Here is a 60,948-nt window from a genome sequence, read left to right as displayed (position 1 = left end):
AATCTCCTCTTACTAATTTTTACAGACAAAATCCCACTTACCTCAGATACTCCCATGCCATGCCTACAACTACATACACACATGCCAACATACAAACAAAATGCTAACATGCTATCCACAAGCTTACAATAAATTGCCTAAAAGGACAGGCTCTCAAAAAAATACCACATATACAGTTGTTTCATGAACCACCCAAAAATAGTCCCAATCTCACACCTCTAAAATGCACATACTCTACAATTTCTGAAAACATACACAACCTACACAGACTGTTTCCAAATACACACACCGAACATCCGCATTTTGTAAAATACACACCCCATAAGCCACCAATGAACCCAAATACACACACAGCCACAATCAACCTAACTTACCAAATCCATAAAAGAATACCTCCACAAACACTGAAAGCATGCATATAAGCAACCCCACCAAGTTCTTCAACCATTACATTCCAGAAGTAACAGAAGTGGATCCCGAAACCCACAAACACACATACTCACAAACTAGCCATGAATATACACACACCCTTCACACATAGATGTACTCAAAACACCAACAACCCTTGTACCTACACTTATGACCCTTACACACCCGTGAACACAAACACACATACACTCTCCCAATCTCTAAACAGACATTACCCAAAACACTATACACCATCCTCACATTTCTAGAATACAATATTACCACCACAATCCCCAGACATTCCAAAAAATGTACAAAACCCTAGCATACTCCAAAGAGTATTTGGAGTACTTGACAAAGTACTTTGACAAAGTACTTTAGTACTTTGACTATTCCTGACAATCCCAAATCCTATGAATAACCTTACAAAATTCACCCATGTGCTGATAAATGTAAATACAAACCAGTAAACACTCCTACAACACAAGGAAACATCTCTAGCACATCATATATAAACACATGTAAAACACTTTCAAGTCCCAATTTAAAAAGGATTTCAAACTTCCACATTCCTTAAAACTCACAAAACCATATTACATACCCCCAATACATGCAAATGCAATTGTCCAACTCCCCTGTATAAATGTATTATCTCATTACTGTATCAGTACAGAAGTACTCCCAGATATGTACTAATAATCTCCTAATGAAAAATGCAAATACATGCCATAAAAATATTTACCCAATCTGCCATGCTCCATGAACACAAACACACGTTTCTCATACCCCCAATAGGCCCCAAATTACCCAGAATGCTTCAAATATGAAAACATACCACCTTATATCCCCAAATACACATGAAGCTTCACATTACTCCCATACACATAACCACTCTCAAATACTCAATAATTCCACCATCTTCCAGAATACAGACTAAGCCTACACCTTACCCATTCATCATTCATACACCAACCCATTCATCTGCACGTTTGGGACATACCACTAATTCTCTAAGTCACACACTTGCCCTTACACCCCGAGATATGTGCTCACGGCTCCTGAAAAGCACCAAAAGAAATGCATGTAACCAGACAGTGTGTCCTGAATGCACAGAGGATCCATCTGTAACGGATGATGACATCAAAATGTCAACCTTAAAAATAAAATAGCCTGTCATTTTACCAGCAGAATGACTTTATTCAGGAACAGCAGAGGAAGTACAATTTGGAACATGGTAACTATGATAAATTGTAGGCATGTGCAGAGAACAAAAGAGAGGAGCTTGTTTTTAGAGAGGAAAGGGGAAAGCTGGGAGGAGGGGGTTTGAATCAAAGTTCACTGGAGAAGATCAAGAGTTCAGGGGGGTGGCAGCTTTTCATTCGCTGCTGCTGGGCAAGGAGAAAAGTCTTCCACTGCTGGAGTAGTCAAGAATGCTTTTTCCTACTGGGTCTACAAATGGGAGTGAGTGGTAGTGCCTGAGAGCTTCCAAGTCCCTATTTAAATAGGGTTTCCTTTATTCATTTCCACAGAAAATATTTAAACAGACGCTATGCCAAAAGTAATAACACTTCCAAACCTGACATTACACACAAATTGCCAATATTCACAGGGCTAACATCCATACACAGACATTCCCAAAGTCCTAAATCACAAACACGTTACTCAAACACCTTGAGTATGCCTGAATTACAACTCAAACCCTCTAAATAAACTTAACTCCCCCTACCCTCAGAAAAACACACTCAGGACTTCCTGTTAGCCCCAAATATCCACATAGACCTCACCAACCCACACATGAGGATATCCCAGTCGGATTCCTACTGTATAAAAACACAAATAAACCTCAAACTAGGAATTCATTAAACATATTCCCAGGAGACTCGAATATGACATGCACAAAACCACCCACTGCCACGAAGTTCTACAATCCACCGGAGACCACAAAGACACATAAACCACATTTCCTGATACACACCACAAACTCCCCAAAATAAGTGCAAAATCTCAACAACACATGAACACACAGACATACATCTTGCACTAGAAACACACCCACACAGTCCCTTCACTCCCACAGAATACAAGCATCACCACCTTAAGTCCCAAATGAACACACAGTAGCGGGCTGGCCAAGGCTTCACAATCAGAACTAGCTCTCCCCAAAAATGTTTAACAGATTCAAACACACACACACACACACTTAATTTGAACCACATGACGGATGTGCAGCACGTATTTACCAGTAATTAACAGCTACAACACTCTTCTTTGTAAATTCCACACACCTAATGGGCACCTACTGCCATCCTTTGTTTTGGCTTCGCTCCTCCAGCAGCCCCACCTGCGCTCCGCGCGCCTCGCCACAGCGCCTATACTCACACCGGGAACCACCACCCCTAATTGCCGCCGACCCGCTCCACACCAGGCCCCGGGACACGGAGGTGACCAGTGCGAAGCCTGGACCCCAGACCCCCAAACGAGACCCCGGACCCATGGGGCCCCAGTACCGCAGACCCGCAAGCACAGACCCCAGACCCCGTGGGCCCCTAAAATCCCTAGACACCCGAACTCAGACCCCAATATCCCCGAGCACGGAAACCAGACCCTCGTGTCCCCAGTACCCCAGATGCCTGAATGCAGACCCAAAATCCCCGAGCACAGACCCCAGGCCTTCGCCCCCCACGTACCCCAGACCGAGTGCGGGCCCCAGACCCGCGGGCCCCTGGTTCCCCAAACACCAGAGCACAGACCCCAAATCCCCGAGCACGGAAGCCAGACCCTCGTGTCCCCGGAAACCCAAACCCCCAAGCACAGACCCCAGGTCCCCAAGTGTGGATGCCAGGCCCGCGGACCGTCCGCACCCCAAACCCGCCGCCTCACGAAGACCCCGCAGGAAACTCACAGGAACCGTACTCACCACAGCAGGATCAGGCTCGAACACCGAACCGCCCGAAGGTCTGTGCAATGCACCTCCCCATACAGCGAAGCCTCAGATATTGACCGGTCATACCTCCAGTCCCTGCGGGCGAAACCTCCAGGGCCCACACAAAGCAAAGCGAGAACACCGCGGACCACCACCCGGGCACGCCAGGGAGCGCGCGCCTTTATCCTCAAGCCTACCTCACGCAAGCACGAGGCCGACACGCACGGCCCCGCCCCCAGCCAGAGGACCGTTAGGGACAGCGCCCACGCGCCTGCGCAGGCGCGCCTTCTCCCGTGGGCAGCCTCAACGGACGCTGGGGGCCGTTGAGGGAGAGGGTCGGGAGACTTTCAGCCCCGCCCCCGGGGAGGTGTACGCGTGCGCGGGCGTGGGCCTGGGCCTGCGCAAGCCTGGGCGCGCGCCTGGCAAGCCCAAACGGGCCCCGAGAACCCTGCAGGAGAGGCGTGAAGCAATGGGTCCAGGAGCCAGGGTGCTGCACGGAGACGACTACCCTCCCGCACTCTTTGTGGCCCTCCTGCCTTCAAGCCAGCGCCTGGGAAGTGAGCGCTCACGGCCCTAACATCGCCGACGTGCACTCCCTGGCCTCAGACGCGGCCTTGCGAAAGATCTGGGACAGGAGCCTCCGAAGCCCGAGGGCCCCGCCGGCGGCCACCTCCGTCCGGAATGCGCGTCTGCTGCTCTTTCCCGCCTTTCTGCGCCCGCCTGAGCCCCCCCAAGGTTCCATGGAAGCACAGTTCTGGCGGAGAATTCAGACCCGGGGAACACTCGACGCGATCCTCCCTGACTCCGTTCCCAGACTTTCCCCGGGGCACAGCCTATACACAACAGGCTGCTCGGCGGAGCTGCTCAGTGACTGCGCCCACACAGCTCTCCTCGCAGGGCTCGTCTTCCGCCTTGGGTCCGCACGCGCCAGCTTCAGGGGACCTAGCAGGCGGCATGGCCGCAGTTTTGCTCCGCCCTCCCTCCTCTTCTGGAATATCGCAGAGCTTCAGTGCGCGTGAAAAAAGGATGCAACGGATTGCCCCGACTTTGTGACATTTTTGGAAGAAGCTTCAACCATCCCATCTCTTTCCAGTCCGTTGCCAGAGGAGGGCTGTTTGCGGGCACCGCGGACCTCGGGAGCCTCACACGGTCCACCTCCAAGTGCAGGGGAAGAAGACTCCACAGCACACAAGCCTGCTGTCTCCCCTTCTGCCAGTGTCCTCTGACTGGGTGACGGTCCTGGCTCTTCTCAGACCTGTGAGCCCGGTCCAGAGATGGCTCTCTCTCCGCAGTCACTACAGGCATGCTCAGAGACCAGCAGGCGAAGGATTCCTGGTACTGCCCTCCATGACCGGTCTTCCCAAATTGCATTTGGGCTACTTGGATTCCATCTGCTTCTGGGCTGTAGGATTTTGAAGCAGTACAGAAATGGTTGCAGAATTGAGACGAGATCCTTTTTCTGCAGTGCCACTTTTGAATCAGTGCCCAGAGAAGGCTCCTTCAGACTACATCTGAGCCATGAGTGAGAATCTTGTGACTTTGGAGTCAACTTTCCTTTGCGGGGGTGGGGGCAGGCAAGGAACTGTTTCAGCGCCTTAACCAAAAAGAGTTCTTGTTCAGTGCATGTTCAGAGTGGAGCCGCGGTTCTAAACCTAGGAACTCTGCCGTCATGGCTGTGGGAATGAGGCTTGTCTCCCGAGACATCTGGCTTCAGCCTCTGAAGTTCTCAGCCCTCGTCACCCTTGGCCCATTTCCTAACAGCCCTCTCTTCTCACAGAAAACACCAATGCTCCTTCGCATCATTGTGTTCCCAATAAACTGACATTGACATGAAACATGAAGATAAGAGTCAATGAGATTTTTAAAGGGGTGCTACCATGATTCCCACGTACATGGGACCCCATTCAGTGTGAGCCTGGATTCCAAGGAACGAGGGTCTACCATTTGCAAGCCCAAGAGCAGGGCTTCCAGGCTCAGAGTGGCCGGCCAGCCCTTAGAGGAAGCTGGTTGTTGGAGTGGGAAATGGATAGGAGTGGATACCCCAGGGGGCTTTGTCTCAAGGGGCACATCCATTTCATGAGCAGTGCTTGTAACAGCTCAAAAAACCAGGGCTATCGGGTCTTTCTATGCCCCTTTGAAGTAAGAAAGGGGAAGATCTCCTATGCCTTCTTTCTGTCCTCACCCCCCCTGAGCCTAGACACTCAGTGATACATGATGGCTCTCCGAAATTCCAAATCATTCGAAGCTCCTGCAGACACTCTGTGTGTGTGTGTGTGTGTGTGTGTACACAAATGAGCTTTGCAGTGAAGCCAAGATAGCACTCTGGCGTGTCCATATCCAAGTTCTTTTTCTCACAGGTAAGTGACTAATAATAACTGGATATGTTACATGTTTTTGGTAGAGATGCCAGATAAAATACAGAATCCCACCCAAATGCAAAATTAGATAAAGGGGGGAAAGATCTGCATGAAAAGTGTATCTCAAATATTGCAAGGGACACAATTCTTGTAAACGCTGATTCTATGTTTACCTGCAATTCTAATGTAATTGAGTGTCCATTATTGTTAATTGCTAAAATTGGCCACCCTCTTCGACGGGGCCCCTCGAATTTTAGAGGACTGTAGCACTTCTTGTGGGAATCTAGCCTCCAGAAAGGAGGAGAGGAGCCTCATTACCAGGACAAGAACAATCACGGTGCATATCCACAGACCTTTTGAGAACTCTCTATCAACCTTCAACCAGAGAGAAATATGCTTTCTTTCTTCAAGAACCGAAGAGCATACATTTACTTTTTGAGGCACAATGCATCTTTCTAAAGATCTAAATCAGACGGGTAACCCTGGGTCCCTGTGAGAAAGGGGCTGGGTTGCCAGGAGTAGGAGGTGGGAGGAAGAAGCGTCACTGTGCAGTCCACTATGCACAGTGTGACTTTGAACCAAAGGTATTGCTTGTTAGAAAGTTTCCACTAAGGTAATGAAAGAGGTTAGAAATCCATATCAAACAGCAGCACAACACGCCAGGGAACAAAACGTCGTGATTTCTGGTCGCGCATGGTAGGCCGCACGAACTCTCTCTCCGAGACACCGGGGCTTTCCAGAAAAAGGGACCCCAGTAAGGCTGGTGCTGCTGCATCTGCTCGGCTCCGAGCTCCGCAGGGCGCTGGGCACGGGAGCACCCGTGGCTGGAGAACGAGGTGCGAGCAAACCCAGGGGATCTGCTGACACGGAGCTAGTTTGAAACCCTCAGTTCCACGTGGCCTTAAGGACGCGTGTGCTCATCAGCATATCTGTTCTGAGTTTTGTTCAGGAAGTCCAGCCCCTGTCGAATAAGTCAAGAGCCAGGTAGGAAGCAGAGCGGGTGGAGGGACACACACCGAGGTTGCTGGACACAAAATCGAACCAAAGGAGCACCGGGTCACACCTCGGTGCGGTGAATCAGGAAAACAGTGTCTGAACTGCCTGGAAAGGTGCGCCCCAATTGTGCTGCCCCTGTATCGTTCGAAAGGAACTTGGGGTTCTGGCCCACCTGCAGAGCCTGACTGATGGAATGTCTCCCCACCCCCAGCCAGGGCAGGGGCCCTCCGCCCCTCCCCCGCCACAGAATGTCCTGAGCCCTGCATTCTCACCCTGTTTAGATTCAAACTTTTCCGTCCTTGGCTTGGATCCTGAGTGACTCTTGGAGCAGCTCAGCGTGTGGTGCCCGGACCTGACTTTGCTCACTGTGGAGGCTGCTAGGCAGCGGCGTCCTCTGCCTGTGGGGATGGCTTTACAAGGAGGTAAGCCTTTGGCTTGGGTTGGACGTGTCAGGGCCCAGGTCACCCCTGAAGTCCTTGGGATTCAAATGTGACGCCGGCCAGGGGCACCTCGGTGGGGTTAGGTAGAGGAAGGGCGCGCACTGGACGCCCAGGGACGGCTGGCCTGGGGGGCTGAGAGCTGGGAGTCTGCAGAAACTGGCAAGGACCTTGGGGAGGGGCTCCTCGGAGGTGGGTCAGGCCCTGGCGGGGGAAACGCCCCGTGTGTGGAGAAAGGATGGCGGCAGGCTCGCCGATTCTCCCCGGGGGCACACGCCTCCTTGGGCAGTTTGCAGGGAGAGGTGGGAGCGTGTCAAGCCGGTGGCCCAGACCGGGGCAGGGGAGAGGCGGTCTTAGCCAGAATGTCATTCCATGGGGCTGTCTGCGGCCAAGTGTAAATGACGTGTCCTCCCCGAGACCTGGGCCGGTGGTCACTCTGAGCCCATGTGCCCCCAGGCCACGTAGGCCTTGTTTTGGATTCAGCAGGGATGGGGCACCAGGTGGCCTCAAGGTAGGGCTTGGGTGCCTCAGCTGCTCGGGGTCGTTCTCCCTCTTGAGGAAAGGCAGTTCCCACCTGCTTCCTCTTGTCCTGTTTTCTGGGCTGCTGACCCTGGCCCTGTGTCCGGGGTGTGTGGATGGTTCTGAGACAGGCTTACAGCAGGGTTTGGGGGGAGCTTTCCTGGCAGAGATCCAGGTCAACCGTTCCTGTTGGGTTGTGCTGGGCCTGGGAGGAGAGGGTGGGATTCCCAGCGAGCGTCGGGAACGCGGAGGCTGGCGGGAGAGGGGCCCGAATGGTTCAGACGCTGTCTGTTCACAGAGGCCCTACTTGTGCCTAGGATGGGCCTTGCAGGAGGTCCCCAGTTGCCAGGGAGCCTGCTGAGGCCATTTCCCACAGGGCAGGGGTCCAGCCAGGCCCCCGTCTTGGGAGGCAGCCCGTGAGGCTGGAGGGTCGTGTCTGGGGGTCCGTGGGTGGTTCTCAGAGGCAGTGCTGGCCCACCCGCCTCTGCTGGGCAGACAGGATGTCATGGTGGGACGGGCAGGGACGGCAGTTCCCTGCGGGAGGCCAGAGCATGGAAATCACTCGCGGACCCTGGCAAACTGCACCTTTGCCCGTGATGTTCCTCACGTGATGCGACGGGATTCACTGCTCTGCTCCCAGGGACGAAGGGGGCCCCGGGTCCTCCCTCCTGGCTGCGGATTCTCTGACCCCATCCGCCCTTTCCTTCTGTCCACAGCGTCTCCAGTGCTGGGACCCCATGTGGCCACGGACCCAGGAGCCTCCTTGTCTGCTTTCATGGCACGGCCCTTCCCCCCACCCACTGCCGGCATCCCCCACCAGCCACTCTGGGGGCAGCAGCCGCCGCCCCTCATGACCCCGCCATTCCCTCCTGGTGGCCCCCTGGTGCTGCCAGCTTTCCCCAGGACTCCGCTAGTCGCAGGAGAGACTGGCCTTGGCCCCAGTGGGACTGGAACCTGCAATGTCTTTGTGCAGGTCAGGGCAGAGCGGGGGTGCTCAGAGACCCCCCAGACTCAGACCATCGTCCTCACTCAGGCTCCCCTCAGCTGGAGCGCTCCAGGGGCCCTCTGTGGGGGTGCTGCGTGTCCCGCACCCCTCTTCGTGACAGCCTCTGCAGTGGAGACCAGCATGCCTGTCTCGGCCCCTGGGGGCTCCCAGGCTGGCCGGGGAGGCTTGGCCCCGAGCCTTCCACCTCCGGCTCAGCCCCTGGTCGCGCAGCTGACCACCGTCGTGCCCCCAGTCAACGCCGGGCCACAGCCTCACGGAGCTTCCAGGAGCCGGACCACGGCCTTGCCCGAGGACTCCTGTAACCCCAAGAGCGTTTACGAGAACTTCCGGCGCTGGCAGCGCTTCAAGTCGCTGGCCCGGAGGCACCTCCCGCAGAGCCCCGACGCAGAAGCTCTCTCCTGCTTTCTCATGTGAGTGGCCTCTGCTCTCCTGCAGCCCTCACACGGGACCACCTTGGGGCGCGCACACAGGGCGGCGATCTAGGGCCACTGGGAGGAAGGGGTGAGGCCGGGTCCCTGCTCTGGGAAGGCACGGTCTGCTCCAGGACACCTGTCAGTCACGCATCTCAACTGACATTGGGGCGGGGGGGTGGGGTTGCTGTCCAGCCAACCCGTACCTTCCAGAGATATCACGGTGACATTCGCTGGGGACTCGCAGGCAGAGAGGGTCCGGGTGTCAGAGGAGGGGCTGTGGTTTGGGTGCCGCACTCTCTGTCCCCCTGTCTCCTGGGAACACGGGCCTGGGGCATCTCACAGCCAGGGGACCAGCCCAGCAGAGGAGGCTCGGGACTTGCCGGGCCAGCAGAGGTCCTGTGCGGGCCCCACCCTCGCTGTCCCAGAGGATCCCTCAGAACGGCAGGGGAGGGAGCAGAGGTGGTGTAGGGGTGAGGTGTGGGATCCTTCCTGCGGAGCTCTGACCCGGCAGGCCCGGTCATCACGGCATCTGGGGTCCCTCCTGAACACGGGGTGATGGCTGGCACTTCCTGCAGAGGCCTAGACTCATTATCAGGCACCCTAATGTCCGCGAGTATTATTACGAGAGGCAGAGTCCAGAAGGACTGACTTCCCAGGCCACCGCGTCCCTGCTCCTGTCAGTGGACAGTCAGCCTGGAGCCCGGGGCCCAGGGCTGGTGCGGTGGGAGGCGGTGACCGTGGTGGCTGAGAAGGTTGATTTGCACACCCCGACCCTCTCTGTCACCTGCCAGCGCTCGGTCATGCTGGGTGGGGGACGTGGGCTCCAGAGGCTCCGGGGGAAGGCTGGGGGTGACCGGACTGCAGCCGACCCCTGACCCCGACGGCTTACAGCCCGGTGCTGCGGTCCTTGGCGCGCCTGAAGCCCACGATGACGCTGGAAGAGGGAGTGTGGCGGGCCGTGCAGGAGTGGCAGAGCAGAAGCAACTTTGACCGCTTGATCTACTACGAGATGGCGGGAAAGTGAGTCAGGGTCTCTGGCCCGGGGCTGCGGGCGTGTGGGCTGGGAGCAGGGTCTGGCTGTGCTGACGCTCGCTTGTCCCCGAGGGCCGCCCTCCCCACCTCCCTGGCGGTTCGTCCCTCCCTTGCTCTGGACCCACCCCTGCCTCCACCAGAAGGTCTTAGGACCGGGTAGGGGATCCTGAGGCCACCTGGCCTGGGGTCAGACTCCCTCCGAGGGGGTTGTGTAGGCAATGCCCTGGACAGCCTGCCTGCTGTGTCCTTGGTGGCCGGGGCCACGGCCGTCCCTCCAAGGCCCCGCTTGTCCGGGTCCCTCAACCTGCTGCTGGCTTTGCCGGCTCCAGGGCCGGGCCCCTTCCTCAGTGCGGCCTGGGCCTCCTCACCCCCAGGTTCATGGAGTTCGAGATGGAGGAGGAGATGCAGAAACTACAGTGGATGAAGGTGGCCCAGGGCCTGCCTCCCCCAGTCCCCCCGAAGCCTGTACGGCGGGGGCCCCCAGCCGCGGAAGCGGGCCCGCAGCCAGGTATGGCCCCCACATTCCCATGACAGCTGCTGGACCACGGCAGTGGGGGCCGAGGGAAGGCCACTGTTCTGCGTTGTGTCTGCTCCCTCAAGGGGACATTGGTCTTTTGACCCGAGTGGCCGGGGGTCTTAGCCGCCCTTTGTCAGGACGGGTATTGACCTGGCGAATTTCTTGACTCCTCTCCCCACGCCTGTCAGAGGACGCGGCACAAAGTCTGCCTGGGAAGTGGGCTGTGGGGAGACCCTTGGAGGGTCGGTGGGTCCGCCCTTGCTCACGGGGCTGGCTGTGAGATGCTCCTCCTCCCCGCTCTGCCAGTCCCACGGTGCCCATAGCTTCCGGTGCCCTGACCCAGCCCCCAGGGACATCAGTGTCCCCCACACACTGCCGTCCCGATGCTCCGCCGGAGCCCCTCACACCTCCTCCCTCCTTCCCGCTCTGCCTCAGCGTGCGTCCCCAGGAAGGCGGGCTCCAGGGCCCAGCCCTCCCGCCTGCAGCCACGCAGACCCCCGCGGCCCCCGGAGACCAAGGCGCCCAAGGAGATCCCTCCAGAGGCTGTGAGAGAGTACATGGACATCATGGAGGGGCTGCTGGGGCCCGGCCACTCGGCCCCGGGGGGCCCGGCAGGCGAATGGGGAGAGGATGGAAAGGAGCCACAGCAGGATGAGGCCGCGACGTACCCGGACCCGGGTCTCCTGAGCTACATTGACGAGCTGTGTTCCCAGGAAGACTTCATCACCAAGGTGCGCTGGCCTGCAGCCTGGTGTCTGGAAGATTCCAGGGACTGGCACGCCAACGCCCAGATCGGGGCTGAGCCCAGGCCTTTGGCATTAAGCTCTGTTCCTTGTTCCTGGGCTGTGTGCGCACGTGTGTGCATACTTGTGTGTTTGCTGTGTGCATGCAGGCATGTGTGTGACTTCCGTGCGTGAAGGCATGCGTCCGCACACGGACGTGTGTGTGCACACATGCCCCAGCATCGTGTTTGTGTGCACGTGTGTGTTTGTGCATGTGCATACCCCCGTGTGTGCATACAGGCGTGCGTGTGTGCATTTTTGCCTTGTGTGGATGTCTTTGTGTGTGTCTGCATGTGGTCCTGTGTGTCTGCTCACGTGTGTGTCTGCCTAGGGGTATGTGCCTTTGTGTCTGAGAGTGCACATATGTTTTGGGGTGTTTGTGTGTGTGTGTGTGCGTGTGTGTGCATGTCCAGGTTTTGTCTCTCTGTGCACACATATGTGTGAACGTCTGTGAGTCTGCACACGTGCATGCGTGTGTGTGTGTGAGTGTGCATGAGAGAGAGTGGGGCCAGTGAGTGTAACGTTAAAACTTCTCCCACGGTCTGGAGAAGGATGGGTGGGGCTTCACTTTTCCACACTTCCTGCAGGTCCTCCTGGCTCCCAGGGGGCTCCCTGCCAAGTCTGCCCACAGCCTCTTTCTTCCGTCCCAGGTGGAGGCAGTCATCCACCCCTGCTTCCTGGAGGAATTGCTTTCCTCGGAACCGCAGCTGGACCTCCCGGCCCTGGCTGAGAAACTGGAGCAGGAGGAAGGACTCAGCCTTGCAGAGGTGAGCCAGGGGAAGGTCGGGTTCCAGGCAAGCCTGGGGATGGAGGGGACCCAGGCGATCCAGGGGAGGGAGTGGGTCCCAGGTGAGACAGAGGAGGGGCCTCCAAAACAAAGACCCACATGACTGTGTCCCCCTTTGCTTCTTGCGAATCACAGCACTGGGGAGGCCAGCGTCGGGTGGGCACAGGGCGGAGAATGGGAAGTGGAAGATGGGGAGCCTGGGAAGGGAGGGAGGGAGGGAGGGACTCGGGGATGTCAGCAGAGCCACAGCCTCGTGGGTCACCCTCCCTTCCTCTCCCAGTGCCACCGTCCCGTCCCCCCGTCTCACTGGCCTAAGCTGACCAGTCACTGTCACCTCCTTCCTCAGCTGGTGGAGAAAAGACTGGCGGCCTTGAACACGCAGGAGGGTGTGCAGGCACCCCCACGCCTCTGCGCAGCCCGGTCGGGCGCCAGTCCTGAGCACGAGACCGGTCCCGGGAAGGGGCTGGGGGTCAGCGACAAAGCCCGCCCAGCAGGCACTGACGGCCAGGACCCTCAGAGGCACGGCCGAGCACAGACACACCTGTCGGGGCCCAGAGCCTTTGCTCTCTCTCCCGGACGACAGGAGTCCCCTGCACCCAGGGCCGGACGGGTCCCCTCCCCTCCCCAGGGTCAAAGGTGCGCCTCCCCTCGACCGGGCCCCAGGGATGCCCCGGTTCTCAGAGAGGCCCCTCCTGCTAGGCACAGTCGAGGGCTGGTGGATGGGTCCAGTGAGGACGAGGAGGACCTCCCCAGCCTGGCCTTCCTCCTGGCCTCTCAGCACAGCCTGCTGCCCTGGGGGCTCTCCCAGAGTCCCGCTCCTGCCTCGGTCATCCCCAACCCTGGCGGTCGGGGGCCGCGGGGGGCTCCACGGGCCCCCTCTCCTCAGAGAATAGTCCTCGGCCCGGCCACCTCCCCAGCCACAAAGTCCAGGAAGCGGGCTCTGTGTGAGGGTCCTCCCTCTGTGGCGAAGATGCCTCTGCCTGGGGCCAACCTCGGGGTGTCTGGGAGGCCGGCCTTGGCTGTGGGGCTGGTTCACCCCTCACAGCCTGCAAAGAGAAGGTGTGACTCCTTGGTCACAGGGAGGAGAAGGAAGCGTCACTGCAGCCAGTAGGGAGAAGTGGGCCTGCCCACCTGGGCCGGCACACCCCGGGCCCCCCCAAGGAGCCTAGGGGGTCCTTCTCATCCTGATGCTGATCCTGGCTGTGGGAGGGAGGGAGGGAGGGAGGGAGGCCATGACCATGGGGGTGGGGTGGCACAGCCCACTGGGGCACCATGTGTAAATGGGGAATAAAGTTAGTTTTGTGTTTAACGCTCTGGACCACTGTCTTCCTACTGGCGTGTTGGCTGCCGCCGGGAGACGGTTTCCCACGGGATGGAAGGGCCTGAGAGGGGCTTCCTGCGGTTCCCGTCACCATCTGGACCCCTGACCATCCAGGGATGGGGAGGCCTCTGCACCACGACTGTTTTTGAGAATGGAGTCTGCGGACAGCCCCATCTTCGGGAGCTCCCCCTGCCTCCCGAAGCTTCCGCCACGGGGCCGCCCGGGCACAGGCCTCCCTGTGCAGGGGCCTGAGGAGACGGGCTCTGGGGGTAGCAGGAGTGTCCTCTGGTCCCAGCGGGATCACCGAAATAGGAGGGCCTGCGGGGTGGGGGGATCCTCCCAATCCCAGTGAGGACAGACACGGGGCATGGATGAGGGCAGATGTGGGCACTGGCCACGGTGTGCACACAGGAACCACAGGTGTGGCGCAGGCAGCAAGTCCCGTGGCGGGATTTCTGGACAGGGCCGTCTTCTCCAGCCATACGAGGGCCCTCCTTGCTGTGGTCCCAGAGCGAGGAGGACTGGCCAGGGTCCCTGGGTCTCAAGGACACCCCACACTTACGGCCCTCCCTTCTCGCCCTTGAGGGACCCCTGTGGGAACAGATGTGGACATAGACTCTCATTCTCACATGAAACGGTCCTACAAACAGACCCCAACAACGATGCACGAGGGCAGCCCCGCACACGGGCCATGGGCCCAGGCGTCTGCAGCCCCAGTGCTGGGTCGAGCTGCAATCCAGGCTGGGGGGGCCCTCCTGGGGCGTTGGCACAGACCCCACGTCAGACGAGGCATCTGCCTGGCTCGTGACACTGAGATGAGCGGACACTGAGGGACAGGAGCTCCACAGGGAGGTGACCCTGCTGCCCCCCACAACTGCCCTGCACCTCCCAGTCCGCTCACCTCCCCTCACTGGGAGTGCTGTCCCCTCCAGCCCCTACCCCTGTCCCACCCAGATGCTCTGATCCCAGGAGGGAGCACTCGGGCCCTCACCCGCCTCCCTCCCAGCCAAGGCCTCCTCTCCAGGTTCTAGATTCTGGTGTCTCTTCCGGGTTGGTGAGGCCCCTATAGCACTCGGCACTCCCAGATGTGCTGTCCCTGCAGCAGGATGGAGCAAGGCCATCCAGGTCCAAGGGACACCTGGCCCTCTGCTTCCCTCCCCCCGACCCCAGCAAAGAGTTTGGTGAAGAAAGGAGCTCATGCCGGCGTCCTCGTCGCGATGCACAGAATCCACAGGCCACGCCGCAGGTGCTCCTCCCTCTCCAGGCAGGCGGTCTGGAGTGCTCCCCACCCTCCTGCCCCTTCCTGAAGCAGAGGTTTCCTCTCGGTCGCACTCCCCAGCGGCTGCCCCTCCCTGTCCAGCTGGGCCTCACAGATAGGAAGGGGCCCAGGGGCCCAACCAGACGCAAACAGAGGCCGCCCCCGGTGCCTGTCACCCCGCCGTGTCCCTGTCCATGGTGTGCGCCTCGCGGGCGCTGGATGCTAACTGCGTCCGTGAAGATTTGCCTCTTTTCCTTGGAAAGTACAAGGTCTGTCAGCGGGAAGGAAACTAAGTGGAGAAACATTTCAGATTTTTATGGTAGCCACCCTTCCTCGCCCCAGAAACACTTAGGAGAGGTGACAGCTTGCGGGGACGGTGTGGCGGGGCCAAATCAGGAGGGAGCTCCCAGGAAGTGAGGAGGAATCTGCGGTGAGGACCCTGTCATCCGGGCCCCTGGGGAAGTCCCGGTGCTCACCCAGAGCAGGCCCAGCTGTGCTCTGCACCGTCCAGCGGGGTAGGTCCCAGTCACCTCGCTGGGTCTCCAGAGAGCCTGCAGGAAGCCCGGCTCACGCTTTCCCGGGAGCACCGCGGGCTCTGGGCGGCCTGGGGACCGGGGTGGCCCTGTCAGTCGGCCTCACGGGTTTGGCTGCAGAGCCTCCCCCTGCTCCCCTAGGATGAGATCCAGGAATGGGTCCTGGAGTTCTGGGGAATCCCTTGGATAGAGGAGCATTCCTGTCACCACTGATGACAATGCCTTCTGAGGGCACCTGGGAAGCTCGGGCTCCCATGGCCACCCTTCCGTGGCTGCTTGTTTGTTCCTCATTCAGAGATGCGTGTGTCCCACAGGCCACGGTGCGCTGGGCGGGAAGAGGAGAGCAGCCAGCTTGTGGGATCCTGGCCAGGGCGCCCCAGTGCCCCCACACATGGCGCTCGCCCAGCGGCTGATAATGGGCAGGCTCTGTCTGTGTCCACGCCTCCATTCATCATCCACTGTCCCTGGACCCAGGTGTCATGGGAGGCTCTGGCCAAGAACGATGGTGTGGGGGCTGCGTGTTCAGACAGACAGTGGGGCGAGCTGGAGCCATTCCTGCTCAAGTGTTTACTCTGGAGAGTCTGGGCTTGGATAGTCCCCACTTGTCGGCCCCCTGGCGTATTTGCTGGTGGGACCCTCCCCCAGACAAGCTGGCAGGAGCCCCCACCACCCGGCACATCCGCTGGGAGGGCCCCAGACATGACTCCCTGAGTTCTGAGGGCCTGTTTCCTCTGGTATGCCTGTGCACACCCGGGTCCTTGGTGCTCATTTTCATAAACTATCTTGGGGTTATGCTGTGCTGTCTGAGGGTTCCTTTTGCCATCCTCCCCGGGTCTCTGAAAGTCAGATCGCACTCTCATTCTATCGTCCGTGTTTGGAATGTACTTTGTGTTGGTTCATTCTGAGGATCCTTCAGGGATGCGTTTTGTGTGAAAGTGTACAACGTGTCTGGACATTGTACGTAGAGATGTTTTCCACCCACCAACACAAATTGCAGAAGGATCCCGACTTGGTAGGGCTCTTATTTTATTTACATTAGTCCATCCCCGTGTGCAGTCTGTTAGCAGGAAACTGACCAGATTCTGGTTCTCTCATATTCCTTCCTAACACAGGGAAGGAATGCCTCTGAGTCACTAGTCACAAAAATTCTGCCTCTACTGCCCCATGGGGTCTCTGGATCCAGCTTCTGGACACTGGACACTGCCCCCATGATGCTTTTATATCTCCTCCCCGTAAGTCAAAGTGATCTAACTGGTATTCATAGATCACAGTTGGCCAGCATTCATTCACACTGCTTTTCTCCTTTTCAGTGAAAGTGGGTAAAGTCATTAGGAACATTTCAACCACATTATTAAAAAATGGGAAAATGCAATAGAAAGCAGTGTAGAGGATATGTAGCCACAGTGTTAGCATTGTGACATGTTTGCTCCAGCTCGATTATAAAATAAAACTCTATCAAGACATCACATAGAATACAATTCACTCATTTTAAATGTATGGTTTTGATGGCTGAGTGATATTCCATTGTATATACGGACCACAGTTTCTTTGTCCATTCGTCTGTTGAAGGACATCTCAGCTCCTTCTGCAGTTTGGCTATTGTGGACACTGCTTCTATGAACATTGGGTTGCATATGGCCCTGCTTATCACTACATCTGTATCTTTGGGGTAAATACTCAGTAGTGCAATTGCTGCATCATAGGGTAGCAATAGTTTTCGTTTTTTGAGCAATCTCCATACTGTTTTCCAAAGTGGCTGCACCAACTTGCATTCCCACCAACAGTGTAAGAGAGTTTCCCTTTCTCTACATCCTCTCCAACATTTGTTGTTTCCTGCCTTGTTAATTTTTGCCATTCTAAGTGCTGTAAGGTGGTATCTCAATGTGTTTTTTTTTTAAGATTTTATTTGTTTATTTGACAGAAATCACATGTAGGCAGAGAGGCAGGCAGAGAGAGAGAGAGAAAGGGGAAATCAGGCTCCCCGGTAAGCAGAGAGCCTGATGTGGGGCTCAATTCCAGGAACCCAGGATCTTGACCTCAGCTGAAAGCAGAGATTTTAACCCACTGAGCCTCCCTGGTGCCCCTCAATGGAGTTTTGATTTTAATTTCCCTGATGAATAACAATGATGAACATTCTTTCATGTGTCTGTTAGCCATTTGTATGTTCATGTCTTCTATCCATTTTTTGACTTGATTATTTGTTTTTTGGGTCTTGACTTTGAGAAGTTCTTTATAGATCTTGGCTGTCAGCCCTTTGTCTGTAGTGTCATTTGCAAATATCTTCTCCCATTCCATGGGTTGCCTCTTTGTTTAGTTGACTATTTCCTTTGCTGTGCAGAAGCTTTTTATCTTGACGAAGTCCCAACAGTTCATTTTTGCTTTTGTTTCCCTTGCCTTTGGAGACGTGTTTTGAAAGAAGTTGCATGGCCCATGTCAAAGAGGTTACTGCCTATGTTCTTTTGTAGGATTTTGATGGATTCCTGTCTCACATTGAGGTCTTTCATCCATTTTGAGTTTCTTTGACAATACATTATGATTAAATTGAGTTTATTCTAAAAGTGTAAGACTTGTTTAATATTCAAAAATCATAAGTGTAAAAAAAAATCATAAGTGTAAACCACCATATTGATAGTCCAAAGAAAAAGATCCACATGGCCATAGCAGTTAATGCAGAAAAAGCATTTGACAAAACTCAACACACATTCATGTTAGACACTCATAAAACTGGGAATAGAAGGGCACTACCTCAACCTAGCAAGGGATATCTACAAAAAAACCTACTGATGACATCATACATAATGGTGAAAGAATGGATATTTTTCTCTCAGATTCAAAAACAAGGTCAGGATGTTCTTTCATCTCTCATTTTCAACTTAGTACTATAGATGCTGGCCCATACAGTATGGCAAGAAAAAGAAATAAAAACAAACAGATTAGAAGGAAGGAAGTATTACTGTCCATATTCATGGATGACATGACTGATCACATAGAAAATCCAAAGGAATCTACAAGAAAATGCTTAACAAATGATGATTACTCTATCTTGTGTCTCAGGATACAAAATGAACACAGAAACATGAATTGTATTTCCTAATACCAACAATGAACAATTGGAAACCCAAAATTAAAAACACAATGCATGTACAACAATTCCAAAAAGTTAAATATTTGGTTATAACATTTTTTAAAAAGATTTTATTTATTTATTTGTCAGAGAGAGGGAGAGAGAGAGCATGAGCACAGGCAGGCAGAGTGGTAGGCAGAGGCAGAGAGAGAAGCAGGCTCCCCGCCGAGCAAGGAGCCTGATGTGGGACTCGATCCCAGGACGCTGGGACCATGACCCGAGCCGAAGGCAGCCACCCAACCAACGGAGCCACCCAGGCATCCCTGGTTATAATATTTTTTTAAAGAGAGGATCGGTATGATAAAATCAGTAAAACCCTCATGAAAGGAACCAAACAAGACCTAAATAAATGAAGAGATATATCACATTCATGAATTGGAGATAGTAGATAGTGAAACGTCAACTACCCACAGACTGCCTTTGTCAACCTAGACAAGCTTATCCCAGAAGGTATAGAGGAAGGTAAGGGTAAAGGCACCAGAATATCTAGCTCTGTTTTCGGGGAAGCAGAGTACAGCTGGAGGACGATACAACTTGACATAAAGCTAGAGTAGAAGGCAGTGTGGTGTTGGTGAGGGATAGCTGTGTGGTTCCACGGACAGGACAGAGAATTCGGAAATAGTCACACAGAGATACAGCAACTTGTGTTTTGGGGTAGCAGAAAAGCAGTATGATGGAAAGAGGACAGCGTTTCTAGTAAATCTTAAAAATAACTCAAAATGATTAATAGATTGAAATGTAAGATAAAACATTGAGCCTTGTATAAGCGAAACTAGGAGAACACCTTTGGGTGGTGGGGCTTGTCGAGGAGCTCTTGGACCTGACAGCGAAAGCAACAGCCATAAAAGAAAAAAGAAAAAATTGGATTTCATCAAAATTAAAACTTTCCCTGGATGAAAGGCCCAGTCAGGGAAGAAAAGAAGTTACAGGTTTGGAGAAACTATCTGCCCTACCAGAAGTGGGAAGGAGTTTTCTCTGACCTACGCTTGAGAAATTAACAAGGCCACTGGAAGAAACACTTGTGCAAGCGTGCCCCCCACCACGCCGGGGGCTGGACTGCAGAGCCGTGGACTCTCAGCTGGTCCACAGAGGTCTTTAGCCACCAGCTACCAGCGACCAGCTACCACGTGAACCCTCCCACAGCAGGGCTGGCTCCGGCAGCTGGCCACACTTGGGCAAGCTGGGATTCCCAGTCCTCTGGTCTCTCTGATTTTCTGGGCTATAGTTTGCTCTATGATCTCAGTTTTCTGCTGGGTCTAGGAAGAGCTGTTGATTTTTAGTTTTTTCAATGTTTATCTTGTTTTGAGGATGGGAGTAATGACTTCCAAGCTCCTTATCCTCCAGACTGGAAACAGGAAGCCTGTAATTAATTCTTTTTTTATTTTATTTTATTTTATTTTATTTTTATTTGTTTATTTACAGCGTAACAGTGTTTATTGTTTTGGCATCACACCCAGTGCTCCATGTAGTACGTACCCTCCCTATTACCCACCACCTGGTTCCTCAACCTCCCACCCCCCGCCCCTTCAAAACCCTCTGGTTGTTTTTCAGAGTCCATAGTCTCTCATGGTCTCCCTTTCCAGTTTCCCTCAACTCCCTCTCCTCTCCATCTCCCCATGTCCTCCATGTTATTTGTTATGCTCCACAAATAAGTGAGACCATATGATACTTGACTCTCTCTGCTTGACTTATTTCGCTCAGCATAATCTCTTCCAGTCCCGTCCATGTTGCTACAAAAGTTGGGTATTCGTCCTTTCTGATGGAGGCATAATACTCCATTGTGTATATGGACCACATCTTCCTTATCCATTCATCCGTTGAAGGGCATCTTGGTTCTTTCCACAGTTTGGCGACCGTAGCCATTGCTGCAATAAACATGGGGGTACAGATGGCCCTTCTTTTCACTACATCTGTATCTTTGGGGTAAATACCCAGCAGTGCAATTGCAGGGTCATAGGGAAGCTCTATTCTTAATTTCTTGAGGAATCTCCACACTGTTCTCCAAGATGGCTGCACCAACTTGCATTCCCACCAACAGTGTAAGAGGGTTCCCCTTTCTCCACAACCTCTCCAACACACGTTGTTTCCTGTCGTGCTAATTTTGGCCATTCTAACTGTAATTAATTCTTGTTAGTTTGTTCTCACTTCTGTAACTTGTCTGGGGTTGACTTGGCAATGATAGACGGCAGCCATCTAGGATGGCAGGGGATCCCCAGTGACAGACCTTCCATGTCCCTTTCCCCATGGATGCTGCCAGTGCCCCTCCAGGCCCTGCTCCCAGACTCACTGTCTCCTCCACTTAGCCCCTTCCCTCCACCCCTACTCTAGACTGCCTACTCAGGAGCGGAGATCTGGGGCCCAGATCTGAGGAAGCCCATCCCAGGGGCCTGAGGGGATGCTGGGGAGGGAGACAGCTGCTGAGTACAGCCTGTTGGAGTCTGGAACAGCGGGGAGCCCCAGCTCCCCGAGAGAGATGTTCTCCTTACGACCTGTGCCATCTCTGAAACCCTACAGACCCCTGCAAGACTTGATTTCATCTTTAATAGGAAACTGAAGTGGGATAATAATCCCGAGCACGAAGTTGACTGCAGGTGTTGGGGAAAGTTGGTTGCTTTGTCGTGGGAGTGAGGCGTGTGTGGGATGCTTCTGGTAGAGGTCTGAGAAGATCCAGGAGGGGCAGGGAAGCACCTGACTCCAGAGCACAGCCCGCAGCAGCTTCCACGGGTGGCAGGAGAGAGGGTTAGAACCAGTGGAGACACGAAGGCTCCAGCTGAACTGCCCACGCTGCCCTGAGCTTGTGAGCGTGTGAGAACAGCACGCCATCTCAGCACTCACGGACATCTGGGGGCCTGAGCTCCCCTGCCTGGGGCCCCAGAACTGAATTTCCACCGAGGGAGAGAATGCTCACCTCTCCCCTCCAGAGACAGCTGAGCCAGCGGCAGGTACACAGCCACGTGTCGGGTACCTCACTGGTGGGGCTCTGGCCAGAGGATAGGGCCAGGGCAGGGTCTGCCAGCAACGCCCACGCAAGCATGGGCCCTGGGAAGACACATTCCCGGGGCCTCCCAAGACCATCTTGGAAGGCAGAACCTGCACCAGTGAGATCCCAGTGTTAATGGGCATGTGAGTCCATTTTTGCCCATCTGTTACCAAGGATCCAAGATATTTAAACAATGCCCAAATTGGGAAGAATTTGCATGGAGCCCTCTGAATGGCACTTGATCTGTGCACCAGATGGAGCTTTCCCACCTTGCTGTGGGTGTGAGGGCTGGGGTGGGCGCATTGGGAGGAGGGGCTGTGCTGGCTGCACCAGGGCCTGTGGCGGGCAGACGGCCAGGAAGGACACTCTAGAACATTGTTTCAAGGCTTATCACCAGGCCACTAGGTCCTGGGTCAGCTAAGCAGGAAAGGTGACACCAGGATCCACCTGCTGAAGGCGTGTGGACACCTCAGGCAGGTTGGCTCATGGCCTTGGGAAGCAGGGAAGAGTTTGACATGGAGTTGGGTCCCTTCCAGCTGGGGACAGTGGAGCCACAGGGGCAGGTGAGGAAGGTATTGGGAGTCCACTGTAGGAACAGAGGTCTGAGGACCACCGGCCTGAACCTTGGTTCTCAGCTTGGCATCTGGCTTCCTCTACTCCTGACTCACACTCCCAGACCCTCCATGCCCGAGCACCCTTCCTACTGCAGGCGTGAATGGCGTGCACGGCGTGCACGTCCTACGTGCATGGCGTGGTCATGCACCCCAGTCCAACTCGACTACCCAGCTGTCTAGAGTTTCCCTCCTCCTGCACTGGGAGTCGGTCTTCCCTCCTCCAAATCCCTGGGTTGCTGTTTCTCTACTTTGGGGGAGATTCTTGCTCCCCCACACTGGAGATATCTAGTGGAATGTCTGTCTTCTGCTTGTGGGCTGAATTGTGTTTTCTAAAATTCTTATATTGGTGCCCTAACTCCCAGCAACTCAGAATGTGGCTGTATTTGGAGATAAATTCTTTACAGAGGCGACTAAAGGTAAACGAGATCACTGGGGTGGCCCTAATCCCATAGGACTGGTGTCCTTATAAGGCAATCAGGACATAGATGCACAGAGGGATGACGATATGAGGACACAGGGAAGATGGTGTCTACCAGGAGAGAAGCCTCAGGGGAAACCAGCCCTGCCCATGCTTGGACCTCCGCTGGACTTCCTGCCTCCAGGTCTGGGAGGTGATAAATTCCTGCTGTTTGAGCCCCCACCCCCCAGCTCTGTGTTTGTTATGCAGCCTGAGCTGCCTCCAACAGTTTCTCTGAAGGCACACATGCTCCCCAGTGCTCCCCGAGGCAGGAGTGAAGTCTGCCCTTTTCCCAACTGGCAGCCCTGCCCACTCCCTCCACCACCACCCTCTGCCCTGGGACAGTTGTCCCAGGGGCCAGATGCCTGATGTCAAGGGATGGGCGAATGCCGAGAAGCAGGGGGGGCAGCGGGGTCCCAAGACAGGAGCAGGACGAGTTTTTTATTGTTTCTGTTTTGGTTTTTCAGGCTTGGCTTGGGGGTGGCAGCTGATGGACAGGAAAGTCCTGGAGGGACCCCTGAGAGCCAGTGGGGTTGGGGGAGGGGAGGCGTGGAAGGTTCCAGCAAGCAGACTGGAGCTGGAGGCAGAGAGCTGGACAGAGGGGCTCGGCGGGTCACCGCAGGGCCTGCCATGAGTCCCTGAGGGCAAACAGCTGCAGGAGCCAAGTCTGGGGACGTACGAGGGCTGTGCCGCTGCCGGATGAGCCGGTGGCCTGCAGAGGCTGATGTGGAACCTGGATCTGAGGAGCAGATGTGGGATCGGGGGGAGGGGTGAGCCTCCGGATCTTGTTGATCCAGTTGGTAAAGTAGTTGACCCTGGTGAAGACGCTGGGGTAGACGGGGTGCCGACAGTCCAAGCCCCAGCTGGCCAGCCCCACCAGAACCCAGGCTGTGGGCAGGTCACAGACGAGGGGGCCCCCGGAATCACCCTAGGAGAGAGAGGGGAGTTAGTGTGAGTGACGGAGCAGAGTCTCAGACTAGCAGGGGCAGGTGGGACTTGTGAGTCTGGAAAGTCTGGGCCAGCGTCGCCCCGTGGACACTTCAGGTTCACACCGATGGGCCTGGGAACTGCGTTTCATGGGACTCGACTGCCCCTCAGGACTCTGCCCTCTGCCCGTCCACCGAGGGAGGGGCTGGTGGCTGGGACAAGGGACAGGGCCCAGGAGGGCTGGCTATGAGTGGAGGCAGGCCGGCCCAAGCCTCTGCACGCCCTGGGGTCCACTCCTTTTTATCCATTTAGGACTTTGGTTTTTTCCCCGCTTCTTGGTCGAGCATGACCAGAAAACGCCCCAGCCCAGCCTGCTGGAGGCAGCCCACATTGCTGGGGGCTGGGGAAGCAGGCAGGGGTCACCTGGCGGGGTGCTGGGAGTTACTGGAGTCCTGAAACACTGGCAGGGCACGTTGGTGGCATGGTGGGGACACACCTGTGTGGTATGGGTTGGGAGGTTCAGTACTCTTGGGGGGGTCTTCGGGGGAGAAGGGCACTCCTGCCGCATGTCTCCACTGGAGAGACTCCGGGACCCCAGGAAGGGCTGGCAGTGCGTGGTGGGTGTGGGGACAAGAAGACTGCGGGCTCCTGGCAGACAGACAGCCGGGGTGTTGTCGGATCTCTGGCTGAGACCCAGGGCTGGGGACGAGGTCGTTTGGAGGAGACAGAAGGGCACAGGTGTGGCTGGCCAACGACAGCCTCACCCCTGGAACCCGGGACCTTCCACGGGGCTCTGCAGTGGCGGTGCAGTTGAGGGTCTTGGGACAGGAAGACTGCCCTGGGCTGTCTGGGTGGGCCCCCACGAGACAGAGGGCAGCAGGAGGTCAGAGTCATAGGAGGAGCTGGGCCCCAAAGCCAGCTAGACCCACGAGCTCTGCGGTTAGAGGCAGCCACGGGCCAACAAGTGCAGGTGGCCCCAGGAGCTGAGGAAGGAGAGGAAATTCTTCCCGCAAGCCTCCGGACAGAGCTGCAGCACCACACCGCCATTTTAGACTCTGGACCCCCAGAAACGCCAAATGACGACTATCTGTCTTCTCAGCCATCCAGGTTGAGGTGGCTCACCAGTGTGGGCCCAGACTCACAGGCAGGGGCTCCTGGGAGAGTGGTGACCCCTCGCGCTCCCGGGGACCCCCACCTGGAGTGCCTCCGGGTCTCCCCGCGGTGTGCCCCCCACAGCTGGGCCCCCTCTCGCACCGCAGTCTGTGTCCCCTCCAGGCCTCAGCGATCCACGCAGGTGAGCGGCAGATACTATGCGGGGCCCGGGGCCAGCCCGGAGGAGGCAGGATGGACTGAAGCGGCCTCCCGGCCCCTGCAGAGCTCCCGGAAGGCTCCCGACACTGACATAGCCCCCGCCAAGCGCACCCTGGTTTGCACCGCGCAGAGACAGAACAAGGGGCGTGCACGCGTGTCTGGCGGGGCCCAGGCAGCTATGCCCACGTCCGAGAGGGTGAGACTAAGACAGGCCCAGAAGGACACGCAGCGCTCAGATCGGGGCGGCAGACCAGGCAGGAGAGTGAAGGCCAACCTGTGTTCCTTGTTCCTACAGACCAGGCGCCGCGCTAAACTCTCTACCAGAACCTCGTGAAGGGGAGGCTGCTGGCGCCCCTGCCTCACGGTGAGGAATCTCAGCTGGGCTCCCAGCACCGAGAAATGACAGCTTGACCCTGGGGCCGGGCGCGTCCGCCCCACGATCTGAGCGCCGAGTCACCCTGCAACACCCACTGCCCAGAGCTGCCTCCCGCGCCCTGCATGGGGAGGAGGGCTTCAGGGGAGAGCAGAGAGCCCCGGGGTGGGGGCCCGAGCAGGTGGCCTGGCAGACGCGGCCAGTGGAATCTCATGGACGGGCTGCGGTGATGGGAAGGCTATGAGGGGGGCAGGGGGAGGGCTCCCAAGTGTCCAGCTCAGCGGGGTCCTCAGCCTGGGGTGGAGGCCACTACAACGTCCAGCCCCCCAGGCCCACAAAGGGCACTGGCTCTAAGCTCTACAGGCCTGGCCTCCGCGGGAGAAGGCAGGTACAGGGAGGAGTCAGAGGGATGTCTGAGTGTGTGTCCCCTCCGGGGGCAGCTGGTCCTGTGAGGAGGCTGGGCCAGAGGGTCGCCACCATCAGCTGAGGCCCGAGAACCAGGTGAGCAGGAGGCCCCTCCCCTGGCCCAGCAGCTGCCCAGGCCGTAGTGAGAGTGGCTGTAAGTGAGGCCTCCCCCCGGCAGGCCCATCTCACACCTCCTGGGTTTCCTGGAGCCACCATCACATATGACTACAAACCAGGGGGCTTAGAAAACAACAGAAACTTGCCTCTGCCAGTTCTAGAGGCAGACTCGGACGTCAAGGGTCTCAGCGCCTTTCCCTCCACCGTTTAACAGCACCAGTCATTGCATTTAGGGCCCCTCTGAATGTAGAACGGTCTCACCTCGAGACCTAATCACAGCTGCAAAGACCCTACATAGTTCCCAGTAAGGTCACATTCTAAAGCTCCCAGTAAACATGAATTTGGGGAACAGTATTCAGCCCACTATACCAGCCTTTCGACAACCCCATGCAGGAGGCCTCAGAATCCCACTCAGGCTCGGAAGCTGCCACCCAAGGCCCCCGAGCAGGCAGGGACAAGTGGCCGAGTCGTGTGTCTGGCTCCAGGGCCCTCCCTCCTTCCCTCCCTCTCCTCCCCTTCTGGAGCCTTCCTTGCAGGAGCCAGGCATCCAGCTGCTGGCTGGCTCTCGAGGCTGAGCCCAGGGAGCGTGCTGGGAGGCCGGGTGGGCTTGAAGTCAGAGCGCCAGGGTGGTCCGGCCGCGCTGCCTTACACGAGGCTGGCCACACTCCCTCGCTGGGCCTGCTGGCCCCCTGCCGGAGGGGCTTTGCACAGAGGGGAAAGAGACCCTTCCAGGCCCCGGGCCCAGCAGCGGAAGCACATCCAGAACACACAAAAGTACAAGGAGCTCCTGAAAGAAAAGGACAGGCAGAGCGACATCAAAGTGAGAGGGAAAAACTAGACGGGAAAGACACACAGGCCCGGCCGGGGGCTCCACACGCAAACGAGAAGCAACACAGGCCCCTGGGGACACGGAGGGGAGCAGGCAGGGAAGAAGAGAAACGGCCCCGCTTACCCGGCAGATGGCCCTTCCCGTCGAGAAGTCCCCAGCGCACAGCATCTCCTCTCGCACAGGGTGGCTCTTGCTGCTGCTGAGTCTTGGTCTGTACAAGACGTTACAGAACTCGTTCTCCACGAGGTTCACCTTACCCTCCTGCAGACGGAAGGGCGAGTGCAGGTGCTCTGTGTGGACGAGAAGGGGGCCAGGGGCGTGCACTGTGGGGAAGCCCAGCCATGCCACACCCCCACGGCCCCAAACACGGGGCCTGCTCAGCACAGATGAGCCTCGAGCACGGCGGCAGCCTTCCGTTCGTCCCTCACCGGCTCCTCTCCCTTCTCTCAGACTCCCACAGACTCCGTTTCCTGCACCTCATACCCATCCTAGTCCACAAAGACAGACGGCAAATTCCACCAACATGCACCATTCGTGGGCCCTTAGCAAACACGGACCACTTGCAGGTCATTGACCTTCCTCCCACCCCTCCATCCTCCTACCTCATGCCGACCATGCTCCCTCCTGCCACCCACCTGTCCACACACCCACCCGTTCACGGTAAGTGGACGGGACTGTTACAGATCTAATAGATGGTGTGAAGGAGACAGAACGGGAGGAGGTACCTCTTTCCGCTCTGGGAGCAACACGACTCTGCAGAGGAGGGGCCGAGCGGTAGCAGAAAGACAAAGTGACTCCCGCCAGCCAGGGCCGGTGGGCAAAGAGGCCAGGCGGAGAAGCCAGGCGAGGCCAAGGCCCTGGGGTGAGGATAGCCTGGTGCACTCAAGCAGGAAGGAGGCTGGTGGCTGGGACGGTGGATGTAGCAGGGGAGAGGCGTGCAGGGAGATCGGGGGCTAGTGACACGCAGGTCCGACCCCCAAAGCGGGGAGTCTGGGCTTGTTCTAAGCACAGATGGGAAGACATGCAGAGAGCTGAGCGGGAAGTGGCGAGGCTCATGTTTTAAAGAGAGCAGACGGCCGTGTTGCCTCTAAAGCAGGGCACAGGGGAAGGGAGCCGGGAGACCAGTCTGGAGCGATGGTGAAAGGCCTACCAAGTGCCAGGCCCTGTGGCCTGCTTGGGATATTAGAACAAGTGAGACACGGTCCCTGCCCTCAAGGAGGAAGAAGCAGCCTGTGTGCCTTCGTGTGTACATGTGTGTGCGTGCGTGTGTGCGCCTTCATGTGTGTGCGTGCGTGTGGGCCTTTGTGTGTGCGTGTGCATGCGTGTGTGTGCGCACGAGGGAGAGAGAGAGAGAATGCTGGAGGCTGGACAGTCCCTTGGACTTAGAATCACACATTTTTCAGAACTAGAACTAAAACAGTCCCATTCTCTAGAAATGAGGCCCAGAGGCCCAAGGTCCCATGGCCACTTGCCTGGGCCCCCTCAGACCCAGCACGCCTCCCTCCTCCCCTGCGGCCCTCACCCACCCCCACGCCCCCTCACTGTCCTCGCTGAGCATCCCCCAGCCGGTGATCCAGCAGGATGAGTTGCCGGACAGCTGCACGCCAGGGCTCGGGAGGCAGGCAGGGGCGATGGAGGACGTGAGGTTCACGGGCAGGTACAGCTGCAGCATGGCTATGTCGCTCCCAAAGGGGTGACGCTTCTCAAAGTCCGGGTGCACGATAATCCGGCTCAGGGGCATCTCCCGCGTGTGCTGGGTGTGCTGGTAGAGCTGCGTGCTTCCCAGCAGCACCCGGTAGTCCGCGGGGGCGTGGGATTTGCTGGCGGAGAAGAGCTCGCGGTCACCCTCCGCTCTGAGCACAGGCCAGGTCTCTCTCCCTGCCCCTCGTCTAACTGCCTCTTCCTCCGGAGCCTGCGCCTGCGGGAGGCCAGGCCGCTTGGGTCTCCTCTTCCCAGCTCTCCTGAGGCTGGCTGAGCTTCTATTCCCCACTACACCTGGAGGAGCAGGGACTCCTCGTGCTCAAGGCTTCTTGCTGGGGCCTCACACCGAGCTCTTCCATCTTCCACAGAGAAGCTCCGGCTCCAACCTCCCTCCAGCCTGACCCTTCCCAAAGCTCCCCACGGCCCACCTGCGGCCCCACACCTTTCCTGCCCCTTCCTCCTGCCCCACAGCTGCTTGTCCACTTGTCATAAGCATTCACAAAAGATCTGGTAAATGAGCAAATGAGTGCAGGAAATGGAACCTTGCCTTGTCCTCTGAATAGAAGTGACGAAACGTCCCACCCTCCTGACTGGACAGCCCGCCACCTGGAAACCGACCCCCCAACCCCTCCCGACCTCCTCCCCCACAGCCCAAACCCTTCCCTCCAGCACCATGCGAGCTGGGCCACCGCGCCTCTCCTGACCTCCCTCCCTGTCCACGCGGCCCTCCCCTCTCAGCACTTTCTCTCCTGCCAGCATGGAGACACCCCCTTGCCACAGAGGGGCTCATGTGTGGCACAGGGCCGGTTCTGATGGGACTCTGGGCCCTTAAAGCTACTCAGTGCCTGCACCTAGCTCCCTGCCCTGGTCTGTGATCCCCTCTGCTCCCTTGAGACCCCTCCTCATCTGTTTCGAAGCCGGGCACGGAGCCAGGCCCGGGAAGCCAGAGGAGCAAGCCTCTCCGGCAGCCACGTCAAGGTCAGGGAGCCCACCTCCCACCCAGGCAGCCTGGCAGGCGGGTGCCAGCGACTCCTCCCAGGCTTGCAGTTCTGCAGAAGCAGTAAGTCTGACGCCCCAGAGTCTGGGGACACTGAGCAGAAGCTTTGGCCAAGGAGGCAAAGAGTCTGTCCACACTGCATGGCGGCAGGACAGATCTTGCCAGTCTCCGGGGGCACGTCTGTGTCAGGGGACAGGCACTGGGGCTGAGGACAGAGAATGAGGTGAGCGGGGGGCACATTCAGGTGGAGGGGACATGGGTCAAAGGCAGGCGTGTCGTGTGTTTGGAGGCCACACACCACTCAAGGGTAAAGCCCAGAGGAGCTGTCACTGGACACCCATCCCTCTTTTCCTCCTCCCTTGCATCCCCTGCCCCGCAGCCCGTCTGCAGACACCCAGGAAGGGGACTCACTTGAGAAAGCAGTGGGCGGTGGAGAGCAGCCAGAGGGGGTCGATGAGGACAGCTCCGCAGACGTGCATGCGCTTGTGCAGCAGGCTGGCCTGCCACGGCCACCGGCCAGCCGCCACATCCCGGCCACCGTAGATCCTCCCGGTCACTTTGGGCCTCCCACACACTGTGGAGACACCCCCCAGCCTGTCCATGATAGAGACACCGGTGACCCCAAATGATGCGATCACAGAGGCCCTCCTCCTCTTCACAGACATAAAAACCACAGCCAAGGCTCAAGGCGCCTGTCCAAATTCCAGGGGCTGCTGGACCCCGCCTTCCTGACCGCTGCAGAGGACCACAGAGCAGAGCACAGGCCGAACCCCGGAGGAACAAGGGAGGGCCCAGGGTTCGGCTGGAGCGGGGCAAGGGGCACCGGGGCCATGGCTGCATCTCAGGGAAGACAGGCGTCCCTGAACCCACCTGCTGGCGACAGGGCACATCCCAGACGTTTCCTTGGACTAGCACAGCCTACCTCCTCGCCTACTCTGCAGATCCGAGAGCTGCAGGTCTCACAGGCTACGGGACTGGCGCCAGGTCCTGCGTCCAGAGGGCTCCTGCGGCCCCTCCGCCCCAGCCCAGCATCTCAGGGAGGGGGGGTCACAGGCAGGAGTCTGGTGCTGCAGGACCCAGGGGAAGCCGCTGCCCTGACTCGGGACGCTCGGTTTCTCCAAGAATCGGAAGTGGCGGTGAAGACAGCCGGGCTCCGGGATCCACGCCGGGCGGCTGGGAGCGGTCTCCTGGGCCCCTCACTCAGCCGCCGGCCTCCCCAGCCCAGCCGCCGTGCCGGGGCCAAGCCTGGCGCCCGCCCCGTTCCGGGGGTCTGCACTGGGGCCTATTACCCGCCTGGGTTGGGGTTTGGGGGTGGCCGAGGGCAGCCTGTCAGCGGGGGCCGAGAGAAGAGGGGGCGGCCGCCCCGCCCCAGCCCCTCCCGGAAGGCCTCGGCCAACGCACCCGCTTCGGGCGCCAACCGCCCCGCTCCGCCCTCCGGCCGCCCGGGCTCCTCCGAGTCGGCCCCTTCTGGAGCGGGGGCCAGGGCACGGGAGGCCGCCGAGCAGGACCCTCGCATGCCTGCGGGCGGGAACAGGAGCCAGAGCAGGGCCGCCAGCCAGCCTGGGCCGCGGGGTGTCGGTGCCTCTGTACCCATACCCAGGGCTGCTGACCCCCGTCTGACCCGACCCGACCTGACCCTACGCCCTGACCCCGTGTGGATCCCGGGCCCTGCCCCTGTCCCCACCCTGAGACCCCCTCACCCCAGCACCCCCTCCTCTTAACCCTGGGCCCTGAGCCTGCCCGGACCCCAGCCCAGCCCTGCCCAGCCTTGCCCAGCTCTGACCCAGGCCTGGACTCCTCCCCACACCTGGTCCTGACCCGCCCCAAGGCCTGACCTCTGGCCCAGCTGGTCCCAGCATCACCCAAAGTCAGGGCAGTCAAGTGCTCCTATGAATTCAAGAGAAAAGACAGTAGACTCCACGTAGTCAGATGGGAACTGTATGAGAAGGTGATTCGTGGGCGTGGGGATGTGAAGGGTCCACAGGCAGGAAAACATGCTCAGTCTGACTGGTAATCTAGAAAATGTGAGGGAAGCGTTACAGTCTGTCACTCTGAACCATCTTATTGCAAACATTTCCTGAGATGGATAAAGACCCCTAACCCTTTGTGCATCACTGATTTCTCTGTAGCTGAAGGGGGACATCCAAATGTCGGATGTGCTCCCTATCGTGGGCTCCGATATAATACCCTGAGTTTGTTCGTATTTGGAGTGAGACTCCCTCATTTCACACTTACTTCCTTGGGTGGACAGGGAACTTACTTTATTCACCACTGACTGGGATGAGAGAAAAGGGAATTAGAGCTGCACACAGTATACACTGAAATGCTAATGTTTTGTTGTGTTTTGGAGAGAGAGAGAGAGACTGTGTGAGCAGGGGAGGGGACGGAGCAGAGGGAGAGAGAACATTAAACAGGCTGCCCGCCCAGTGAGGAGCCGGACATGGGGTCAATCTCACCACCCTGGGATCAAGACCAGAGCTGAAACCAAGAGTCGGCCCCTTAACCAACTGAGCCACCTACGTGCCCCTGAAATACCAGTTAATTTTTAATTAAAAAATTTTTTTAAACAATTTTATTTATTTAGTTGACAGAAACACAGTTATAGAGGGAACACAAGCAGAGGGAGTGGGAGAGGGAGAAGCAGGCCTCCGACCAAACGGGGAGCCCAATGGGGGGCCTGATCCCAGGTCTTGGGATCCTGATCTGATCTGAAGGCAGTCACCCAATGACCGAGCCACCAAGGTGCCCCGAAATACCAGTTTAATAGCCACTATTGTTATTTAATGAAAACAGAAGCACACAGCTTTACTTACTAGTTAAGAACTTATACTTCAATAAATTAAAAAAAAAATCCACTCTTAGGCTTTGGTGAAACTACACTAGTGTTGGGAAACATTTATATTTCATACGGAGTCTGGAAGAATGACTCATGAACCCTGACAAAGGGAGCCTAAGGTCGAGGGTGAAGGTGAGGTGGGCCCTGAAGACCGCATTAAATGAACCAAAGTCGACATTTCCATGGAGTATGCAGTTGGATTTGTCCAACAGGCTTTTGGAAGTACCGATTTAGAATTTGGGGAAGCATCTTGGGGTGGGAGATAGAGAGCACTTTAAGGTTCAAGGTGGCAGCTGAGGCCATAGGAGTGGAAAAGATCATTGAAAGAAGCATGTAGAACAAAATTACAGACCAAAACACAGAAAGGAGACGAATAAGATGGAGCCAGTAGGAGACTGAGGGTAGCATGGGGTGAATGGAAGCCACGGAAACACTGAGTCACATGGCTACAAGATTTCCTGTCCGCTTTTAATCAGCTTTATGGAGATACCGTCCATAGAGCATAAAATTCATACAAGGGACAATTAAACAATTTTCAGTCAACGTCGAGAATGGTGGAACCATCACCAGATTTGCGGCTGTCTCTGCTCCCACCGAAGGCTCTGGACAGCCACTGACCTGCTTTATGTCACTCTGCGGTTGTGGGCTCCGGACACTTCACATAAATCCAGTCCCATACCATGTAGTCTCTCAGGTCTGATTTGTTCACTTAGTGTGACAACAGTCCCGGGGCCTCAGCAGTGAGCTGGCCTCACGCCCACCAGCTCCTTCTCGCTGCCCTACGAGAGGCGAGCCCCCAAACCTGAGGTCAGACCCTGTTCTGCTGGGCAACGCTAGCACATTGTTTTGGAAGTTCGTGCATGCTGGGGCGTGTACTGGTATTCTGCTCTGGTACAGGGTACCATGTTTTGACGATCCATTTACAAGTTGATGGACACTTGGACTGTTTGCATTTTTTTTTTTTTTAAGAGAGAGAGAGTGCCCACCTGCAGGTGCGTGCAAGCACAGGGAGAGAGAATCTCAGGCAGATTTCCCACCCAGCACAGGGCTCCGTGCCCAGCTCGATCTCACGACCCTGAGATCATGACCTGAGCCGACCAAAATCGAGAGTCCAACGCTTAACTGACTGAGCCCCCCAGGCGCCCCTGTTTGCAGTTTGGGGATATTCCAAACAATGCTGGACATCTTCATGTGGACATCTGTTTTCATTTTACCTGGGTAGATTCCTGCGAAAGGAATGAAAGTGCTGGGTCGTACGTAAGTTTATCTTCAAGGTTATATAAGCTGACAAATGGCTTTCCAAAGAGTCTGCATCGTTTCACATTCCTGCTCCCACGTAGAAAGCTTCTAGTATATTCCATGGGCTTGCCAACATTTGTGTTTTTATTATAGTCCTCCTAAGGCTGTGAGGTGCTCTCTTCCTATAGTTTTAACATTCTTTTTTTTTTTTTTTTTAAAGATTTTACTTATTTATTTGACAGATTACAAGTAGGCAGAGAGGCAGGCAGAGAGAGAGGAGGAAACAGGCTCCCCACTGAGCAGAGAGCCTGATGCAGGGCTCGACCCCAGGACCCTGGGATCATGACCTGAGCGGAAGGCAGAGACTTTAACCCACTGAGCCTCCCAGGCGCCCCTCTCTTCCTATAGTTTTAATCAGCTTTCCCCTAATGACCAATGGGTTCGAATGTGTTTGCATGTGTTTCATTGCTGCTCACATATTTTCTTGAGTAAAAATGCCCATTCAGATCTTTTGCTTATTTCAGAAAATGTTTCGTCTTTTTACTGAGGTGTTATCTATGATCTTTACCAGGTATGCAATATATGAGTATTTTCTCCAAGTCTCTGGCTTGTCTTCTCACACTTTCCACAGTGGCTTTTGAAGAGCCAAAGTTTTTAATTTTGCTGATGTTTAGTAAGTTTGGTTTTTCTATGGATCATGCTTTTGGTGTCATAGCTAAAAGATCATGAAGGCCTTCTGCTGTTTTCCTTGAGAAATTACATTCAGGTTGATTTTCAGTTCATTGTTGTTAGTGTGATATAAGCTTTTTCTGTAGATTGGTTTTATGGATTTTCTTATGACTCATCCATTTGTCCCAGCACCATTTCTAAGTTTAAAAAAAAAAAGTGATTAGTCTTTCCTGCACTGAATTGTTTTGGGGGCTTTTTTGAAAATCAATTTATAATAAAAGATAAGATTTCCTTTCTTGTGCACATCATTTCAATGTGCCATTGTCCTACGTGCCAGACTTCCATTGTCTAGACTATATGTGTTGTTGCAAATTTTGAACCAGGTAGATCAAGGTTTCCAGATTTGTTATTTTTCCAAACTATTTAAGCTATTTCAGGCCTTCAACACTCCCATATATATTATAGGATTAGCTGGTCAATTTATACCTCCAAAAAATTTGCTGGGATTTCCACAGGGACCGCATTCAATTTTATAGGGGAAGTTAACAGTTGCTTTCTTGATAATATGAAATCTCCCAATCCATGAAAAGAAATCTTTCTTTATTTAGATCTCTAAATTTTCTCGGCAATATTTTATAGTTTTCAGTGAACAGATCTTGTACATCTTTGCCAAATTTATATCTAAGTATTTTCCGTACTACTATGAATGAAATTATTTTGTTAATTTCTTTTCATATTTCCATAGCTCATGTACAGAAGTGCCATTGACTTTTGTAAGAAATGTTCCTTCTTTGGATCTTCAACCTTTATTAATTCTAGTCTCTTTGATTCTGTTTTGGTGGGTTCATTGGAATTTTCTACATAGAGGGTCATGTCCTCTGCAAATAAAAGTTCTACTTATTCCATTCGAAGTTGGGTTACTCTAATTTCTTCTTTCTTTCCTTCTTCCTTTCAGAGACCATATTTATAAGGACTTTGCTTTTCGACTATGGTCCATAAATCTCTACGTTTATATTGGAGTGTTTGACTATTGCCAGTTAGGTGATTATTGATATGGCTGAAACTGCATTTTCCAGTTTGCTACTTGTTTTCTGCGTGTCTCTTACCTTTTCCCCACTTAACTTGTCTACTTCTTTCTTCTCCACATTTTTTATTGTGCCATCTAATTCCTGTTAATTCTCTAACTATATTTTTAGTGACTTTCATAGTGACCACTGAATTTGTTGGGGTTCTCCAGAGAAACGAAGTTAATAGGAATCAGGGGAGAGAAAGACAGAGAGAGACAGAGATTGATCAGTTATGAGGGATTGACTCACATGATTATGGAGGCTGAGAAGCCCCACAACCTGCCACCTGCACAGTGGACCCAGGAAAGTGAGTGATGTGATCCTCGTCTGAGTTCAGAGCAGGAGAAGGGTTTCTTGTCGCTGGCATGAATATGGTGGGGCAATGTGGCAAGGGATGTGGTGGTCTCATGCAGCTGAGAGTGGCCCTCCACGATGCCAGGAGAAAACCAGGACTTCAGACCTTCAACTTCATAGAACTGAATTGGGCTGCAAGTAAGAACAAGCTTGGGCGTGGATTTTCTACCCAGAGCCTCCCAATGAGAATGCAATCCTGTGGAAAGCTGCACTTCAGCCTCAGGGGACCCTGGGTGGTGAATCTCCTGAGATTTCTCCCAGTTCTCTGCTGCCCCACACATTCCTCTATTCCTCCCATGTCCCATGTGTGCCCATACATATCACGACACTTCCAGACACTGCTGGGGCTCCTCTGAGCACCCCCATCCACCGTGATGCTGTTGGGGCTCCTCTGAGCCCATCCCTGACCACCCCGTTGCTGTTGGGCCTCCTCCAAGCCCCCATCCACCCGGACACATCCGGGGCTCCATGGGTCCTGCAACTTCTCCAAGGACCCTGTTCCTCGACACAACTGTTTGCTTGTAGGTTGCAATTGACCCAAATCCCTGGGGATCTTCCCATGCCCTCTGTGCTCCCAGAAACTACTGTGACTCTTTACAAACTGCTGGTGCCCCCCATACCCCTGTGACCACTTCTAAGTTCTCTCTGTGCTCCTAGATAGCCTTGTGACTCCCAATGGTCCATGTCTCCTGCAACTAGAGACACTGCCACCATCTCCACTTAAGAGGGAAGATCCACCTGCCCAGGTACTGCTGGCTCTGGTATTGGGGTCCTTGTGCCCTACCGAGCTAGGCTTTCTCAGCCTGGGGTCAGCCTGGAGTGGAAGCCTGGGATCTTGTCAGGAGTTTTCTGAGTGAGTCTTGCCTGTCCTGCACACGGTTTCCCAAGTTCCCCTGTAGACAAGCTACTTTCGAGAGTCCTAATTTCCCCAAGTCTCACCCTCAGCTTATCTCCGGGCTTGGAATGGTCTGTTTTATGTCTGAACAGAATCTCCTAAGTCAGGTGTCTGTTGGTTCAGAGTGGTCTTGTAGTTTATAGGCAGTGGCCGGTCATTTTCCCATGTGTCTGAGCTGTACAAACAGACAGGAGTTTCTGGACTCAGGCCTTTGGGAACCCTCAGACAGGTGAGAATGATGGCACACAATTATCTGTAAGTGAGGTCTGCTCTGCTCCCTCACACTGGAGGAGGGGAACCAGGAACCAAGCTGCCACTGGCCAGAGACTGAAACCATGGCCATGCTGGGCGTGGGGGGGGGGGGTGGGAGGAATGGATAAGGGCCAGTAACACCACCACAAAATTTTCTTATTTCTTTGATCAGGCATGGGCTGGTGACTAGAAACTTTTGACTATTTTCCACTCCTATAAAGTTGGTTCAGAAATTTCTGGGGGAGGGGGTTGTTTTGTTTCTTTTGACATTTCTGTGGGGAAACAAGATCTTAGACAGTCCTAGTCCACAATTTCACTGCTCATCCTTCCTTGCACTTGGATATAAGTTTGGAGGCGCCTGGGTGTCTCGGTCAGTGAAGCGGCTGCCTTTGGCTCAGTTCATGAACTCGGGGTCCTGGGATTGAGCCTTGTGTCAGACTCCCTGCTCAGGGGAAGTCTGCTTCTCCCTCTCCCTCTGATCCTCCTCCAGCTGGTGCTCTCTTTGTGTGTCTCAAATAAATAATAATAATAATAATAATGAAGAATAAGTTTGTTGATTTTTTTTGAAATTTTAATAGTTTATTAAAAAAACTTCTTTTTAAAAATTTTTTAATTTTTTTATAAACATATAGTGTATTATTAGCCCCTGGGTACAGGTCTGTGAATCGCCAGGTTTACACACTTCACAGCACTCACCATAGCACATACCCTCCCCCATGTCCATAACCCTACCACCCTCTCCCTACCCCCCTCCCCCTGGCCACACTCAGTTTGTTTTGTGAGAATAAGAGTGTCTTATGGTTTGTCTCCCTCCCGATCCCATCTTGTTTCATTTATTCTTTTCTTACCCCCCAAAACCCCCACGTTGCATCTCCACTTCCTCATATCCGGGAGATCATATCATAGTTGTCTTTCTCTGATTGACTTATTTCACTAAGCATAATACCCTCTAGTTCCATCCATGTCGTCGCAAATGGCAAGATTTCATTTCTTTTGATGGCTGCATAGTATTCCATTGTGTATATATACCACATCTTCTTTATCCATTCATCTGTTGATGGACATCTAGGTTCTTTCTATAGTTTGGCTATTGTGGACATTTTCTGTTATAGACATTCAGGTGCACGTGCCCCTTCAGATCACTATGTTTGAATCTTTACAGCAAATACCCAGTAGTGCAATTGCTGGGTTGTAAGGCAGCTCTATTTTCAACTATTTGAGGAACCTCCATGCTGTTTTCCAGAGTGGTTGCACCAGCTTGCATTCCCATCAACAGTGGAGGAGGGTTCCCCTTTCTCCGCATCCTCGCCAGCATCTGTCATTTCCTGACTTGTTAATTTTAACCATTCTGACTGGTGTGAGGTGGTATCTCATTGTGGTTTTGATTGGTATTTCCCTGATGCTGAGTGATGTGGAGCACTTTTTCATGTGTCTGTTGGCCATCTGGATGTCTTCTTTGCAGAAATGTCTGTTCATGTCCTCTGCCCATTTCTTGATTGGATTATTTGTTCTTTGGGTATTGAGTTTGCTAAGCTCTTTATAGATGGTGGATACTAGCCCTTTATCTGATATGTTGTTTGCGAAAATCTTCTCCCATTCTGTCAGTTGTCTTTTGGTTTTGTTAACTGTTTCCTTTGCTGTGCAAAAGCTTTTGATCTTGATGAAGTCCCAGAAATTCATTTTTGTCCTTGCTTCCCTTGCCGTTGGTGATGTTCCTAGGAAGAAGTTGCTGCGGCTGAGGTCGAAGATGTTGCTGCCTGTGTTCTCCTCAAGGGTTTTGATGGGTTCCTTTCTCACATTGAGGTCCTTCATCCATTTTGAGTCTATTTTTCGTGTGTGGTGTAAGGAAATGGTCCAATTTCATTTTTCTGCATGTGGCTGTCCAATTTCCCAGCACCATTTGTTGAAGAGGCTGTCTTTTTTCCATTGGACATTCTTTCCTGCTTTGTCAAAGATTAGTTGACCATAGAGTTGAGGGTCTATTTCTGGGCTCTCTACTCTGTTCCATTGATCTGTGTGTCTGTTTTTGTGCCAGTACCATGCTGTCTTGATGATGACAGCTTTGTAATAGAGCTTGAAGTCTGGAATTGTGATACCACCAACTTTGGCTTTCTTTTTCAATATTCCTTTGGCTATTCAAGGTCTTTTCTGGGTTCCATATAAATTTTAGGATTTTTTGTTCCATTTCCTTGAAAAAATGGATGGGATTTTGATAGGGATTGCATTAAATGTGTAGATTTCCATAGTTTGGCTATTGTAGACATTGCTGCTATAAACATTCGGGTACACATGCCCCTTCGGATCACTATGTTTGTATCTTTAGGGTAAATACCCAGTAGTGCAATTGCTGGGTCATAGGGTAGTTCTATTTTCAACATTTTGAGGAACCTCCATGCTGTTTTCCAGAGTGGTTGCACCAGCTTGCATTCCCACCAACAGTGGAGGAGGGTTCCCCTTTCTCCGCATCCTCGCCAGCATCTGTCATTTCCTGACTTGTTCATTTTAGCCATTCTGACTGGTGTGAGGTGATATCTCATTGTGGTTTTGATTTGTATTTCCCTGATGCCGAGTGACGTGGAGCACTTTTTCATGTGTCTGTTGGCCATCTGGATGTCTTCTTTGCAGAAATGTCTGTTCATGTCCTCTGCCCATTTCTTGATTGGATTGTTTGTTCTTTGGGTGTTGAGTTTGCTAAGTTCCTTATAGATTTTGGATACTAGCCCTTTATCTGATATGTCATTTGCAAATATCTTCTCCCATTCCGTCAGTTGTCTTTTGGTTTTGTTAACTGTTTCCTTTGCTGTGCAAAAGCTTTTGATCTTGATGAAATCCCAATAGTTCATTTTTGCCCTTGCTTTCCTTGCCTTTGCCGTTGTTCCTAGGAAGATGTTGCTACGGCTGAGTTCGAAGAGGTTGCTGCCTGCATTCTCCTCAAGGATTTTGATGGATTCCTTTCTCACATTGAGGTCCTTCATCCATTTGGAGTCTATTTTCGTGTGTGGTGTAAGGAAGTGGTCCAATTTCATTTTTCTGCATGTGGCTGTCCAATTTTCCCAGCACCATTTATTGAAGAGGCTGTCTTTTTTCCATTGGACATTCTTTGCTGCTTTGTCGAAGATGAGTTGACCATAGAGTTGAGGGTCGATTTCTGAGCTCTCTATTCTGTTCCACTGATCTATGTGTCTGTTTTTGTGCCAGTACCATGCTGTCTTGATGATGACAGCTTTGTAATAGAGCTTGAAGTCCATCAACAGATGAATGGATAAAGAAGATGTGGTATATATACACAATGGAATACTATGCAGCCATCAAAAGAAATGAAATCTTGCCATTTGCGACGACATGGATGGAACTAGAGCGTATCATGCTCAGTGAAATAAGTCAATCGGAGAAAGACAACTATCATATGATCTCCCTGATATGAGGACATGGAGAAGCAACATGGGGGGTTAGGGGGATAGGAGAAGAATAAATGAAACAAGATGGGATTGGGAGGGAGACAAATCATAAATGACTCTTAATCTCACAAAACAAACTGGGGGTTGCTGGGGGGAGGTGGGATTGGGAGAGGGGGAGGGGGCTATGGACATTGGGGTGGGGAGGCGAACCATAAGAGACTATGGACTCTGAAAAACAACCTGAGGGTTTTGAAGGGTCAGGGGTGGGAGGTTGGGGGAACAGGTGGTGGGTAATGGGGAGGGCACGTTTTGCATGGAGCACTGGGTGTTGTGCAAAAACAATGAATACTGTTATGCTGAAAAAAATAAATAAAATGAAAAAAAAAAAGAAATGTGTAGATTTCTTTAGGTAGCATAGACATTTTCACAAGATTTGTTCTTCCAATCCAGGAGCATGGAACATTTTTCTATTTCTTTGTGTGTTCCTCAATTTCTTTCATGAGTACTTTATAGTTTTCTGAGTATAGATTCTTTGTCTCTTTGGCTAGGCTTATTCCTAGGTATAGGTGCAATTCCTAGGTTTTGGGTGCAATTGTAAATGGGATTGACTCCTTAGTTTCTCTTTCTTCTGTCTTGTTGTTGGTGTAAAGAAATGCCACTGATTTCTGTGCATTGATTTTATATCCTGACACTTTACTGAGTTCTTGTACAAGTTCTAGCAGTTTTGGAGTGGAGTCTTTTGGGTTTTCCACATATAGTATCATATCATCTGCAAAGAGTGATAGTTTGACTTCTTTGCCAATTTGGATGAATTTAATTTCTTTTTGTTGTCTGATCGCTGAGACTAGGACTTCTAGTACTATGTTGAATAGCAGTGGTGATAATGGACATCCCTGCCGTGTTCCTGACCTCAGCGGAAAAGTTCTGTTTTTCTCCATTGAGAATGGTATTTGCGGTGGGTTTTTCATAGATGGCTTTGATAATATAGAGGTAGGTGTCCTCTATCCCTACACTTTGAAGAATTTTGATCAGGAAGGGATGCTGTACTTTGTCAAATGCTTTTTCAGCATCTATTGAGAGTATCATGTGGTTCTTGTTCTTTCTTTTATTAATGTGTTGTATCACATTGATTGATTTGCAGATGTTGAACCAACCTTGCAGCCCTGGAATAAATACCACTTAGTCGTGGTGAATAATCCTTTTAATGTACTGTTGGATCCTATTGGCTAGTATTTTGGTGAGAATTTTCGCATCTGTGTTCATCAAGGCTATTGGTCTGTAATTCTCTTTTTTGATGGGACCTTGTCTGGTTTTGGGATCAAGGTGATGTTGGCCTCATAAAATGAGTTTGGAAGTTTCCTTCCATTTCTATTTTTTGGAACAGTTTCAGGAGAATAGGGATTAATTCTTCTTTAAATGTTTGGCAGAATTCCCCTGGGAAAACGTCTGGCCCTGGGCTTCTGTTTGTTTGGAGATTTTTTTTTTTTTAGCAACTTTTTTTAAAAATTTGTTTATTTACAGCATAACAGTGTTCATAGTTTTGACATCACACCCAATGCTCCATGCAGTACGTGCCCTCCCTATTACCCACCACCTGGTTCCTCAACCTCCCACCCCCCGCCCCTTCAAAACCCTCTGGTTGTTTTTCAGAGTCCATAGTCTCTCATGGTTCATCTCCCCTTCCAGTTTCCCTCAACTCCCTCTCCTCTCCATCTCGATTTTTGATGACTGTTTCAATCTCCTTACTTGTAACGGGTCTGTTCAGGTTTTCTATTTCTTCCTGGTTCAGTTGTGATAGTTTATATGTCTCTAGGAATGCATCCACTTCTTCCAGATTGTCAAATTTGTTGGTGTAGAGTTGCTCATGATATGTTCTTATAATTGTTTGTATTTCTTTGGTGTTAGTTGTGATCTCTCCTCTTTCATTCATGACTTTATTTATTTGGGTCCTTTCTCTTTTCTTTTTGATAAGTCTGGCCAGGGGTTTATTAATCTTATTAATTCTTTCAAAGAAAAAGCTCCTGGTTTCATTGATTTGTTCTATTGTGGTTTTTTTGGTTTCTATTTCATTGATTTCTGCTCTGATCTTTTATTATTTCTCTTCTCCTGCTGGCTGTAGGCTTTCTTTGTTAAGTTTGTTGATTTTACCAAAGAAAAGTCCTACTGGGAACTGATAGGAATTGCATTTTAAGCCTGTAAATCAATTTCAGAGGAACTAACATTTTCCTACATTGACTCTTCAAATCCATGAAAGCAGTACCCCTCTGAACTGAGCAGAGAGCCCAATGCGGGGCTCAATCCCAGGACCCTGGGATCATGACCTGAGCTGAAGGCAGAGGCTTTAACCAACTGAGCCACCCACTTGCCCCAACATCATCATTAGTTTTTTTTTTAAAGGTTTTATTTATTTATTTGACAAAGAGAGAGAGAGAGAGAGAGAGAGATCACAAGTAGAGAGGCAGGCAGAGAGAGAGGGGGATGCAGGCTCTCTGCTGAGTAGAGAACCCAATGCGGGGCTCGATCCCAGGACCCCGAGATCATGACCTGAGCCGAAGGCAGTGGCTTAACCCACTGAGCCACCCAGTTGCCCCTCATCATTAGTTTTTGATGTAGTGTTCCATGATTCATTGTTTCCACATAACTCCCAGTGCTCCATGCAACATGTGCTTTCCTTAATACCCACCACTGGGTTAACCCATCCCCCATCCCCCTCCCCTCTAAAACCCTCAGTGTGTTCCTCAGTGTCTATAGTCTCTCATAGTTCATCTCTGACTCTGATATCCCCCCTTCATTTTTCCCTTCCTTCTCCTAATGTCCTCCATATTATTCTTTATGTTCCCCAAATAAGTGGAACTATATGATAATTGACTTTCTCCACTTCATTTATTTCACTCAGCATAATTTCCTCCAGTTCCATCCATGTTGATGCAAAAGTTGGGCACTCATCCTTTTTAATAGCTGAGTAATATTCCATTGTACATATGAACAAAATATTTTTTATCCATTCATCTGTTGAAGGGCATCTCAGCTCGTTCCAGTCTGGCCATTGTGGACATTGCTGCTATGAACATTGGGCATGTGGCACTTCTTTTCATTACATCTGTATCTTTGGGGTAAATACCCAGTGGTGCAATTGCTGCATCATAGGGTAGCTCTATTTTTTAACTTTTGAGACACCTTTACACTGTTTTCCAAAATGGCTGTACCACTTTGTATTCCCACCAACAGTGTAGGAGGGTTCCCCTTTCTCCAAAACCTCTCCAACATTTGTTATTTCTTGCCGTGTTAATTTTTGCCATTCTAACCAGTATAAAGTGGTATCTCAGTGTGGTTTTGATTTGTGTTTCCCTGATGGCTAATGATGATGAATATTTTTTCATGTGTCTGATGACCATTTGTATGCCTTCTTTGGAGAAGTGTCTGTTCATGTCTTCTGCCCATTTTTTGACGTGATTATTTTTTGGATGTTGAGTTTGAGAGTTCTTTATAGATCTTGGCTATCAGTTCTTTGTCTATAGTGCCACTTGCAAATATCTTCTCCCATTCTGTGGGTTACCTCTTTGTTTTGTTGATTGTTTCCTTTGTTGTGCAGAAGCTTTTTATCTTGATGAAGTACCAAAAATTCATTTTCCCTTTTGTTTCCCCTGTCTTTGGAGACATGTTTTTTTGGGGGGGGGAGGGGAGAATTTCAGACCAATATCACTGATGAATATGGATGCAAAGATTCTCAACAAGATCCTAGCAAACAGGATCCAGCAGCACATTCAAAAGATTATCCACCATGACCAGGTGGGATTCATCCCTGGGTTGCAAGGTTGGTTCAACATTCGCAAATCAATCAATGTGATAGAACAAATCAATAAGAGAAGAGAGAAGAACCACATGGTCCTCTCAGTTGATGCAGAAAAAGCATTTGACAAAATCCGTCATCCGTTCCTGATGAAAACACTTCAAAGTATAGGGATAGAGGGAACATTCCTGAACTTCATAAAATCTATCTATGAAAGACCATCTATCTATGAAAGACCCACAGCAAATATCATCCTCAATGGGAAAAAGCTTGCAACCTTCCCGTTGAGATCAGGAACATGACAAGGATGCCCACTCTCACCACTCTTGTTCAACATAGTATTAGAAGTCCTAGCAATGGCAATCAGACAACAAAGAGAAATAAAAGGTATCCAAATTGGCAAGGAAGAAGTCAAACTCTCTCTTCGCAGATGACGTGATTCTTTATATGGAAAACCCCAAAGACTCCACTCCCAAACTACTAGAACTCATACAGCAATTCAGTAACGTGGCAGGATACAAAGTCAATGTACAGAAATCAGTGGCTTTCTTATACACTAACAAAGAAAATACAGAAAGGGAAATTAGAGAATCGATTCCATTTACTATAGCACCAAGAACCATAAGATACCTGGGAATAAACCTAACCAAAGAGGTAAAGGACCTGGACTCGAGGAACTACAGAACACTCATGAAAGAAATTGAAGAAGACACAAAAAGATGGAAGACTGTTCCATGTTCTTGGATTGGAAGAATAAACATTGTTAAAATGTCTATACTGCCTAGAGCAATCTATACCTTTAATGCCATTCCGATCAAAATTCCACCGGTATTTTTCAAAGAGCTAGAGCAAATAATCCTAAAATTTGTATGGAATCAGAAGAGACCCCAAATTGCTAAGGAAATGTTGAAAAACAAAAACAAAACTGGCGGCATCACGTTACCCGATTTCAAGCTTTACTACAAAGCTGTGATCACCAAGACAGCGTGGTACTGGCATAAAAACAGACACATAGACCAGTGGAACAGAGTGGAGAGCCCAGATATGGACCCTCAACTCTATGGTGAAATAATCTTCGACAAAACAGGAAAAAATATTCAATGGAAAAAAGACAGTCTCTTCAATAAATGGTGCTGGGAAAACTGGACAGCGATATGTAGAAGAATGAAACTCGACCATTCTCTTACACCGTACACAAAGATAAACTCGAAATGGATAAAAGACCTCAACGTGAGACAGGAATCTATCAGAATCCTAGAGGAGAACATAGGCAGTAACCTCTTCGATATCAGCCACAGCAACTTCTTTCAAGATATGTCTCCAAAGGCCAAGGAAACAAAAGCAAAAATGAACTTTTGGGACTTCATCAAGATCAAAAGCTTCTGCACAGCAAAGGAAACAGTCAACAAAACAAAAAGGCAACCCACGGAATGGGAGAAGATATTTGCAAATGACAGTACAGACAAAAGGTTGATATCCAGGATCTATAAAGAACTTCTCAAACTCAACACACACAAAACAGATAATCATATCAAAAAATGGGCAGAATATATGAACAGACACTTCTCCAATGAAGACACACAAATGGCTATCAGACACATGAAAAAATGTTCATCATCACTAGCCATCAGGGAGATTCAAATTAAAACCACATTGAGATACCACCTGACACCAGTTAGAATGGCCAAAATTAGCAAGACAGGAAACAATGTGTGTTGGAGACATGTTTTTTTTTTTTTTTTAAAGATTTTATTTATTTGACAGAGAGAGATCACAAGTAGGCAGAGAGGCAAGCAGAGAGAGAGAGAGGAGGAAGCAGGCTCCCCGCCAAGCAGAGAGCCCGATGCGGGACTCGATCCCAGGACCCTGGGATCATGACCTGAGCCGAAGGCAGCGGCTTAACCCACTGAGCCACCCAGGCGCCCCTGGAGACATGTTTTGACAGAAGTTGCAGTGGCCAATGTCAAAGAGGTTACTGCCTATGTTCTCTTCTAGGATTTTGATGGATTCCTGCCTCATATTGAGGTCTTTCATCCATTTAGAGATTATCGTTGTATATGGTGTAAGAGAATGGTTGAGTTTCATTCTTCTCTATACAGCTGTCCTATTTGCCCATTATTTACTCCCACCATTTATTGAAGAGACTATCTTTTTTCCATTAGATATTTTTTCCTGCTTTGTTGAAGATTATTTGACCATAGAGTTGTGGGTCCATATCTGGGCTCTCTATTCTGCTGCACTGGTCTATGTGTCTGTTTTTGTGCCAGTACCATGCTGTCTTGGTGATCACAGTTTTGTAGTAAAGCTTGAAATCAGTCAATGTGATGCTCCCAGCTTTGTTTTTCTTTTTCAACTTCTCTTTCAAAAGCAGAAGGCTTTTTGCACTCCAACAATACAGGAACCTGGAGGCTCCCTCCCCCGTCTGTTTGTCTTCTGATATCTGCCCATAGAATGTTGGCTCCCCACTTCCTACCTCAAGACAAACCGCCTGAGATATTCTGTTTGTAGAGATCCAGATATATCTTCTTACAGCACTGGTTGATTTTGTGGGTGCTCAGAATGGTCTGGTAGATATGCAGCTCAATTCAAGGACCAGTTGAAATAGGGTCCCTACTCCTCCACCATCGTCGCCCCTGTCAAGGAGTGTACTTGTGATCCTCACTTTTATCTATATATGACTTAGAGTTTAAACTTTGGACATATTAGACTAAAATGCAATTATGTTTTTTCAGTTAACATTGTATGACTTACTCAAATATCATTGGAGAAAATACTTTTAACATCAATTTTACCTAGAAATTCTCAATATTTTGTACTTTCAGTGTAACCAACAGGAGAATGCCCATAAAATATGAACCCCAGATACAGGACACATATTTATCAGAGTACCCAGAGACTGGAACAGTACAATGTCCTTTGTTTTCTGGGACAGCACAAGGGATCCTGCAAAGCCAGTGTCCAGGTAACAATAGGGAGGGAAGAATAGGGTCTGATCTTAATCCTCCTGCTGGTTCTGAAGACACCACCATGCTCTCACTGTCACTGATCGGTCTGTTTGTATATGCTTCTGAGACTACCTCGGCACAATGCCTAGAATCCACATTGGATTGAAAGGTACAGGAAAAATTTTCCATGAACTATATTTCCGTTTATATAATTATAGGAGTCTTATAAGCTACACAAACCTTAGGAATCCCTCTGCAATTTATGTTTGTGGGTGGAAAACATCTCGACGTACAACGTCCAGACACATTGTACACTTTCACACAAAACGCATCCCTGAAGGATCCTCAGAATGAACCAACACAAAGTACATTCCAAACACAGATGATAGAATGTGTGTCTCTGACTGATAGAATGAAAGTCTCTGACTTTCAGAGACCCGGGGAGGATGGCAAAAGGAACCCTCAGACAGCACAGCATAACCCCAAGATAGTTTATGAAAATGAGCACCAAGGGCCCGGGTGTGCACAGGCATACCAGAGGAAACAGGCCCTCAGAACTCAGGGAGTCATGTCTGGGGCCCTCCCAGCGGATGTGCCGGGTGGTGGGGGCTCCTGCCAGCTTGTCTGGGGGAGGGTCCCACCAGCAAATACGCCAGGGGGCCGACAAGTGGGGACTATCCAAGCCCAGACTCTCCAGAGTAAACACTTGAGCAGGAATGGCTCCAGCTCGCCCCACTGTCTGTCTGAACACGCAGCCCCCACACCATCGTTCTTGGCCAGAGCCTCCCATGACACCTGGGTCCAGGGACAGTGGATGATGAATGGAGGCGTGGACACAGACAGAGCCTGCCCATTATCAGCCGCTGGGCGAGCGCCATGTGTGGGGGCACTGGGGCGCCCTGGCCAGGATCCCACAAGCTGGCTGCTCTCCTCTTCCCGCCCAGCGCACCGTGGCCTGTGGGACACACGCATCTCTGAATGAGGAACAAACAAGCAGCCACGGAAGGGTGGCCATGGGAGCCCGAGCTTCCCGGGTGCCCTCAGAAGGCACAGCATTGTCATCAGTGGTGACAGGAATGCTCCTCTATCCAAGGGATTCCCCAGAACTCCAGGACCCATTCCTGGATCTCATCCTAGGGGAACAGGGGGAGGCTCTGCAGCCAAACCCGTGAGGCCGACTGACAGGGCCACCCCGGTCCCCAGGCCGCCCAGAGCCCGCGGTGCTCCTGGGAAATCATGAGCTGGGCTTCCTGCAGGCTCTCTGGAGACCCAGCGAGGTGACCGGGACCTACCCCGCTGGACGGTGCAGAGCACAGCTGGGCCTGCTCTGGGTGAGCACCGGGACTTCCCCAGGGGCCCGGGTGACAGGGTCCTCACCGCAGATTCCTCCTCACTTCCTGGGAGCTCCCTCCTGATTTGGCCCCGCCACACCGTCCCCGCAAGCTGTCACCTCTCCTAAGTGTTTCTGGGGCGAGGAAGGTTGGCTACCATAAAAATCTGACAGACCTTGTACTTTCCAAGGAAAAGAGGCAAATCTTCACGGATGCAGTTAGCATCCAGCGCCCGCGAGGCGCACACCATGGACAGGGACACGGCGGGGTGACAGGCACCAGGGGCGGCCTCTGTTTGTGTCAGGTTGGGCCCCTGGGCCCCTTCCTCTCTGTGAGGCCCAGCTGGACAGGGAGGGGCAGCCGCTGGGGAGTGCGACCGAGAGGAAACCTCTGCTTCAGGAAGGGGCAGGAGGGTGGGGAGCACTCCAGACCGCCTGCCTGGAGAGGGAGGAGCACCTGCAGCGTGGCCTGTGAATTCTGTGCAGCGCGACGAGGACGCCGGCATGAGCTCCTTTCTTCACCAAACTCTTTGCTGGGTCGGGAGGAGGGAAGCAGAGGGCCAGGTGTCCCTTGGACCTGGATGGCCTTGGCCCCATCCTGCTGCAAGGACAGCACATCTGGGAGTGCCGAGTGCTATAGGGGCCTCACCAACCCGGAAGAGACACCAGAATCTAGAACCTGGAGAGGAGGCCTTGGCTGGGAGGGAGGCGGGTGAGGGCCCGAGTGCTCCCTCCTGGGATCAGAGCATCTGGGTGGGACAGGGGTAGGGGCTGGAGGGGACAGCACTCCCAGTGAGGGGAGGTGAGCGGACTGGGAGGTGCAGGGCAGTTGTGGGGGGCAGCAGGGTCACCTCCCTGTGGAGCTCCTGTCCCTCAGTGTCCGCTCATCTCAGTGTCACGAGCCAGGCAGATGCCTCGTCTGACGTGGGGTCTGTGCCAACGCCCCAGGAGGGCCCCCCCAGCCTGGATTGCAGCTCGACCCAGCACTGGGGCTGCAGACGCCTGGGCCCATGGCCCGCGTGTGGGCCTGCCCTCGTGCATCGTAGTTGGGGTCTGTTTGTAGGACCGTTTCATGTGAGAATGAGAGTCTATGTCCACATCTGTTCCCACAGGGGTCCCTCAAGGGCGAGAAGGGAGGGCCGTAAGTGTGGGGTGTCCTTGAGACCCAGGGACCCTGGCCAGTCCTCCTCGCTCTGGGACCACAGCAAGGAGGGCCCTCGTATGGCTGGAGAAGACGGCCCTGTCCAGAAATCCCGCCACGGGACTTGCTGCCTGCGCCACACCTGTGGTTCCTGTGTGCACACCGTGGCCAGTGCCCACATCTGCCCTCATCCATGCCCCGTGTCTGTCCTCACTGGGATTGGGAGGATCCCCCCACCCCGCAGGCCCTCCTATTTCGGTGATCCCGCTGGGACCAGAGGACACTCCTGCTACCCCCAGAGCCCTTCTCCTCAGGCCCCTGCACAGGGAGGCCTGTGCCCGGGCGGCCGCGTGGCGGAAGCTTCGGGAGGCAGGGGGAGCTCCCGAAGATGGGGCTGTCCGCAGACTCCATTCTCAAAAACAGTCGTGGTGCAGAGGCCTCCCCATCCCTGGATGGTCAGGGGTCCAGATGGTGACGGGAACCCCAGGAAGCCCCTCTCAGGCCCTTCCATCCCGTGGGAAACCGTCTCCCGGCGGCAGCCAACACGCCAGTAGGAAGACAGTGGTCCAGAGCGTTAAACACAAAACTAACTTTATTCCCCATTTACACACGGTGCCCCAGTGGGCTGTGCCACCCCGCCCCCATGGTCATGGCCTCCCTCCCTCCCTCCCTCCCTCCCACAGCCAGGATCAGCATCAGGATGAGAAGGACCCCCTAGGCTCCTTGGGGGGGCCCGGGGTGTGCCGGCCCAGGTGGGCAGGCCCACTTCTCCCTACTGGCTGCAGTGACGCTTCCTTCTCCTCCCTGTGACCAAGGAGTCACACCTTCTCTTTGCAGGCTGTGAGGGGTGAACCAGCCCCACAGCCAAGGCTGGCCTCCCAGACACCCCGAGGTTGGCCCCAGGCAGAGGCATCTTCGCCACAGAGGCAGGACCCTCACACAGAGCCCGCTTCCTGGACTTTGTGGCTGGGGAGGTGGCCGGGCCGAGGACTATTCTCTGAGGAGAGGGGGCCCGTGGAGCCCCCCGCGGCCCCCAACCGCCAGGGTTGGGGATGACCGAGGCAGGAGCGGGACTCTGGGAGAGCCCCCAGGGCAGCAGGCTGTGCTGAGAGGCCAGGAGGAAGGCCAGGCTGGGGAGGTCCTCCTCGTCCTCACTGGACCCATCCACCAGCCCTCGACTGTGCCTAGCAGGAGGGGCCTCTCTGAGAACCGGGGCATCCCTGGGGCCCGGTCGAGGGGAGGCGCACCTTTGACCCTGGGGAGGGGAGGGGACCCGTCCGGCCCTGGGTGCAGGGGACTCCTGTCGTCCGGGAGAGAGAGCAAAGGCTCTGGGCCCCGACAGGTGTGTCTGTGCTCGGCCGTGCCTCTGAGGGTCCTGGCCGTCAGTGCCTGCTGGGCGGGCTTTGTCGCTGACCCCCAGCCCCTTCCCGGGACCGGTCTCGTGCTCAGGACTGGCGCCCGACCGGGCTGCGCAGAGGCGTGGGGGTGCCTGCACACCCTCCTGCGTTTTCAAGGCCGCCAGTCTTTTCTCCACCAGCTGAGGAAGGAGGTGACAGTGACTGGTCAGCTTAGGCCAGTGAGACGGGGGGACGGGACGGTGGCACTGGGAGAGGAAGGGAGGGTGACCCACGAGGCTGGGGCTCTGCTGACATCCCCGAGTCCCTCCCTCCCTCCCTCCCTTCCCAGGCTCCCCATCTTCCACTTCCCATTCTCCGCCCTGTGCCCACCCGACGCTGGCCTCCCCAGTGCTGTGATTCGCAAGAAGCAAAGGGGGACACAGTCATGTGGGTCTTTGTTTTGGAGGCCCCTCCTCTGTCTCACCTGGGACCCACTCCCTCCCCTGGATCGCCTGGGTCCCCTCCATCCCCAGGCTTGCCTGGAACCCGACCTTCCCCTGGCTCACCTCTGCAAGGCTGAGTCCTTCCTCCTGCTCCAGTTTCTCAGCCAGGGCCGGGAGGTCCAGCTGCGGTTCCGAGGAAAGCAATTCCTCCAGGAAGCAGGGGTGGATGACTGCCTCCACCTGGGACGGAAGAAAGAGGCTGTGGGCAGACTTGGCAGGGAGCCCCCTGGGAGCCAGGAGGACCTGCAGGAAGTGTGGAAAAGTGAAGCCCCACCCATCCTTCTCCAGACCGTGGGAGAAGTTTTAACGTTACACTCACTGGCCCCACTCTCTCTCACACACACGCACACACACACACGCATGCACGTGTGCAGACTCACAGACGTTCACACATATGTGTGCACAGAGAGACAAAACCTGGACATGCACACAACACACACAAACACCCCAAAACATATGTGCACTCTCAGACACAAAGGCACATACCCCTAGGCAGACACACACGTGAGCAGACACACAGGACCACAGGCAGACACACACAAAGACATCCACACAAGGCAAAAATGCACATACGCACGCCTGTATGTACACACGGGGGTATGCACATGCACAAACACACACGTGCACACAAACACGATGCTGGGGCATGTGTGCACCCACACGTCCGTGTGCGGACGCATGCCTTCACGCACGGAAGTCACACACATGCCTGCATGCACACAGCAAACACACAAGTATGCACACACGTGCGCACACAGCCCAGGAACAAGGAACAGAGCTTAATGCCAAAGCCCTGGGCTCAGCCCCGATCTGGGCGTTGGCGTGCCAGTCCCTGGAATCTTCCAGACACCAGGCTGCGGGCCAGCGCACCTTGGTGATGAAGTCTTCCTGGGAACACAGCTCGTCAATGTAGCTCAGGAGACCCGCGTCCGGGTAGGTCGCGGCCTCATCCTGCTGTGGCTCCTTTCCATCCTCTCCCCATTCGCCTGCCGGGCCCCCCGGGGCCGAGTGGCCAGGCCCCAGCAGCCCCTCCATGATGTCCATGTACTCTCTCACAGCCTCTGGAGGGATCTCCTTGGGCGCCTTGGTCTCCGGGGGCCGCGGGGGTCTGCGTGGCTGCAGGCGGGAGGGCTGGGCCCTGGAGCCCGCCTTCCTGGGGACGCACGCTGAGGCAGAGCGGGAAGGAGGGAGGAGGTGTGAGGGGCTCTGGCGGAGCATCGGGACGGCAGTGTGTGGGGGACACTGATGTCCCTGGGGGCTGGGTCAGGGCACCGGAAGCTATGGGCACCGTGGGACTGGCAGAGCGGGGAGGAGGAGCATCTCACAGCCAGCCCCGTGAGCAAGGGCGGACCCACCGACCCTCCAAGGGTCTCCCCACAGCCCACTTCCCAGGCAGACTTTGTGCCGCGTCCTCTGACAGGCGTGGGGAGAGGAGTCAAGAAATTCGCCAGGTCAATACCCGTCCTGACAAAGGGCGGCTAAGACCCCCGGCCACTCGGGTCAAAAGACCAATGTCCCCTTGAGGGAGCAGACACGACGCAGAACAGTGGCCTTCCCTCGGCCCCCACTGCCGTGGTCCAGCAGCTGTCATGGGAATGTGGGGGCCATACCTGGCTGCGGGCCCGCTTCCGCGGCTGGGGGCCCCCGCCGTACAGGCTTCGGGGGGGCTGGGGGAGGCAGGCCCTGGGCCACCTTCATCCACTGTAGTTTCTGCATCTCCTCCTCCATCTCGAACTCCATGAACCTGGGGGTGAGGAGGCCCAGGCCGCACTGAGGAAGGGGCCCGGCCCTGGAGCCGGCAAAGCCAGCAGCAGGTTGAGGGACCCGGACAAGCGGGGCCTTGGAGGGACGGCCGTGGCCCCGGCCACCAAGGACACAGCAGGCAGGCTGTCCAGCGCATTGCCTACACAACCCCCTCGGAGGGAGTCTGACCCCAGGCCAGGTGGCCTCAGGATCCCCTACCCGGTCCTAAGACCTTCTGGTGGAGGCAGGGGTGGGTCCAGAGCAAGGGACAGAGGAACCCCAGGGAGGTGGGGAGGGCGGCCCTTTGGGACAAGCGAGCGTCAGCACAGCCGGACCCTGCTCCCAGCCCACACGCCCGCAGCCCCGGGCCAGAGACCCTGACTCACTTTCCCGCCATCTCGTAGTAGATCAAGCGGTCAAAGTTGCTTCTGCTCTGCCACTCCTGCACGGCCCGCCACACTCCCTCTTCCAGCGTCATCGTGGGCTTCAGGCGCGCCAGGGACCGCAGCACCGGGCTGTAAGCCATCGGGGTCAGGGGTCAGCTGTAGTCCGGTCACCCCCAGCCTTTCCCAGGGCCTCTGGAGCCCACGTCCCCCACCCAGCATGACCGAGCGCTGGCAGGTGACAGAGAGGGTCGGGGTGTGCAAATCAACCTTCTCAGCCACCACGGTCACCGCCTCCCACCGCACCAGCCCTGGGCCCCGGGCTCCAGGCTGACTGTCCACTGACAGGAGCAGGGACGCGGTGGCCTGGGAAGTCAGTCCTTCTGGACTCTGCCTCTCGTAATAACACTCGCGGACATTAGGGTGCCTGATAATGAGTCTAGGCCTCTGCAGGAAGTGCCAGCCATCACCCCGTGTTCAGGAGGGACCCCAGATGCCGTGATGACCGGGCCTGCCGGGTCAGAGCTCCGCAGGAAGGATCCCACACCTCACCCCTACACCACCTCTGCTCCCTCCCCTGCCGTTCTGAGGGATCCTCTGGGACAGCGAGGGTGGGGCCCGCACAGGACCTCTGCTGGCCCGGCAAGTCCCGAGCCTCCTCTGCTGGGCTGGTCCCCTGGCCGTGAGATGCCCCAGGCCCGTGTTCCCAGGAGACAGGGGGACAGAGAGTGCGGCACCCAAACCAAAGCCCCTCCTCTGACACCCGGACACTCTCTGCCTGCGAGTCCCCAGCGAATGTCACCGTGATATCTCTGGAAGGTACGGGTTGGCTGGACAGCAACCCCACCCCCCCGCCCCAATGTCAGTTGAGATGCGTGACTGACAGGTGTCCTGGAGCAGACCGTGCCTTCCCAGAGCAGGGACCCGGCCTCACCCCTTCCTCCCAGTGGCCCTAGATCGCCGCCCTGTGTGCGCGCCCCAAGGTGGTCCCGTGTGAGGGCTGCAGGAGAGCAGAGGCCACTCACATGAGAAAGCAGGAGAGAGCTTCTGCGTCGGGGCTCTGCGGGAGGTGCCTCCGGGCCAGCGACTTGAAGCGCTGCCAGCGCCGGAAGTTCTCGTAAACGCTCTTGGGGTTACAGGAGTCCTCGGGCAAGGCCGTGGTCCGGCTCCTGGAAGCTCCGTGAGGCTGTGGCCCGGCGTTGACTGGGGGCACGACGGTGGTCAGCTGCGCGACCAGGGGCTGAGCCGGAGGTGGAAGGCTCGGGGCCAAGCCTCCCCGGCCAGCCTGGGAGCCCCCAGGGGCCGAGACAGGCATGCTGGTCTCCACTGCAGAGGCTGTCACGAAGAGGGGTGCGGGACACGCAGCACCCCCACAGAGGGCCCCTGGAGCGCTCCAGCTGAGGGGAGCCTGAGTGAGGACGATGGTCTGAGTCTGGGGGGTCTCTGAGCACCCCCGCTCTGCCCTGACCTGCACAAAGACATTGCAGGTTCCAGTCCCACTGGGGCCAAGGCCAGTCTCTCCTGCGACTAGCGGAGTCCTGGGGAAAGCTGGCAGCACCAGGGGGCCACCAGGAGGGAATGGCGGGGTCATGAGGGGCGGCGGCTGCTGCCCCCAGAGTGGCTGGTGGGGGATGCCGGCAGTGGGTGGGGGGAAGGGCCGTGCCATGAAAGCAGACAAGGAGGCTCCTGGGTCCGTGGCCACATGGGGTCCCAGCACTGGAGACGCTGTGGACAGAAGGAAAGGGCGGATGGGGTCAGAGAATCCGCAGCCAGGAGGGAGGACCCGGGGCCCCCTTCGTCCCTGGGAGCAGAGCAGTGAATCCCGTCGCATCACGTGAGGAACATCACGGGCAAAGGTGCAGTTTGCCAGGGTCCGCGAGTGATTTCCATGCTCTGGCCTCCCGCAGGGAACTGCCGTCCCTGCCCGTCCCACCATGACATCCTGTCTGCCCAGCAGAGGCGGGTGGGCCAGCACTGCCTCTGAGAACCACCCACGGACCCCCAGACACGACCCTCCAGCCTCACGGGCTGCCTCCCAAGACGGGGGCCTGGCTGGACCCCTGCCCTGTGGGAAATGGCCTCAGCAGGCTCCCTGGCAACTGGGGACCTCCTGCAAGGCCCATCCTAGGCACAAGTAGGGCCTCTGTGAACAGACAGCGTCTGAACCATTCGGGCCCCTCTCCCGCCAGCCTCCGCGTTCCCGACGCTCGCTGGGAATCCCACCCTCTCCTCCCAGGCCCAGCACAACCCAACAGGAACGGTTGACCTGGATCTCTGCCAGGAAAGCTCCCCCCAAACCCTGCTGTAAGCCTGTCTCAGAACCATCCACACACCCCGGACACAGGGCCAGGGTCAGCAGCCCAGAAAACAGGACAAGAGGAAGCAGGTGGGAACTGCCTTTCCTCAAGAGGGAGAACGACCCCGAGCAGCTGAGGCACCCAAGCCCTACCTTGAGGCCACCTGGTGCCCCATCCCTGCTGAATCCAAAACAAGGCCTACGTGGCCTGGGGGCACATGGGCTCAGAGTGACCACCGGCCCAGGTCTCGGGGAGGACACGTCATTTACACTTGGCCGCAGACAGCCCCATGGAATGACATTCTGGCTAAGACCGCCTCTCCCCTGCCCCGGTCTGGGCCACCGGCTTGACACGCTCCCACCTCTCCCTGCAAACTGCCCAAGGAGGCGTGTGCCCCCGGGGAGAATCGGCGAGCCTGCCGCCATCCTTTCTCCACACACGGGGCGTTTCCCCCGCCAGGGCCTGACCCACCTCCGAGGAGCCCCTCCCCAAGGTCCTTGCCAGTTTCTGCAGACTCCCAGCTCTCAGCCCCCCAGGCCAGCCGTCCCTGGGCGTCCAGTGCGCGCCCTTCCTCTACCTAACCCCACCGAGGTGCCCCTGGCCGGCGTCACATTTGAATCCCAAGGACTTCAGGGGTGACCTGGGCCCTGACACGTCCAACCCAAGCCAAAGGCTTACCTCCTTGTAAAGCCATCCCCACAGGCAGAGGACGCCGCTGCCTAGCAGCCTCCACAGTGAGGAAAGTCAGGTCCGGGCACCACACGCTGAGCTGCTCCAAGAGTCACTCAGGATCCAAGCCAAGGACGGAAAAGTTTGAATCTAAACAGGGTGAGAATGCAGGGCTCAGGACATTCTGTGGCGGGGGAGGGGCGGAGGGCCCCTGCCCTGGCTGGGGGTGGGGAGACATTCCATCAGTCAGGCTCTGCAGGTGGGCCAGAACCCCAAGTTCCTTTCGAACGATACAGGGGCAGCACAATTGGGGCGCACCTTTCCAGGCAGTTCAGACACTGTTTTCCTGATTCACCGCACCGAGGTGTGACCCGGTGCTCCTTTGGTTCGATTTTGTATCCAGCAACCTCGGTGTGTGTCCCTCCACCCGCTCTGCTTCCTACCTGGCTCTTGACTTATTCGACAGGGGCTGGACTTCCTGAACAAAACTCAGAACAGATATGCTGATGAGCACACGCGTCCTTAAGGCCACGTGGAACTGAGGGTTTCAAACTAGCTCCGTGTCAGCAGATCCCCTGGGTTTGCTCGCACCTCGTTCTCCAGCCACGGGTGCTCCCGTGCCCAGCGCCCTGCGGAGCTCGGAGCCGAGCAGATGCAGCAGCACCAGCCTTACTGGGGTCCCTTTTTCTGGAAAGCCCCGGTGTCTCGGAGAGAGAGTTCGTGCGGCCTACCATGCGCGACCAGAAATCACGACGTTTTGTTCCCTGGCGTGTTGTGCTGCTGTTTGATATGGATTTCTAACCTCTTTCATTACCTTAGTGGAAACTTTCTAACAAGCAATACCTTTGGTTCAAAGTCACACTGTGCATAGTGGACCGCACAGTGACGCTTCTTCCTCCCACCTCCTACTCCTGGCAACCCAGCCCCTTTCTCACAGGGACCCAGGGTTACCCGTCTGATTTAGATCTTTAGAAAGATGCATTGTGCCTCAAAAAGTAAATGTATGCTCTTCGGTTCTTGAAGAAAGAAAGCATATTTCTCTCTGGTTGAAGGTTGATAGAGAGTTCTCAAAAGGTCTGTGGATATGCACCGTGATTGTTCTTGTCCTGGTAATGAGGCTCCTCTCCTCCTTTCTGGAGGCTAGATTCCCACAAGAAGTGCTACAGTCCTCTAAAATTCGAGGGGCCCCGTCGAGGGGCCCCGTCGAAGAGGGTGGCCAATTTTAGCAATTAACAATAATGGACACTCAATTACATTAGAATTGCAGGTAAACATAGAATCAGCGTTTACAAGAATTGTGTCCCTTGCAATATTTGAGATACACTTTTCATGCAGATCTTTCCCCCCTTTATCTAATTTTGCATTTGGGTGGGATTCTGTATTTTATCTGGCATCTCTACCAAAAACATGTAACATATCCAGTTATTATTAGTCACTTACCTGTGAGAAAAAGAACTTGGATATGGACACGCCAGAGTGCTATCTTGGCTTCACTGCAAAGCTCATTTGTGTACATACACACACACACACACACACACAGAGTGTCTGCAGGAGCTTCGAATGATTTGGAATTTCGGAGAGCCATCATGTATCACTGAGTGTCTAGGCTCAGGGGGGGTGAGGACAGAAAGAAGGCATAGGAGATCTTCCCCTTTCTTACTTCAAAGGGGCATAGAAAGACCCGATAGCCCTGGTTTTTTGAGCTGTTACAAGCACTGCTCATGAAATGGATGTGCCCCTTGAGACAAAGCCCCCTGGGGTATCCACTCCTATCCATTTCCCACTCCAACAACCAGCTTCCTCTAAGGGCTGGCCGGCCACTCTGAGCCTGGAAGCCCTGCTCTTGGGCTTGCAAATGGTAGACCCTCGTTCCTTGGAATCCAGGCTCACACTGAATGGGGTCCCATGTACGTGGGAATCATGGTAGCACCCCTTTAAAAATCTCATTGACTCTTATCTTCATGTTTCATGTCAATGTCAGTTTATTGGGAACACAATGATGCGAAGGAGCATTGGTGTTTTCTTTGTGAGAAGAGAGGGCTGTTAGGAAATGGGCCAAGGGTGACGAGGGCTGAGAACTTCAGAGGCTGAAGCCAGATGTCTCGGGAGACAAGCCTCATTCCCACAGCCATGACGGCAGAGTTCCTAGGTTTAGAACCGCGGCTCCACTCTGAACATGCACTGAACAAGAACTCTTTTTGGTTAAGGCGCTGAAACAGTTCCTTGCCTGCCCCCACCCCCGCAAAGGAAAGTTGACTCCAAAGTCACAAGATTCTCACTCATGGCTCAGATGTAGTCTGAAGGAGCCTTCTCTGGGCACTGATTCAAAAGTGGCACTGCAGAAAAAGGATCTCGTCTCAATTCTGCAACCATTTCTGTACTGCTTCAAAATCCTACAGCCCAGAAGCAGATGGAATCCAAGTAGCCCAGATGCAATTTGGGAAGACCGGTCATGGAGGGCAGTACCAGGAATCCTTCGCCTGCTGGTCTCTGAGCATGCCTGTAGTGACTGCGGAGAGAGAGCCATCTCTGGACCGGGCTCACAGGTCTGAGAAGAGCCAGGACCGTCACCCAGTCAGAGGACACTGGCAGAAGGGGAGACAGCAGGCTTGTGTGCTGTGGAGTCTTCTTCCCCTGCACTTGGAGGTGGACTGTGTGAGGCTCCCGAGGTCCGCGGTGCCCGCAAACAGCCCTCCTCTGGCAACGGACTGGAAAGAGATGGGATGGTTGAAGCTTCTTCCAAAAATGTCACAAAGTCGGGGCAATCCGTTGCATCCTTTTTTCACGCGCACTGAAGCTCTGCGATATTCCAGAAGAGGAGGGAGGGCGGAGCAAAACTGCGGCCATGCCGCCTGCTAGGTCCCCTGAAGCCGGCGCGTGCGGACCCAAGGCGGAAGACGAGCCCTGCGAGGAGAGCTGTGTGGGCGCAGTCACTGAGCAGCTCCGCCAAGCAGCCTGTTGTGTACAGGCTGTGCCCCGGGGAAAGTCTGGGAACGGAGTCAGGGAGGATCGCGTCGAGTGTTCCCCGGGTCTGAATTCTCCGCCAGAACTGTGCTTCCATGGAACCTTGGGGGGGCTCAGGCGGGCGCAGAAAGGCGGGAAAGAGCAGCAGACGCGCATTCCGGACGGAGGTGGCCGCCGGCGGGGCCCTCGGGCTTCGGAGGCTCCTGTCCCAGATCTTTCGCAAGGCCGCGTCTGAGGCCAGGGAGTGCACGTCGGCGATGTTAGGGCCGTGAGCGCTCACTTCCCAGGCGCTGGCTTGAAGGCAGGAGGGCCACAAAGAGTGCGGGAGGGTAGTCGTCTCCGTGCAGCCCCCTGGCTCCTGGACGCATTGCTTCACGCCTCTCCTGCAGGGTTCTCAGGGCCCGTTTGGGCTTGCCAGGCGCGCGCCCAGGCTTGCGCAGGCCCAGGCCCACGCCCGCGCACGCGTACACCTCCCCGGGGGCGGGGCTGAAAGTCTCCCGGACCCTGCCCCTCAACGGCCCCCAGCGTCCGTTGAGGCTGCCCACGGGAGAAGGCGCGCCTGCGCGGGCTCGGGGGTGGTTTGTCCCCAACGGTCCTCTGGCTGGGGGCGGGGCCGTGCGTGTCGGCCTCGTGCTTGCGTGAGGTAGGCTTGAGGATAAAGGCGCGCGCTCCCTGGCGTGCAGGATGGCGGTCTGCGGTGTTCTCGCTTTGCGTTGTGTGCGCCATTGAGGTGTGGCCCGCGGCGACTGGAGGCATGGCCGTCGGTTTCTGCGGCTTTGACTGTATGCTGAGGTGCGTCGCGCGGTCTCTTGGGCGGGTTGTTCATACCCTGACCTTGTAGGGGTGAGGTCCGTTCTTGGGATTTGGTGGCCAGTATTTTGGGGCCGTTTGTCTGGGCTCCGCGCTTGGGTGACTGGCGTCCCGGGAGGCCGCGGATTTGGGGTCAGTGCTCGGGTCCCTGGGATCTAGGTTATGGAGGGCCTGAGGGTTTGGGGTCCGCGCTCGGGAGTCTGGGGTCCCGAGAGGCCCGCGGGTCTGGGGTCTGTGCTTGAGTTCCTGGGGTCTGGGGTTTGGGGTCTGCGCTCATGGGTCTCAGGTACCAGGGGTTTGGTGTCCTGAGCGGCCTGCGGGTTCCCCTCCAGCGGCTGGCTGTAGCGGTCCTCGGGGCCTGGTGTGGTGGGCGGGAGGCCCTGGGGGCGGGTCGGCGGCGAGGAGCGGTAGTGGTTCCAGGTGTAATGGTGCGGGGCCACGAGGGGAGGGGAGCACAGGTGGGGCTTGGAGGGGCTTGTTAGGTCCGAGTCGGTAGGTATATTCTGATGTGTGGATATTTGTGATAAAGGGCGGGGAAGCTTGTGTGTTTGGGAATGGGTTGAGTGTGGTTAGGAGGGTGTTAAGAGGTCAGGGTCCATACAAAGTCAAGGAGTTGGTGGTTAGGGGGTTGTAGTTCGGTGTTGAGGGGAATATGATACGTGTGGCTTTCCCCGCATGACTTGGGGAACGGTGTGAGTAAGAGCAGATTTGAAAGCGTTATGTGCATGTGGGTAGGGGCATGCTTGGAAAAGTGTGCATGTTGGTTTAGGTAGACCGTGCTTGGTTTGTATATAGGGGCATTGCAGGAGGATCATTGGTGTATCAGAGCATATTGAATGGTTCTGTGTGTCTTTTTCTGATTGGCAGTAGTCCTGTTTGCATTGGTGTGTCGAGGGTAAATCGGTGACTTGTTTTATGGCACTGGTGGGTGTTTTATTTGTGTGATGTGGGTTTTGTATGACTTGTCCCAGATGGAAGAGTTGATTCTGTATGAGAATTTGGGACTGAGGTTATGTATGTAGATGTGGTGTGGCATTATATATGTGTGTGTGAAACGGTGTGGGTGATAAATTTGCATAGTTGTAGCATACCGGGTTATTTTAGGTATATTTCGGGCTTGTGGAGAGACGTGTGTGTATTGAGTTTGTATGTGTATTCAAGGACCATGGTCATTTGGAGGAATATTTGCTGGGGCCATGTGT

General features: G+C 54.4%; 3 protein-coding genes across 3 annotated transcripts; 1 reads left to right on the top strand and 2 right to left on the bottom strand.

The window, feature by feature from the left end:
* Positions 1 to 2,696: 2,696 nt before the first annotated feature.
* Positions 2,697 to 13,288, top strand: LOC123952627 (NUT family member 2G-like). Its single transcript, XM_046021874.1, is given in 10 exon segments — positions 2,697 to 3,888; positions 3,938 to 4,066; positions 6,429 to 6,524; positions 8,357 to 9,056; positions 9,951 to 10,079; positions 10,466 to 10,601; positions 10,978 to 11,080; positions 11,083 to 11,339; positions 12,041 to 12,157; positions 12,524 to 13,288. Coding segments are annotated over 10 exon segments (3,624 nt in total).
* Positions 13,289 to 22,885: 9,597 nt separating this feature from the next.
* LOC123953217 (putative serine protease 47) lies at positions 22,886 to 29,807 on the bottom strand. Its single transcript, XM_046023263.1, has 4 exons — positions 29,536 to 29,807; positions 27,969 to 28,246; positions 26,550 to 26,716; positions 22,886 to 23,392 (listed from the first exon to the last, which is right to left on the bottom strand). The coding sequence occupies exons 1-4, from the start codon at positions 29,787 to 29,789 to the stop codon at positions 23,078 to 23,080; spliced, it is 1,014 nt and encodes a 337-aa protein (XP_045879219.1). The 5' UTR covers positions 29,790 to 29,807; the 3' UTR covers positions 22,886 to 23,077.
* A 20,005-nt stretch (positions 29,808 to 49,812) lies between these two features.
* On the bottom strand, positions 49,813 to 54,942 carry LOC123952626 (NUT family member 2G-like). The gene is given in 7 exon segments (XM_046021873.1): positions 49,813 to 50,577; positions 50,944 to 51,060; positions 51,751 to 52,007; positions 52,010 to 52,112; positions 52,489 to 52,624; positions 53,010 to 53,138; positions 54,032 to 54,942. Coding segments are annotated over 7 exon segments (2,418 nt in total).
* Between the last annotated feature and the right edge of the window lie 6,006 nt (positions 54,943 to 60,948).

The sequence above is a fragment of the Meles meles genome, chromosome 11, assembly GCF_922984935.1.
Source record: "Meles meles chromosome 11, mMelMel3.1 paternal haplotype, whole genome shotgun sequence".
Taxonomy (NCBI): Eukaryota; Metazoa; Chordata; class Mammalia; order Carnivora; family Mustelidae; genus Meles; species Meles meles.
Note: the sequence above shows the minus strand (reverse complement) of the source record. Positions and strands in the feature narration are given on the sequence as shown.

Coding starts and splice junctions, on each gene's coding strand:
- LOC123953217 (XM_046023263.1), bottom strand. CDS start 29,789: ATGTCTGTGAAGAGGAGGAGGGCCTCTGTGATCGCATCATTTGGGGTC. Junction 26,717..27,968: donor GGGGATGCTCAGCGAGGACA/GTGAGGGGGCGT, acceptor TCGTCCACACAG/AGCACCTGCACTCGCCCTTC. Junction 23,393..26,549: donor CGGGAAGGGCCATCTGCCGG/GTAAGCGGGGCC, acceptor TCTCTCTCCTAG/GGTGATTCCGGGGGCCCCCT.